Genomic DNA, 72,089 nt, shown 5'->3' on the forward strand with positions numbered 1-72,089 from the left:
CTCAAAGTTATATATTCTAAGAAAACAGATGTATTCCTCCTGAAATTTGGCCAGGACCCTATGGCTCATGGAACTTTGAAAAAAAAACATCCTCAATGGGAAAAAATCCAAGAAGCCAAGAGAAAATGGAAGGACAAAATGAATTCATCTAATATGCAAGATTTTCAGGATCCAAATGAACCAGAAAGCTCACAATATAAGGTAAAAGATGAAACATCCTCTGAGGAATCATATGACCCATCTCATTATTTTTCCAGCATGACCGAAGAAGAAGCAATAAACATCGACAACGTGATGGAAGGATAAGTAGGACCAATACTACTACTATTTGTCAGCCATTTGTCGGCCACTTGTCTGCAAAAAGACCAAAAGATTCCTTCTTTTGGATTATCACTTTATTTGCTTTTACGAAGAGTCGTTTACTATGTTTGTCTTGTTTACCGAAGAGTCGTTTGTCCTTTGAACTCCAAAGGCCGTTTGTCCAAGAGTCATTTGGAAAGGTCGTTTGTATATATTATAAATAGATGAACCTTACCTGAGAGGGAGGATCATCAGACTTTGTATCCTAGACTTTATATCAATAAATCTTAGAGCGTTTCCATAATCATGAAAGCTTAAGTTTTCTTTTATTTCCTTTGAACGCGGCAATGATATCGTTGGCTAGATGGGTATCCAAAATCGCTTCATAAAAGTCCCTTGATTGTTGAAAATCCGAGAGGATGGCTGTGTTGATCGGAAATATCTTGAAGGATGCCTCTGGTTCAATAGAAACTTCATGCAAGTAATCTAATTTATTACTATTAACTTTATTTAATACAAGCCCATCAGAAGTAGTTACAGAAGAAGAACTAGAAGTAGACATGGTAAATAAACACTTAAGATCTATATACTTTAAGATTCTGATCAATGATCACACGACTCTTTTTTGATTTTTCACTCTTTTCTTTCTAACTCGTCACACTGAAGAGTATGAAGACGATGATAAAGTAAATCAATACGAACTTGTCGACTAACTATAGTATAAGACATAGGATGTAAAAACTCTGCTGCATCTTTTTGTTCTTTTTCATATATATCAATAAACATTAAACAATTTTCTTGACTATAATTGTCATAAGCACACCAATGATTACCTTGGAAAATATGATCTCGAATATGATTATACCAAGCAGCATAATTATTATGTAAATCTAACCATTGCATAGTATTGCGATATTCATTGACAATATTCATAAGGACCGAATATTGGAAAATGAGTAGTATGAAAACTTATTTCCTTTGAACGTATGGCTCTGATACCAACTATCAGAGTTGCCAGCATCCTTCAAGATATTCTCGATCAACACAGCCATCCTCTCGGCTTTTCAACGATCAAGGGACTTTTATGAAGCGATTTTGGATACCCATCTAGCCAACTATCATTGCCGCGTTCAAAGGAAATAAAAGAAAACTTAAGCTTTCATGATTATGGAAACACTCTAAGATTTATTGATATAAAGTCTAGGATACAAAGTCTGATGATCCTCCCTCTCAGGTAAGGTTCATCTATTTATAATATATACAAACGACCTTTCCAAACGATTCTTGGACAAACGGCCTTTGGAGTTCAAAGGACAAACGACTCTTCGGTAAACAAGACAAACATAGTAAACGACTCTTCGTAAAAGCAAATAAAGTGATAATCCAAAAGAAAAAATCTTTTGGTCTTTTTACAGACAAGTGGCCGACAAATGGCCGACAAATAGTAGTAGTATTGGTCCTACTTATCCTTCCATCATGTTGTCGATATTTATTGCTTCTTCTTCGGTCATGCTGGAAAAATAATGAGATGGGTCATATGATTCCTCAGAGGATGTTTCATCTTTTCCCTTATATTGTGAGCTTTCTGGTTCATTTGGATCCTGAGAATCTTGCATATCAGATGAATTCATTTTGTCCTTCCTTTTTCTCTTGGCTTGTTGGATTTTTTCCCATTGAGGATGTTTGTTTTCAAAGTTCCATGAGCCATAGGGTCCTGGCCAAATTTCAGGAGGAATACATCTATTTTCTTGGAATATATATCTTTGAGCCTCCCCATATTCAACATCTTGATCTAAAATGGTATGAGAGCTTTCCTTGTAAATGACTGCATTGGCACAGGCTTGGATCTGATCATTATCAAATGACAAGGTCGATGGAAATGGAAAATTACATGGTTGGAGTTTGAGGAAAACAATTGAGACCAATAGGACAAAGGTTTAAACCATTGAAGAAATATTTTCAAATTTTTTGTCAATGGCTTATTAAAGGAAGGACACTGAAATTCCATTAAAATATGATGGTGGTGGCATAAACACCAGAAATACCATAACAATTCTTTTGGAAAATCAGTTGGATTGGCTATGAAGATTTGACAGTAAGGATACTGAGGATTTGTTCCAAAAGGACTTAACATTGATCCACCATATGAACTAAAAAGCTCGAGTTCATAATTGTTTCGGATTCTTTCAATGTCTTCCTTTTCCCATGGGTATGGTATCTCATGTATCTCGGAAGGTACTGGTTGAACTATTGTAAACATTAAAAAGGATGAGATTTGTTGGGGTATGGGTTCTTTTCTGGAAAAGAAATCAGCAACAATATTTTTCTTTCCCTTAATGTGTTTAACATCAAAGGAATATTGTGAGAACCATGCTGACCATCTAAGGAGTTGTGGGTGAGGAATGGTTTTTTGTTTAAAATGCAGCATTTTAGGAAATGATCCCATATCCATTTCTACGAAAAAGTGATGAGATATAAGAAAGAAAGAGAATTTTTTAATTCCATTTCTTACTGCATGAATCTCCTTGAAAGTGGAATGGTAATGTTGTTCAGAAACTTTGAACCTTCCACTTGCAAAATTTCAACAATGTCTGGTACCTTGTTTATCTTCTTCAAGAAGTACAGCTCCCCAATATTTGTCACTAGCATCAGTCTGTAATATCTTTTTACCTTCTGCTGGGATATGGAGGGTAGGAAGATTTACCAATTCTTGTTTGAGCTTTTGAATTGCTTGGGTCTGAGAAGATCCCCATAGAGGTGGAGTCTGTCTAAGCATTTTAGTCAAATGACTAATATGCTTTGCTATCTTAGGAATAAATTCCCGGACATAGTTAATAACTCCAAGAAATTGTTGCACCTGGGTTTTTGTCAAATTTTCTTCTGGAAAATCTTTAATAGATTGTCCAACATATTGTTCAGGTGTACAAGTACCATTGGAAACTTTCATTCCAAGGAATGAAATTTTTTGCTTTGCCAAAATCATTTTCTTTTCAGAAATCATAATTCCATATTGCTTAACAATGTTATGAAAGGTATTAAGCAATTGGAAATGTTCTTCCCAAGAATTGCTGAAAAGAAGAATATCATCAATATATATCAGGGTTGAATGTAGTATAGGCTGAAAAATCTTTATCATGGCTTTCTGGAAAAGTGAAGGTGTCGTTTTGAGACCAAAAGGCATGACCTTCCATTGAAAATGATGATTTGGAATGCAAAAGCCAGTTTTATGCCTATCATCAAGATGAATTCCCAACTGCCAGAAACCAGATTTTAAATCAAACTTTGAAAACCATTTTGCTTTGGAAATCTGGGCAAAAAGCGCAAATCTATTGGGAACAGGAAATTTGTCATCAAGAATAAAAATGTTGAGAGGCTGGTAATTGATTACCAATCTCATCTTTCCTCTTACCTATTCAGATCTCTTGTTGACGTAGAATGCTTGACATGCCCATTGAGAATCAGAAAGTTCAATTAATCCAAACTTTAGAAGCTCTTTGCATTCTTGCTTTACGGACGTTATGCTACTTGAGTTGACGGAGGGTCAACCAAAGATGGTTTGAACCGGCCGAGACGTGAGAATAGCTCCTGAGAGCTCCTGTATCCTTTCTACTTGTGTTTTGCTTCTTATTTGTGCACTTAAATGAAATTTCATGTTATGTCGCTTTTAAGTGTGATATTTGATTTAATTTGTGCAACTTGCTTGCTTACTTGATTTTCTTGGCCTCACTGAGCGTTAGCTCACCCTAAGTTGTTATTCCTTAACAGGATTTGGAAGTGGAAGTTGGGAGCTCTAGACTAGCAGTTTTGGTTGAAGTTAGTGAACCTTTTGTATGATATTGGAGGCATTTAAAGTGTAAATTTTGTTATACTTGGGTTTTTGGATTGTAATTGTAAATGGTAGCCTTAGAAGGATTTGGCTTGTATTTTTGAAGTAGTCCTTTAATCCTAAATCTATGTTTGACTTGTGGATCTCTATTAAGCTAGAATGAGTTCATGAGTCCTGACGAGAGTTGGGCAGGCACCCCGCTGATACCCTAGGGTTCTCCCTAGGGAGAGGTGGGGGCGTCATATGGTTTATATTTTCCAACAGCAAAATCCAAAAATGCACTTAGGAAAGCTCCTAAAAACAGCATCTTATTTTCCTAAAGTGAATCCAAAGGTCATTCAGATCAAGCTTCTAAATTTCCAGCAATATACATTCGAGTAGAGTGATTTCTAGGTTTCTAAATTTCTGCCAAGCTTCTAAATTTCTAGCAATATACATTCGAGTAGAGTGATTTCTAGGTTTCTAAATAAAAGCCAAGTGTTTGTTGAATTTGTCCAACCATTGAGAGTCTGTGTTTAAGTCCTTTGTCCAGCTGTTAAATGAGTCCAAATAGTCCAAATTAGTTTTGGAGTCCAAGAGTTCGTAAATTTCCTAAGTTGAGTCCATAGTTTCCTAATTCGAGTCCTCTTTGTCTTGTGTCTTTCTTGGCCGAATTAAACACCAAATCAAATCAAGTTTTTGGTGTTGATTTCCAACAAGAATTTAAGTGTAAATTGTGTCTTAAATCTGGTCCAAAATTGGCACAAACTAGCATCAAATCTGTTCGAGTTTCACCAAATTTTGTTAGGATCTTCGAGTTCCACTCTCCACAACCAAACCTGTGAAGACCCGAATTTTTTCTTATTTTTATTTTATTTTATTGGCTTATTTAATTATTTATTCACCCGTTTATCCCAAATAATTTATTTCATTCGTTTCAAGTCTATTTGTATGCAAAAATGTCCCTTTTATAATTTTAAAACGTTTCGTTAGCAAATTTAATTTTTCTACGGCTCGTTTAGCGAGAAATAGCGAATATACATTTTTTCGAGGTAAATTCGATCCGAGGGTACAGTAGTCTTGGAGAACTAAGGATGATCAATAGTAGACTAAGAAAAGTTAATTGAGGGATTAGATGTGAGTGAGTTCAAATTAAGTTTTTACTGCGCCGTGTCAATAGTTTCCCGAAAGTCACGCCGGTACGACTAATTGGAGAATTGAGAAATTAATATTAGACTAGTAAAAGTGAGTAATTACAGAGTTAAAGAAAGTACCTTAGAGGATTAGTGCACGAGTGTATCAAACCCGAGAGAAAATGGTGGTACGAAACCTTCGCACGACCACTAGTGAGAGTTGACTTTTTGCACACAACCTAAAGCTACTTTTCTCATTCTTTCTCCCCAAGTTTCATCACTCAAACCTTTCTCTTTCTCTCTCCATGGCCGGCTGAAACTCAAAGGAAAAGGGAGAAGAAAACTCCATTTGTTTAGCTTGATTTCACCTACAAAACTTCCACCAAATCGCAAACTACTTGGAGTAACACTTCATCTAGGAGCAAGGAGCAATCTTGTGGATTTTCTTGAAAATTTTTTGATGGAAAATCTGATCTTAATCTAGGGTTTCTTCTTGGGTTTTGAAGGTATAAACATCTCTCACCAAAACTCTTGCTTTCTTGTTTTATTTCTTGGTTTTGAATCTTGTAGTTTCCTTATTGTTATTGTTGCTTGGATTTGGTTAGTTGAAGTGGGCTCTATGAACTTCCACCTTGGTCATATGAGGGCTACCATGATGTTTATGTGTGTGTTAGTGTGTTTGTGATGAGTTATAATGGAGGAACTAGAAGAGGAAAAAGAAAGAGAGGAACCGTGAGAGAAGAGAGAGCTAGCCGAATTTCTAGTTATGATGTTCTGTTTTGATTTCAAATTTTTTATGCTTGTTTGGCTGTGAAATTGATGGTTATATGTGGTATATTGTGTGTACAAACTGTCTTCAGAAAATCGTTTCAATTGGATGCTCAAAACTAAGGTTTTTGAAATTGAAAGAAATCTGGGAATGGTGTTCAGGAGGGCCGAACAGTAGTTGTTTGGCTGAACATATCTCTCTGTACAAAAGTCAAAACTGAGTGCATACAAAACTAGACATCTGTAGCTTTCTAATGGTATAAAATTCACTTGCTAGTTCGAATTGAGTGAACCGTAGTGATTCAACAAATTTGACTGTCCTGTACTGATTGTCTGTCCGAGAGGAATGGAGAAGCTGCATCTTGTGGCTCTATTTTCTCTCACTTGTGAACTGATTTTGAAAACATTTCCTTCTAATGAAATATAGCATTTTGAACCTAGTTTCCAACGCCACTAACCATTCTTAATTTGAACTTTTATTGAGTGAGATATGGTCTGATTTTGAAGTGCGACAAAACTGGAAACTGGAAAGTTTTTCCCTTCTTGCTGGTCGAATGGTCAGGTTTGTTGTGGGATGTTTTGCTTTGAAAATTTTGGTGTCAATTCCACCAATTGCTTATTAGATATTTATAGGATCTTGGTTTCAAAAATGGATCGAATTGGGGCTGATTTCATTGTGCAAACATTTAAAAAGGGAAGAAAAGCAAGAGGGCAGATTAGCATTGAAACATTTTACGAACTTTGGTTATTTTGTTAACTACCTTCCCACATAAGTTTTTGTGTAAAATTTGATATAGAAGTAGTCCACATATGGAAGTTTGAGGGTACCAAATTTGGCTTTATTTCAACAACTTTTCGATATCCAAATGATGCTACAAAGATGGCTTTTCAAATCTGGAAATTTACTGTAGTGAAATTAACTGACTTTGAACTGCTATATCTTGAAGCTCAAAACTCCGAATTTAGTTTCGTTTGCGTGTTTGAAACCCTGTTTGAAACTCTTATTGTGTTATGAATTTCAAGGACTGATTCACTTTTTGTGAATTATGCCGAATTTCCAAATATCGCCGAAAACCAAGACTGGTTCTGTCTTGCTTGTTTAAATCAGTAACTTTGAGTTGAAAAATGAATGCTTTCCATTTAGAATCTTGGAAAAGTGTCTTCTAGGAACTTTTAGTACTTTGGATCTAGTTTCCAATGGTATAAAGTTTTCCATTTTTGGACATATGAAACTCAAGATCTGATTTTACTAAGTTTATCGCGCAAAGCTGAAAATTCTTGATTTCTTAGGAAATGAGTTTTTAAGAACTTTTCATTTCCTTTTGATATTGATAGTTCGTTTTGAGTCCAATTTCATGGAGGATATGAGTTATCCTTTGTGACTTTGAGCTCTTACTTTTGAATCTTGAATTTCAATAGAGTGTAGATCTTTCGAGGCATTGTTCTAAGTTTAATCAAATACATTTCCTTCCTTGTATGTTAAGTGATTGTGAGTGATAATCGATCACTATTTCTTCAAGTGCTCAAGAGGATATTGAAGGAAACCTCGGAGCAGAACACTAAAGGACTTATTTACTCACTTACTTTTGATTTGGTGAGTGTTCCTTGTAGGTGTTTGTGACTTGAATAGTTTTGCTACATGTTTACCGCATATTTCTTGTGTGTTTAAGTGTTAAGTGTTATCTATAATTGCTTCTATGTAATTTTCCACCGTTTTAAGGCGAGTGCATACTTTATCACACTTGACCTACGAAAATAATAAATTTCTACCGTTTAACCGTGAATTTCTACCGTTTACTGGTTTATTTGATTATTTGCACATGTTGTAAGCTCTTAGCTAAACTGGGCCCTGCCCTTGGTTACTAACCTACTTGAACCAGCACTGGGCTCAGTCGGGTAGGTTGGAACCCTGGGCCACTGATTCAGTATACTCGAGTATTACCACTGGAGGGATAAGGCGATGGCCAGACAAATCGGGGGAAATATTGGAGTTATAAGGTGAAGCTGACCGAAACAGTTCCATGTGAACACCGTATTCTTTTAATGTGTGTTTATTTCTGTAAAATGATAAATGTCTCATCTTAATGTGCCAATGTGAAATCTTGAACCGTATATGTGTTACGCTTAACTTACTTGATTTATTAGAACTGCTTAGGTGTTTTGGAACCTTACTGGGTTGTTTAGCTCATTCCACGCTTTTGTTTTCCTTAACAGGGTTCAAGACCGAGGGTGCTTATGAATAGTACTAAGTTGTTTTCTTTTGGAGACTTCAAGTTGTATTATAGCAATGATTGTAATACATATTCTTTTGGGTTATATTTAAACTTGAAAGTTAACTAATGGTAAGTATGAAATGTTTTGGAGTACTTTAAATGTATATTGAAAATATTTGAAGTATTTCTAGCTTTTGAATTATGGATTGTAGCGAATCCTGGTGAGAGCTGGGCAGGCGTTCCACGGATACCCTTGGGTTCGCCCTTGGGAGAAGTGGGGCGTCACAAAACCTGGGAATTTCTAGCCTTGTTTTAGCATTTTTGAGCCGTTCAAATCTGTGAAGACTCATGTTTTTATTCTTAAAATAATTAATTTTATAATTATTTACCCTAGAAATAGTTAATTATATTATTGTTACATAATTGCTTTTAAATTTCGCTTTATCACGCGCGAATCGAAAGTTCGCATATTTCACGTCGAAACAACTAAGTGGAGATTTGAGAAATTTATATTAGACTACTAAGAGTGAATAATTATAGTGTTAAAGGAATTACATTTGAAGATTAGTGCACAAGTGAAACAAACAAGAGAAAACAGTGGTAGTACGGGACACTATTCGCGCACTATTCAAAGTTGACCTTGGATACCTTTTTGCACCTTTTTCCCTCCAATCTTCCAAGGGAAGATTCACAACACAAACCCTTCTCTCTCTCCCCTCTCTTGGTCGGCCGAACAGCAAAGGAAAAGAAGAGAAGAAAGCTCTCTTCATCTCACACCATTTTTGCTTCCATTTCCCTTGCAAATCTTTACCCAACTCACATACTACTTGGAGGTTAGTTCTAACTTGGAGAAAGACATCATCTAGTGGAGTTTCTTGGAGGTTTTGTGGTGAGAAATTTTTGGTTTCTTCAAGGGTTCAAGAGGTATCCTCCATCTCCTTCAAATCTTTCCATTTTCTTCAAGAATGAAGCTTAGATTGCATGGGTTTGCAGCCCTAGGCAAGAAATAGATAGAGGTCTTGAGGAAAATCATTTATCTTGCTTTAACCACTAGGCTAGCGGTCTTGAGGTGGATTATAGGTAGCTGCCTTGAGGATTAAAGTGCTTGATTGTTGTGTTTATGTGTTAAATGAGTGGAACTACGGTTAGAAATTGAGAGAAAATTGAGAAATGGGTGAGACTAGAGCTGGCCAAAATTCTGTCCATTGTTGCTCTATTTTAATTCGAATTTTTTATGCTTGTATGGCTGTGAAATTGATGGATATATGTGGTATATTGTGTGTACAAAGTGTCTTCCGAAAATCGTTTCAATTGGTTGCTCAAAACTAAGGTTTTCAAAAATGGAAGAAATCTGGAAATGGTGTTCAGGAGAGCCGTATAGAACATATCTCTCTGTACAGAAGTCAAAATTGAGTGTTGTTAGTGGCATTCAAAACTAGACATTCATAGCTTTCTAACGGTATAAAATTCACTTGCTAGTTCGAACTGAGTGAACCGTAGTGATTCAACAAAGTTGACTGTCCTGTTCTGATTGTCTGTCCAAGAGGAATGGAGAAGCTGCATTTTGTGGCTCTATTTTCTCTCACTTGTGAATTGATTTTGGAAACATTTTCTCCTGATAAAATTTAGCATTTTGAACCTAGTTTCCAACTCCTTAAACCATTCTTAATTTGAACTTGTATTGAGTGAGCTATAGCCTGATTTTGAAAGTGCAACAAAACTGGAAACTGGAAAGTTTTTCCCTTCTTGCTGGCCGAATGGTTAGATTTGTTCTGGGATGTTTTGCTACAAAAATTTTGGTGTCAATTACCCACCAATTACTTATTAAATGTTTCTAGAACCTTGGTTTCAAAAATGGATCGAATTGGGGCTGATTTCATTGTGTAAAACGTTTGAAAAGGAAAGAAAAGCAAGAGGGCAGATTAGCCTTGAAACATTTTACGAACTTTGGTCATTTTGTTAACTACCTTCCCACGTGATTTTTCTCATGAAATTTGATAGAGAGGTAGTCCATATATGGAGGGTTAAGTGTACCAAATTTGGTGAAATTTCAATGCCATTTCGATACCCAAATAACGCCCCAAAGGTGGCTCTTCAAATCTGTAAAATTTCTAATCAGTGTTCAAATTTCAGCCAACTTTAAGCTGCTATATCTCGATGCCCAAAACTCTGAATTTAGTTCCATTTGTCATGTTTGAAACCTTGTTTAAAACTCTTATTGTGTTACAAATTTCAGACATGATTCACTTTCTGTGAATTATGTCGAATTTCAAAGATTGCTGAAAAACAAGACTGGTTCAAACCTGTCTTCTAGGAACTGAAACTTTGAGCCGAAAAATGAATGCCTTCCGTTTAGAATCTTGAAAATGTATCTTCTAGGAATTTTTAGTACTTCGAATCTAGTTTCCAACAGTATAAATTTTTCATTTTTGGACCTACCGAGTGCAAGATCTGATTTTTCTAAATTTAACGCGCCAAACTGAAATTTTCTGACATGTTGGGAAATGAGTTTTTGGAAACTTTTCCCTATCCTTTGATATTGATTGATCGTTTTAAACTCGATTTCATGGAGGAAATCAGTTTCTCTTGTGTTATTAAACCCTCACTTTTGAATCTCAATTTTTGAGAGATTGAGGCTTTTTGAGACATTGTCTTAACTTAAAACGAACGTACATTCTTCCTTATTTGGCAAGGAGTTTGTAAGTATTTATGGGTGATGGATAATTGTTATGTCTTCAGGTGCTCAAGAGGATCTTGAAGAGATTCCCGTAGCCGACCACTAAAGATCTTTTACACTTACTCCCTTATTTTGACTTGGTGAGTGTCAAGTACATGAATTATTGCAATTTTTTTGAATTGCTTCTTATGGATTGAATGGTTCCTAATTGTTGAGTCGAGTGTGTACGTTATCACACTCATTCTCTTTTAACTGATTGTATAACTGAACTGCTTATAACTGAATTGTATTTGGTTGACTGGATGTCGTTTGGAGTGAATCTCCTCGACCTACAACTGAACTGGGGGACACCCAAATCTCAATTGGCCGACCTTGCGACTCGAGCCAGCAAGGGCTTGATCGAGAAGCTCGGTGAACCATGAGATAAATTGTAAACTTGATCTATTAAGAGATCTCACTTGGCCTACTCGAGTAGTAGTGCCTTTTATAGAAGAGCAGGCCCGGGACTGGGGGTTGTAACGGTGAACAGGAACTGTGAAGTAAGTGGAGTTCTACAGACTTAATACTGACCCGGTTGACAGAGTGTCATCGCGGGAAAGTATTTGATCAAGCATTGGCACAGCAAGTGGAACCTAGCTCCTGAGAGCTCCTGTATCCTTATTGAGTGTGTTTATATTAAATTGTGAATTGCTTGAATGTTATAGCTTTATTTCTTGCATAAGTGCTATTGCTACTTGAACTACATGCTTGCATGTTTTTCTTGGCCTCACTGAGCAATAGCTCATCCCATTAGCTTTGTTTTCCTTAACAGGAGCCGAAATTGAAAGAATCTTGGAGAAGCCAACTTGATGGTCTTTTGATTAGGATTTTAAATGTATTCGTTTAGACAACTTTTGGAAGTTGTATATTTTGGGAATGTTGATGTATTTTGGTAACTTGTGATGTAAGATTGAATATTCTAAGGAAGCGACTTTTATTTATATCTTTGACTTTCATTATTCGATCATTTGTCCTTAATTTTGAATTAGAACTGTATCGAGTCCTAGCGAGAGTTGGGTAGGCGTCTCGCCGATACCCTTGGATTCACCCTTGGGAGAAGTGGGGGCGTCACAAAATTAGTCTTTGTTGTGTCCAAATCTCAACTCAAGTGTACCAAATTCCATCTACGTCACTTCCTTGTGTGTTGTTGGCTAAGTCATTGAACTACTTGAGAAATTTCTGATTTTTTTCAAGTACGGAGATCAATGACCAAGAGAGTTGCTTGGTGAGTTTATTAGAGTGTTTTAAATACTTGAGTGGTACATGAGTGCGAGTGCATACACGTGAAGGTGTGTTGTGAGGAAATTTTTCTTTGTTTTTACTAACCATTTTACAGGTCAAAGATGAATACCAAAGATAGTTCACACCACCTTGATCCTACACGTATGTTGGAATCCATATTGGGGGAAGTTGAAATGAAGTTAAACAAATCAATCCAACTCATGCATAAAAGGCTTGATAGAATCAGGAGTGAATCTCTCAAGAGGAGGGGTTCCATGCAATCTAGCTATGATAAAGTTTCAAACCCTCAAGGAGGAGATAGATCATGATCGTGCACTAAGTGTTTATGAGAAATTTAAACACACTTGTGATGACTGTAAAGAGAACCAAAGGAGGACGTGCCAAACAGCTAAAAGGAGCTCATCCTCAACTAAATTAGCTTGTATCTTTGAGGACTTTCATCATAATCGCAATAGATCGACATATGGTGAATCAAAGGGGAAAAGACCGCTGAAAAGGGAAAAGAAGCCTACCATATCAGCATCTTCCAAGTCTAAGTATGCCAATACATCATCCATAGATGATATATGATGCAAGAGGGAAGGCTGACCAAGGCATGGCAAGTGGTGTTCAAGTTGAGCTAAGTGGTCCGATGACTAGAGCACTTGCCAAGAAGCTTAAGGAGACAATGCAAGCTCTAGTTTGTGCCACGTACAATGGAGTTGACCATGCAAACATTATTCACGAGCTTGAGAAAGAAAGAACAATTCGTTATACTCTAATTCAAGCTCTTGATCCGAGTGAAGCGAAGTTGGGAGATTCGTCCGAAGTTTAAAATGTTCAATTTCTGGTTTAATGCGTTATTATTTGAGTCATTTGTTTAGTGTTGCTTAAGCAAGGTTTTTGATGATAAATTACCTTGCTTAATTTAGTTGTTAATTATTTTCATAAATGCGGCCAAGGCTAGGGTTCCAAATGGGCCGACTTTGTCATTTAATTTTAGGTAATAAGTGATTCTAAATCACATTAGGTCTAGAGTCTATGTAAGGCTATAAATAGCCAAACACGTCCAACGTTTTCATTAGTTATTGAATAAATCAGAATTTGAGTGTTACACACCTTTCTCTTGTCCAAGAGAGTCTCTTTGAATACTTGAGAATTACTCGAAAGTATTCTTCGAACTTATCAATCAAGTACACACCTTGGTTGTGGCGTTCTACTACCATAGCATTGATTCACTTACTCGATTGATTGTCGGTTAAGATTCAATTCAAGATTCGCAATTTAGGGCTAGAAGAATCAAGTGCTATTCCACATCTGCAACTTGATTTTCTTCGTTTAGATCCGGGACTACATGGGATACGAGTTCATACCTCCAGGTGGGTTCGTATCAGCTGGTAATCAGAGCTAGCAGACGTTATCAAGTATATTTTGTCGAGTCTTGTAAGTTTCTTTGTGTCTCCAAATCTAGTCGTTCACTTTTTGATAATTGTTTCACTAGATTGTCTTTGTCGTTCTTGTTTCTTAACCCCTGGATTGCTGTTCGTTTCTTGTTCTGTCTTAAATACCCAAATCGTGTCTTGTTTCTTGTGCTTAACCTTGTCGCATCTTGTCTTAAGTAGTTGTCCAAATCTGGTCGTTGTTATTGATCATAGAGCCACTAGGGTTAGCTAATTCCATGCCATCCGCATCCTTACTTGTTGTTCGCATGTGTTGGTGGTTGTTCGAGTTTTCACCGTGTTTGATCTTGTTTGTGTCATCTCGTTCTTGCTGTTGAAATCATCTAGAATAAAAAAAAAAAAATTTCTGGTAAGGTTTTCTTGACAAAAGGGGTTAGGGTTAGATTGTACAGTATACATCAAAGAAGTTTCTGTTGCAACTTGTTTTGCCTTTCTTTGTCTTTCTTCCTCTTGCTTCTTTTTTTCAGCTTCAATCCTTTGTGTTTGCCTTTCTTCTTGTTGTTGAGCTTTTTTATTCCTCCGATATTCTCGAAGTACTTTGGCAATATCCCAAGGTTGTTTTGCAGCCGGTTGTGGCTGGTCTGGGAAAAAAACTGAAGGATTAGGAGTGGTTACATTTCCAAAATAAAATGGAGTAGGCCAATTCCTTAAAGGGATGGCTCCAAACCCTGAGCTTACCTGTGGAGGAGGTTCTGATGGGCCAACATCATATTTGGGGATTTCACCTGTAGTTTTTAAAGTAGCAATTTGTTTTTGAAGAAAAGCAGTTTCTTTTTCTTGGTTTAAAACAAAATTTGCTAAATTGGATGCATTCAGTGGTGAATCAGATTTGATGCTGGCAAGCCTTTTTTCAAGAACACTAATCATTTTTGATACTTCCTCTTTTTGAGAATTAACTGTAGTATCCAAATGATTAACGGAAGTACCAAGAGTACTTACCTGTTGGGATACCTCTGAGACATTTTGATGAATCGAGGTAAGAGCTGAATTCTATACCAAGGAGTTTTCTGTCTGCCAGTTAAGGATTTCATAAGAAATATCTGTAGTAGCAGATTCTCCGGTTGGTAAGACAATAGGAGCAGCATTTTGGATCTTTGGGGTATGTTTAGAACCATTTTTTACAAATGATTCCAAAGGTGGGAAATCAGCACCCTGAAACATGAAACAAGGAATAGTGCGTAGTCAACCTTCACCTTTTGTTCCTCGCTATACTCATAGCAATCGAAGACCATCTCGATGCGGCCTTCCCATTCCAACTAAGCCTCAGGGTCACTTTTGCCTTGGAACGTAGGGACTTGAATTTTAAGTCCCTTGAACTTGTTCTTAGACGTGTCCTTTTTAGGCCTCTCGGCTCTTTCCTCATCTTCACTAGCCGAGAGTACTCCTCATAGTTTGATCCTTTGGTGCCATGGTTACTTCGGTTGCGAGATCGAGAATGGGAGCCCCTTGTGAAGCTCTTCGAGAGCTCGTCAAAACGGTTGTGCGTCTCCTCCATTTGTAGATTACTAATCCGCTTAAACTCATTTTTTATGGAGGTGAACATCAATGAGTAGTCAGTGGTCGGATGAGCTTGCTCCATGACCATCGTTTGGTCCAGCAAAAGGTTAGTGAACAAGAAAATAAGACAAATATAATCTCACTTCACTCCCTTAGTGCTTTCACTCTCCCACGTTTTTCCACTCAAAAATACTCCAATGATCTTACCAAAAATTCCTTACCCATTGGATTGGGTAGTTGAGAAATGCCGCAACGATCCAACAATTGTCACCAAGCTTTTCCACAAGAGTAATCAAGTAAACAGGACACGGATTTCCTTGGATTTTTCCACAACATACTCCAATGTATGTTGTTGGGCTAGTGTCGGCCAAAAGAGAAGCCCAAGGGCTGGACGGATTTCCTTCATGTTTTTCCAACCTTTACTAGGTCTTAGTCACGGCTACAATTAGCCTTAAGTCATTGTTTACATTCAGTTTTATGATGATTAATAAAAACACTTGAGAATTCTCTCAAAGCTTCATTGAAGCATCCTTGAGTATCTTAGATTCATTTCTTTGGAATTCAATTGACTTATCAATCTAGGACCGCGCCAGATTGTGGCGTCTTATACAAAATCGAGGTTCATTGGCCACGTGATCAACGGGTTTAGGTGATTCCGCTGCGTTCGTTTGTCATCAAACTAAGTCCTAACCTTCTAGATCCTAGCCATTCTGTACGGGTTGCATCACAAGGTTGGTGCCGTTCGTATCAATATGTCCAAACCCTTGGTACTTGAAGCACTTGATATCTCTACTCCTAGTCTTAGGAGTTTCATGAGGGGTCTTAGAAGTGGACCTGGATGCATCAACAAGCTTGTTAGGGGTAAAATTGGAATTGCAGTTAGAGAAATTACCAGGTGCGCGGCTAGAAGGGCTTGGTGTAGTCGCATTTCCAGTATCATGTGAGGTTCTCCTTGGTGGGTTGCCCTTCCATGAAGGCGAGTTGGAAGCTTGGAAGGTACGGCCTCCTCGCCTAAATTTCTTCCCCCTCTAGTTCAAGAAGATCATGGATGTCCAAGTAATGTTGGAGCTCCAAGAATTCTTGAAGGTCGGGGTTGAGACCTCTAAGGAACCTTGCCCTGGTAGCCTCACTATCTTCTTGAATGTTCGCCCTCATCATGGCCATCTCGATCTCCTTGTAGTAGTCCTCCGCACTCATGTTGCCTTGAGTGAGGGTTTGAAGCTGAGAGTGGAGATCGCGGTTGTACTGGCCTGGAACAAACCGCTTGCGCATTAATGCCTTGAGTTCTCGCCAAGTTCGGACTCATGGTTCACCATTTCGCCTCCGATTAGTCCTGACTTGGTCCCACCAAACTAGTGCGAAGTCGGTGAACTCAACAGTGGCAACCTTCACCTTTTGTTCCTCACTATACTCATAGCAATCGAAGACCATCGCGATGCGGCCTTCCCATTCCAACTAAGCCTCGGGGTCACATTTGCCTTGGAACGTAGGGACTTGAATTTTAAGTCCCTTGAACTCGTTCTTAGACGTGTCCCTTTTAGGCCTCTAGGCACTTTCCTCATCTTCACTAGCCGAGAATACTGCTCATAGTTTGCTCTTTTGGTGCCATGGTTACTTCGGTTGCGAGATCGAGAACGGGAGCCCCTTGTGAAGCTCTTCGAGAGCTCGTCAAACCGATTGTGCCGCTCCTCCATTTGTTGCTCACTAATTTGCTTCAGCTCGTTTTTCATGGCGGTGAACATCAATGAGTAGTCAGTGGTCGGATAAGCTTGCTCCATGACTATCGTTTGGTCCTGCAAAAGGTTAGTGAACAAGAAAATAGGACAAATATAATCTCTCTTCACTCCCTTAGTGTTTTCACTCTCCCTCGTCTTTCCACTCAAAATACTCCAATGATCTTACCAAAAATTCCTTACCCGTCGGATTGGGTAGTCGAGAAATGCCGCAAAGATCCAACAATTGTCACCAAGCTTTTCCACAAGAGTAATCAAGGAAAGAAGACACGGATTTCCTTGGATTTTTCCACAACATACTCCAATGTATGTTGTTGGGCTAGTGTCGGCCAAAAGAGATGCCCGAGGACTGGCCGGATTTCCTTCATGTTTTTCCAACCTTTACTAGGTCTTAGTCACGGCTACAATTAGCCTTAAGTCATTGTTTACATTCAGTTTTATGATGATTAAAAAAAACACTTGAGAATTCTCTCAAAGCTTCATTGAAGCATCCTTGAGTAACTTAGATTCATTTTTTTGGAATTCAATTGACTTATCAATCTAGGACCGCGCCAGATTGTGGCGTCTTCTACAAAACCGAGGTCATTGGCCACGTGATCAACGGGTTTAGGTGGTTTCGCTGCGTTCGTTTGTCATCAAACTAAGTCCTAACCTTCTAGATCCTAGCCATTCTGTACGGGTTGCATGACAAGGTTGGTGCCGTTCGTATCAATATGTCCAAACCCTTGGCACTTGAAGCACTTGATATCTCTACTCCTAGTCTTAGGAGTTTCATGAGGGGTCTTAGAAGTGGACCTGGATGCATCAACAAGCTTGTTAGGGGTAAAATTGGAATTGCAGTTAGAGAAATTACCAGGTGTGCGGCTAGAAGGGCTTGGTGTAGTCGCATTTCCAGTATCATGTGAAGTTCTCCTTGGTGAGTTGCCCTTCCATGAAGGCGAGTTGGAAGCTTGGAAGGTACGGCCTCCTCGCCTCAATTTCTTCCCCCTCTCGGCCTTGATGGCTAGTTCAAGAAGGTCATGCATGTCCAAGTAATGTTGTAGCTCCAAGGCTTCTTGAAGGTCGGGGTTGAGACCTCTAAGGAACCTTGCCATGGTAGCCTCACAATCTTCTTGAATGTTCGTCCTCATCATGGCCATCTCGATCTCCTTGTAGTAGTCCTCCATACTCATGTTGATGTGTGCAGGGTGGCGGGACCTTGAAGGCTTGAAGGATGTTAATCAAGTTACCTACACATTGATCCAAGCCCACGAGGAGCCAAGTGATAGTTTTTAGTTTGGGCTCTAGCCCGCTAGTTAGTCTTTGTAGTTTTTCCAATTAAAGGGAGTCGGCCAACTGTTGGGCCTTTTTATTCTTGAGCCGTCAAGTTATTATTTGGATCAGTTACTAGTTGTAGGGCTTGTTGAGTCATGGATTCGGCCCACCTTGTCCAAGGCCTAGCCGAACCTTTATTTCCTTTTTACTAGCATTAGGGTTTCGTTAGTTTGCCTATATAAATGCTTGCTCTGTAAGCATTAAGTGTAGACTCGATTGATTAATAAAATTGTCTTCTTTCGATTTTCTTCTTGTGAGAATTTCGTTCCTTTACTTGCTTTTGGCAAGGGTTCTTGAGCAATCCCGTGTTGTCCTTGATTATTCGTCCGACCTATCCACTTGAGTATTCATCTCGATTGGAGTCGTCGTTCTACCACCATAAACCAACTCGTGTCGTCCGTGTTGATTTTATGTCCCGCAATCCAAGCGTTGGACAACCTCGCTAAATCCTTGGGCAAACGTGCTACGTGTCTCGAAACGTGTTGATCGTGGACCGTATCACATGTTGCCTTGAGTGAGGGTTTGAAGCTAAGAGTGGAGATCGCGGTTGCAGTGGCTTGGAACAAACAGCTTGCGCATTAGTGCCTTGAGTTCTCGCCAAATTCAGACTCGTGGTTCACCATTTCGCCTCCGATTAGTCCTGACTTGGTCCCAACAAACTAGTGCGTAGTCGGTGAATTCAATAGTGGCAACCTTCACTTTTTTTCCTCGCTACACTCATAACAATCTAAGACCATCTCGATGCGGCATTCCCATTCCAACTAAGTCTCAGGGCCACTTTTGCCTTGGAACGTAGGGGCTTGAATTTTAAGTCCCTTCAGCTCGTTTTTAGACGTGACCCTTTTAGGCCTCTCGGCTATTTCCTCATCTTCACTAGTTGAGAGTACTCCTCATAGTTTGCTCCTTTGGTGCCACGGTTACTTCGGTTGCGAGATCGAGAACGGGAGCCCCTTGTGAAGCTCTTCGAGAGCTCGACAAAGCGATTGTGCATCTCCTCCATTTGTTGCTCACTAATCCGCTTAGTAGTTAGTGGTCGGATGACTTGCTCCATGACTATCGTTTGGTCCTGCAAAGGTTAGTGGACAAGAAAATAGGACAAATATAATCTCACTTCACTCCCTTAATGTTTTCACTCTCCCTCGTTTTTCCACTCAAAATACTCCAATGATCTTACCAAAAATTCCTTACTCGTCGGATTGGGTAATCGAGAAATGCCGCAAAGATCCAACAATTGTCACCAAGCTTTTCCACAAGAGTAATCAAGGAAACAAGACACGGATTTCCTTGGATTTTTCCACAACATACTCCAATGTATGTTGTTGGGCTAATGTTGGCCAAAAGAGATGCCCCAGAGCTGGCCGGATTTCCTTCATGTTTTTCCAAGTTTTACTAGGTCTTAGTCACGGCTACATAATGCCTTAAGTTTACATTCAGTTTTATGATGATTAATAAAAACACTTGAGAATCCTCTCAAAGCTTCATTGAAGCATCCTTCAGTATCTTAGATTCATTTCTTTGGTATTCCATTGACTTATCAATCTAGGACCGCGCCAGATTGTGGCGTCTTCTACAATACCGAGGTTCGTTGGCCACGTGATCAACGAGTTTAGGTGATTCCGCTGCGTTCGTTTGTCATCAAACTAAGTCCTAACCTTTTAGATCCTAGCCTTTCTGTACGGGTTGCATAACAAGGTTGGTGCCGTTCGTATCAATATGTTCAAACCCTTGGCACTTGAAGCACTTGACATCTCTACTCCTTGTCATAGGAGTTTCATGAGGGGTCTTAGAAGTGGACCGGGATGCATCAACAAGCTTGTTAGGGGTAAAATTGGAATTGCGGTTAGAGAAATTACCAGGTGTGCGGCTAGAAGGGCTTGGTGTAGTCGCATTTCCAGTATCATGTGAGGTTCTCCTTGGTGGGTTGCCCTTCCATGAAGGCGATTTGGAAGCTTGGAAGGTACGGCCTCCTCGCCACAATTTCTTCCCCCTCTCGGCCTTGATGGCTAGTTCAAGAAGATCATGCATGTCCAAGTAATGTTGGAGCTCCAAGGCTTCTTGAAGGTCGGGGTTGAGACCTCTAAGGAACCTTGCCATGGTAGCCTCACTATCTTCTTGAATGTTTGCCCTCATCATGGCCATCTCGATCTCCTTGTAGTAGTCCTTCGCACTCATGTTGCCTGGAGTGAGGGTTTGAAGCTGAGAGTGGAGATCGCGATTGTACTGGCATGGAACAAACAGCTTGCGCATTAGTGCCTTGAGTTCTCGCCAAATTCGGACTCGTGGTTCACCATTTCGCCTCCGAGTAGTCCTGACTTGGTCCCACCAAACTAGTGCGAAGTTGGTGTACTCAACAGTGGCAACCTTCACCTTTTGTTCCTCGCTATACTCATAGCAATCGAAGACCATCTCGATGCGGCCTTCCCATTCCAACTAAGCCTCAGGGTCACTTTTGCCTTTGAACGTAGGGACTTGAATTTTAAGTCCCTTGAACTTGTTCTTAGACGTGTCCCATTTAGGCCTCTCGGCTCTTTCCTCATCTTCACTAGCCGAGAGTACTCCTCATAGTTTGCTCCTTTGGCGCCAAGGTTACTTCGATTGCGAGATCGAGAACGGGAGCCCCTTGTGAAGCGGTTGTGCATCTCCTCCATTTGTAGCTTACTAAACCGCTTAAACTCGTTCTTCATGGCGGTGAACATCAATGAGTAGTCAGTGGCCGGATGAGCTTGCTCCAAGACTAAAGTTTGGTCCTGCAAAAGGTTAGCAGTGAACAAGAAAATAAGACAAATATAATCTCACTTCACTCCCATAGTGTTTTCACTCTCCCTCGTTTTTCCACTCAAATTACTCCAATGATCTTACCAAAAATTCCTTACCCGTCGGATTGGGGGGTTGAGAAATGCCGCAAAGATCCAACAATTGTCACCAAGCTTTTCCACAAGAGTAATCAAGTAAACAGGGAACAGATTTCCTAGTATTTTCCCCCAACATACTCCAATGTATGTTGTTGGGCTGGTGTCGGCCACAAGAGAAGCCCAAGGGCTGGACGGATTTCCTTCATGTTTTTCCAACCTTTACTAGGTCTTAGTCACGGCTACAATTAGCCTTAAGTCATTGTTTACATTCAGTTTTATGATGATTAATAAAAACACTTGAGAATCCTCTCAAAGCTTCATTGAAGCATCCTTCAGTATCTTAGATTCATTTCTTTGGTATTCCATTGACTTATCAATCTAGGACCGCGCCAGATTGTGGCGTCTTCTACAATACCGAGGTTCGTTGGCCACGTGATCAACGAGTTTAGGTGATTCCGCTGCATTCGTTTGTCATCAATGCGAGTCCTAACCTTTTAGATCCTAGCCTTTCTGTACGGGTTGCATAACAATGTTGGTGCCGTTCGTATCAATATGTCCAAACCCTTGGCACTTGAAGCACTTGACATCTCTACTCCTTGTCATAGGAGTTTCATGAGGGGTCTTAGAAGTGGACCGGGATGCATCAACAAGCTTGTTAGGGGTAAAATTGGAATTGCGGTTAGAGAAATTACCAGGTGTGCGGCTAGAAAGACTTGGTGTAGGCGCATATCCAGTATCATGTGAGATTCTCCTTGGTGGGTTGCCCTTCCATGAAGGCGAGTTGGAAGCTTGGAAGGTACGGCCTCCTCGCCTAAATTTCTTCCCCCTCTTGTTCAAGAAGATCATGCATGTCCAAGTAATGTTGAAGCTCCAAGAATTCTTGAAAGTCAGGGTTGAGACCTCTAAGGAACCTTGCCCAGGTAGCCTCACTATCTTCTTGAATGTTCGCCCTCATCATGGCCATCTCGATCTCCTTGTAGTAGTCCTCCGCACTCATGTTGCCTTGAGTGAGGGTTTGAAGCTGAGAGTGGAGATCGCGGTTGTACTGGCATGGAACAAACCGCTTGCGCATTAGTACCTTGAGTTCTCGCCAAGTTCGTACTCGTGGTTCACCATTTCGCCTCCGATTAGTCTTGACTTGGTCCCACCAAACTAGTGCGAAGTCGGTGAACTCAACAGTGGCAACCTTCACCTTTTGTTACTCGCTATACTCATAGCAATCGAAGACCATCTCGATGCGGCCTTCCCATTCCAACTAAGTCTCAGGGTCACTTTTGCCTTGGAACGTAGGGACTTGAATTTTAAGTCCCTTGAACTCGTTCTTAGACGTCTCCCTTTTAGGCCTCTCGGCACTTTCCTCATCTTCACTAGCCAAGAGTACTCCTCATAGTTTGCTCCATTGGTGCCATGGTTACTTCGGTTGCGAGATCGAGAACGGGAGCCCCTTGTGAAGCTCTTCGAGAGCTCGTCAAACCGATTGTGCCGCTCCTCCATTTGTTGCTCACTAATTTGCTTCAGCTCGTTTTTCATGGCGGTGAACATCAATGAGTAGTCAGTGGTCGGATAAGCTTGCTCCATGACTATCGTTTGGTCCTGCAAAAGGTTAGTGAACAAGAAAATAGGACAAATATAATCTCTCTTCACTCCCTTAGTGTTTTCACTCTCCCTCGTCTTTCCACTCAAAATACTCCAATGATCTTACCAAAAATTCCTTACCCGTCGGATTGGGTAGTCGAGAAATGCCGCAAAGAACCAACAATTGTCACCAAGCTTTTCCACAAGAGTAATCAAGGAAAGAAGACACGGATTTCCTTGGATTTTTCCACAACATACTCCAATGTATGTTGTTGGGCTAGTGTCGGCCAAAAGAGATGCCCGAGGACTGGCCGGATTTCCTTCATGTTTTTCCAACCTTTACTAGGTCTTAGTCACGGCTACAATTAGCCTTAAGTCATTGTTTACATTCAGTTTTATGATGATTAATAAAAACACTTGAGAATTCTCTCAAAGCTTCATTGAAGCATCCTTGAGTATCTTAGATTCATTTCTTTGGAATTCCATTGACTTATCAATCTAGGACCGCGCCAGATTGTGGCGTCTTCTACAAAACCGAGGTTCATTGGCCACGTGATCAACGGGTTTAGGTGATTCCGCTGCGTTCGTTTGTCATCAAACTGAGTCCTAACCTTCTAGATCCTAGCCATTCTGTACGGGTTGCATCACAAGGTTGGTGCCGTTCGTATCAATATGTCTAAACCCTTGGCACTTGAAGCACTTGATATCTCTACTCCTAGTCTTAGGAGTTTCATGAGGGGTCTTAGAAGTGGACCTGGATGCATCAACAAGCTTGTTGGGGGTAAAATTGGAATTGCGGTTAGAAAAATTACCAGGTGTACGGCAAGAAGGGCTTGGTGTAGTCGCATTTCCAGTATCATGTGAGGTTCTCCTTGGTGGGTTGCCCTTCCATGAAGGCGAGTTGGAAGCTTGGAAGGTACGGCCTCCTCGCCTCAATTTCTTCCCCCTCTCGGCCTTGATGGCTGGTTCAAGAAGGTCATGTATGTCCAAGTAATGTTGTGATACGTTCCTCGATCAACACGTTTCGAGACACGTAGCACGTTTGCCCAAGGATCTAGCGAGGATGTCCAACGCTTGGAATTGCGGGATCTAGAACCAAACGGACGACACGATTTGATTCAAGACGGTAGGACGACGACTCCAATGAAGGTGGATACTCCACGGGATAGGTCGGTAGAACAATCTAGGACGAGACGCAAGACTGCTCAAAACCCTTGCCAAAGCAAGTAAAGGGGTCGAATCTCTCTCTCAAGAAGAATCGAAAATATGCAAAACTTTATTGATAAAACGTCTACCTTTATGCTTACAAAGCAAGCCTTTATATAGGCAAAACTAATGAAACCCTAATATCGCAAGGCTAGATGGTTGGCCACTCTTTGGACAAGGTGGGCCGACCCATGGACTCAATAAAAAGGGCCTAGTGGTTCTGCCATCCTTAGACAAAGGTGGGCCGAATCCATGGCTAACAAAAGGACTAATCTAAACTTAAGACTCCTAACACTAAGGCCTAAGGCCCTATTCGGCCAACTCACTTGGAGGCCCACTTGACTCTTCATGGCTTGGATCATGGTGTAGATAACTTGACTCTTCATGGGCTTGGATCATGGTGTAGATAACTTGATTGTCTCCTTCCAAGCCTTCAATATCTCTATGAAAGCCTTGAGTCAGGGCCGCCATCCATCTCGCTATCCATGCACACATCATGTTGGAGCTCCAAGGCTTCTTGAAGGTCGGGGTTGAGACCTCTAAGGAACCTTGCCATGGTAGCCTCACAATCTTCTTCAATGTTCGTCCTCATCATGGCCATCTTGATCTCCTTGTAGTATTTCTCCATACTCATGTTGATGTGTGCAGGGTGGCGGGACCTTGAAGGCTTGAAGGATGTTAATCAAGTTACCTATACATTGATCCAAGCCCACGAGGAGCCAAGTGATAGTTTTTAGTTTGGGCTCTAGCCCGCTAGTTAGTCTTTGTAGTTTTTCCAATTAAAGGGAGTCGGCCAACTGTTGAGCCTTTTTAGTCTTGAGCCATCAAGTTATTATTTGAATCAGTTACTAGTTGTAGGGCTTGTTGAGTCATGGATTCGGCCCACCTTGTCCAAGGCCTGGCCGAACCTTTATGATGTGTGCATGGATAGCGAGATGGATGGCGGCCCTGACTCAAGGCTTTCATAGAGATATTGAAGGCTTGGAAAGAGACAATCAAGTTATCTACACCATGATCCAAGCCCATGAAGAGTCAAGTTATCTACACCATGATCCAAGCCATGAAGAGTCAAGTGGGCCTCCAAGTGAGTTGGCCGAATAGGGCCTTAGGCCTTAGTGTTAGGAGTCTTAAGTTTAGATTAGTCCTTTTGTTAGCCATGGATTCGGCCCACCTTTGTCTAAGGATGGCCGAACCATTTTATTGAGTCCATGGGTCGGCCCACCTTGTCCAAAGAGTGGCCGACCATCTAGCCTTGCGATATTAGGGTTTCATTAGTTTTGCCTATATAAAGGCTTGCTTTGTAAGCATAAAGGTAGACGTTTTATCAATAAAGTTTTGCATATTTTCGATTCTTCTTGAGAGAGAGATTCGACCCCTTTACTTGCTTTGGCAAGGGTTTTGAGCAGTCTTGCATCTCATCCTAGATTGTTCTACCGACCTATCCCGTGGAGTATCCACCTTCGTTGGAGTAGTCGTCCTACCGTCTTGAATCAAATCGTGTCGTCCGTTTGGTTCTAGATCCCGCAATTCCAAGCGTTGGACATCCTCGCTAGATCCTTGGGCAAACGTGCTACGTGTCTCGAAACGTGTTGATCGAGGAACGTATCAGTTGGCTTCAGAGCTTTGGTAGAGGTATCTTTCGTTATATCCGTTGTTTTGTCTTAGTTTCCCTTATTTCCGCTGCCTTGTTTTACAAAAAAAAAAAAAAAAAAAGTCACTGTTCACCGACACTGTTCACACGTACTGTTCATGTTACTGTTCATCCGAACACAAAATCTGTTGGTGTGTTATCTCCTTTGTGTTGTGTCTAGTTTGTTGATAATTTCTGTCCACAACTTGTTTCTTGCGTTTGAGTCGTTTGTTGCATCAAAAATTCTGGTTGTTGGTGTTTCAACGTTGCTCCCAAATCTGTCTCGTTAGTTGGTTGTCGCATGGGCAGCAAGAACAATAACATGACGGCTGCTAGGGTTTCCTTATCTTGCCAGGGTTTCCTTCTCTTGCTAGGGTTTTCCTTGCGGCTAGGGTTTTCTACTTGCAGCTAGGGTTTCATTTGCGCTAGGGTTTCTTTGTACTCACTTGGACACTCTCTCTCCTACCTTTTTAGGAAACTTTCCCAAACTCTCTCATCCATTTTTTTTGGAAACTTTCCTAAGGTCTCTCATCTATTTTTAGGAAACTTTCCTAAATTCTCTCATCCATTTTTTGGAAACTTTCCTAAATTCTCTCATCCATTTTTTTGGAAATTTTCCTAAAACTCTCTCATCCATTTTTTGGAAACTTTCCTAAATTCTCTCATCCATTTTTAGGAAATTTTCCTAAAACTCTCTCATCTATTTTTTGGAAACTTTCCTAAATTCTCTCATCCATTTTTTAGGGAACTCTCCCCAAATTCTCTCATCCATTTTTAGGACCTTTCCTATATTCTCTCATCCACTTTAGGAAACTCTCCTATATTCTCTCATCCACTTTAGGAAAATCTCCTATATTCTCTTCCTAGATTTTAGGAAACTTTCCTACATTTTCTCCTACATTCTTGTGGTTACACTTGTGGAAAGGTTGGTTACGGTTGTTGGACTTGAGCAGCATTTCTCAACTACCTAATCCAACAGGTAAAGGTATTTGGTAAGTCCATTAGAACGCTTCGAGAGATACACGAGGGATGAGCACATACACGTGAGCTTGTGTGACGTGAGGAATCTCCTTTTCTTTGCTAACCATTTTGGCAGGTCACGCACTCATGCCTAGAGAAGTTGCGTCTTACCCATACAACCAAGAATTCTTGGAGAATGAGCCTCTCAAGAGGAGGGGTCTCAAGATGCCTACTCACAAGTACTCTAGTTCCATGCAATCCAGTTCACAACATGGGTATCATTCACTCCGGGAGGAGATGCAACGCCACCGTGCTTTGTGTGTATATGAAAGGTATAAACAAGATTGTGATGAGTATGAGAAGGAGCAAAGAAGTCTGCGTAGAGCATCTAAATCGAGGTCAACTTCAAGCAAACGAGGTGCATCTAAGAAGTGTCTTGACAATCAAGACGAGGAGTTTGAGAATTCTCGAATTGAGTCAAAGCTTCGTGAATCAAAGGATAAATTCCGAAGTCGGACTAAATCATTGATTGATGACATGATGGAAAGACTTAGCCAAGTGCTGGATTCACACTTGGAGCAACTTAACCATGTGCCAACCGGTGGTAATAAAGGAAAAATTCAGTCTAGTCCCTCGTTGATTGAAGAGCCACGTACGAATGAGTTGCTGCCGAGCCGTGAACAAGAGCTCCCCAATGAAAAACAAAACTCAAGTGCAATGAAGGATCAATGGTCCGAGAAGAAGGGAGTGGGGATAAGCAAGAACAATTTGGCCTTAGTGAAGAGTCAAGAAAAAGAGTTGACCATGTCTGCAAACATTGAATGTGTGAACACTTTGTTTGCTAACCGGATAACATGTGTTTTGTTTAGTATATCCTCGTTTGTGCAGGTTAAACAAAGTCAAGTAAAGTTGGTCATGGCATGTTCCATCCCGAAGTCACTTGGACACTTTGTGAGTTTCCATGTAGTTTGTCTTCTAGGAACTAAATCTCTTTGGTATCAATTCGTGGAACAACGTCCAATCAAATCTGTTCGCACCATTGGAGGATTCATTCGAGCTCATCTTAAAAGGGAAATTCCAGATTCTACTTCTTGTTCTTTACCTATCCCGAAGTCATTCGAACACCAAGTTGAATCGATATGCGGAACTTTAACCTTCTAGAATCACAAGTCACGAACTAAGGATAATCCTTAACCCAAGACTAGCGAATTTAGTGAACCAAAAGTATAGTTAGAAGAACGCCACAACCAAGGAGACTACTTGATTGATAAGTTCAATGAACAGCTTGAGATTGATTCTCAAGTATTCAAAGGAAATTCTCTTGAGGCAAGAGAGAGTGAAAAAAACTCACATATATTTTATAAAATCTGAATCGTCCCCTAATGAATGAAAACCTAGGCTATATATAGCCTTACAGGACTCAAACCCTAGAATGTCCAATGGACGACCTTGCCCTTCATTAAGGGTGAAAATATCTAACAACTAATTGACTAAAATTAAGACTCTGAATTCGGCCAAAGTGAAGTGAAAATTGACCGAAATTATTAATGCTAACAAACAACTAATAATGGTAACCAAAACCCTAATTAGCAAGCTAGTGCTCCGTGAACTAGTCTTCACTTGGTTCTTCCATTTGAAGGAAAATGTATAGAGTAGTTTCTCCATTATGTAATCCTTCAATGGTCCTCAAGTCATCACCAACTCGTTCTTGAATCGTGCAAACAAGAGCTTGAAGTGATTCTTGAATTCTCCTAGCACGCGCTCTTGTAATTGGACCACTGGGTATTTGCATGACCTGAGCACTAGAAGTTTGAGCAGCCTTGAGCCCTTCCTCATTAGTCCCCTTCTCTTAAAGGCGATTTGTCCCCAAATCAAACTCATCGTCTGCATGAAAAGGACTCAAGTCAGATACATTAAAAGTAGCATGTACCCCATACTCACCTGGAAGTTCAAGTTTGTAGGCATTGTCATTTATACGCTCCAGGACTTGGAATGGACCATCTCCCGTGGAAGTAGCTTACTACGCCGTTTGACTGGGAACCTCTCTTTACGCATGTGTATCCATACCCAATCGCCAGGCTCAAAGACCATCTTGCGGCGCCCCTTGTTGGCACTTTGGATGTATTGAAGTGTACGCTTCTCGATGTTGGCCCGCACCTTAGTGTGTAACTCACGTACATATGCAGCCTTGGTCTTACCATCCAAGTTAACTCTCTCATGAACAGGTAAAGGAGTTAAATCCAAAGGTGTGAGAGGGTTAAAACCATACACAATTTCAAACGGCGAATAACGTGTAGCAGAATGGACAGTGCGATTGTATGCAAATTCCACATGTGGTAAGCAATCTTCCCAAGATTTAATGTTCTTTTTAATAACTGCGCGCAATAGGGTAGATAAAGTCCTATTAACCACTTCGGTTTGACCATCAGTTTGTGGGTGGCTAGAAGTAGAAAATAGCAATTTAGTACCTAGTTTACACCACAAAGTTTTCCAAAAATAGCTAAGGAATTTGGCGTCCCTATCAGAAACAATAGTGCGTGGCATGCCATGTAATCTAACTATCTCACGAAAGAATAAATCTGCAACATGCTTAGCATCATCTGTTTTAAGACAAGGAATAAAATGGGCCATTTTGGAGAAGCGGTCAACTACCACATAGATTGAATCATGTCCTTTTCTAGTTCTAGGTAGTCCAAGCACAAAATCCATTGACAGATCAACCCATGGTTCCTGTGGAATTGGCAAAGGTGTATAGAGACCATAAGGGTGTACCTTTGATTTTGCTTGGTGACAAGTCACGCACCTTTCGATGTGTCGTTCCACGTCACTCCTCATGCGTGGCCAGAAGAAATGTTCTTGGAGAATCATTAAGGTCTTGGCAATGCCGAAGTGTCCCATTAGCCCTCCTCCATGAGATTCTCTTACTAGGAGTGTGCGTATGGAGCTCTTGGGAATGCAAAGCCTGTCCTTATAGTATAAGAACCCTTGAGAGATGAAATAATGCTCACGAGAGTGTCGTGGCAAGGATGAAAAAATCTCACCAAAATCTGAGTCAGTTGCATAAAGGTCTTTAAGAAATTCAAAACCAAGCAACTTAGCATCTAATGTAGTGATAAATGTATGCCTTCGCGAGAGTGCATCAGCCACTACATTCGTCTTACCTGTCTTGTATTTGATCACAAAGGTAAAACTGTCAATGAAGGTAATCCATCGTGCATGTCGCTTACTTAACTTGTCTTGAGACTTGATATGCTTGAGTGACTCATGATCTGTGTGCAAGACAAACTCACGAGGGCGAAGGTAATGTTGCCATGTTTGTAGAGCTCGCACTAAGGCCATTAGTTCCTTATCATAGGTTGAGTAATTTAGAGCAGCTCCATTCAACTTCTCGCTAAAGTAGGCAACCGGGCGACCCTCTTGGAGTAAAACAGCTCCAATACCTATACCAGAAGCATCACACTCTACTTCAAAAGCTTTGTCAAAATTAGGTAAACTAAGAACGGGTGCATGTGTGAGCTTGTGTTTAAGTAATTGGAAAGACTTAGCTTGTTCCTCTCCCCAATGAAATTGCACATCTTTCTTGACAATCGACGTAAGTGGGGCAGCAATTGTGCTAAAGTCCTTGACAAAACGCCTATAGAAGCTTGCCAAGCCATGGAAGCTTCGCACCTCACTTACATTGGTAGGGGTTGGCCATTCACTAATAGCCTTCACCTTTTCTTGATCAACATGAATTCCCTGCTCACTAACAACATATCCTAGGAAAACCAATTGATTTGTGCAAAAGGTACACTTCTTAAGGTTAGCGTAGAGGCTTGCCTTGCGAAGTGCATCGAGGATCATTTGTAAATGCACAACATGCTCATATAGAGTCTTACTATAGATCAAAATGTCATCAAAGTAAACGACCACAAATTTACCAATGAAAGAGCGTAAAACATGATTCATGAGTCTCATAAAAGTACTTGGTGCATTGGTTAGCCCAAAAGGCATGACCAACCACTCAAAAAGTCCATGTTTTGTCTTAAATGCAGTTTTCCATTCATCTCCTTCTTTCATACGAATTTGATGGTAACCACTTTTCAAATCAATCTTAGTAAAAATGATAGCACCATGTAATTCATCAAGCATGTCATCCAAACGAGGTATGGGATGGCGGTACTTTACCGTGATGGCATTAATTGCCCTACAATCAGTACACATTCTCCATCCTCCATCTTTCTTTGGAACAAGTAGAACTGGTACAGCACAAGGGCTTAGACTCTCCTGAATCCAACCCTTACTAAGCAACTACTCCACTTGTCGTTGTTTCTCCTTGGTTTCCTCAGGATTGGTCCTATATGGTGCCTTGTTTGGAAGGGAAGATCCAGGAATGAAATCAATTTGATGTTCAATTCCCCTTAATGGAGGCAAACTAGTAGGTATATCCTCAGGAAAGACATCTTGATACTCCTGTAAGAGGTTAGTAATAATACTAGGCAAAGAAGCATCAAGAGCATTAGTGAGTAAGGATTCCTTGCCAAATAAAATAAATAAAATCTGATTAGAATGCAAGGTCTGTCTCACATTTTTCACCTTGGCAAGCATGCTGGGTTTTCTCTCCTGTGTGGGCTCTAAGGCCGAATGAGAGTGATCCAACTTGCTTGAAGAAGGGTCGGCCGTCACTAATTTCTTAGCTTTGGCGTTGTCCTTCTTGGTGGTAGTATGCAAGTCATACTCTTTTTGTAGACTAACTTGATCCTCATGCACTTGTTGAGGTGTAAGAGGTGCAAGTGTAATCTTTTTACAATTATGTATGAAAGAGTATTTGTTCAAGAAACCATCAAAAGTGACTCTTTTGTCAAATTGCCAAGGATGCCCTAAGAGTATATGTGCAGCTTGCATTGGTACTACATCACACATAACATCATCTTCATACCTATCAATGCGAAAAGTAACCAAAACTTGTTTATGAACACGTACCTCTCCACTGTTGTTTAACCACTGAAGCTTGTAGGGACGGGGGTGCTCACTAGTTGGCAAGTTTAGTTTCTCCACCATCAATGCACTAGCAACATTAGTGCAACTTCCGGGGTCAATCACCAAGCTGCATACCTTGTTGGTCACATGGCACCTAGTGTAAAAGATGTTGTCACGTTGAAGCTCATCTTTACTAGCTTGAGTAGCTAGGGCCCTTCTTGCTACCAATCCAACTTTGTCTTGAGTTGGAATGTGACGACCCCACTTCTCCCAAGGGCGAACCCAAGGGTATCGGCGGGCCGCCTGCCTAGCTCGCGCCAGGACTCAAAACTTAAAGTTTGAAAGAGCACTAAAAACAATATATACAACCCCAAAAGAGTTATAATTACATTCTCCAAAAGTATCGAGTCAAACCACCAAAACAAAAAAAAACAAACATCCTAACTGTTCAACTATTACAAGCCAATCTTACTATACTAGTATACGAGCCAAAAGTCCCCGCGTCGGCCCCTGCTAAGGAAAACAAAAGGAATGGGGTAAGCTATATGCTTAGTAAGTAAACAGGGGTGAAAGCATAAATTTCACGTAACAGTTACACATTTAGAGTAAAGCAAAAGCAGAAAAGTAACATCACATAATAAGGATACAGATGGCTCCAAAGCCAAGTCATGTGCCATGCGTGATCTCCTGCCGACACTCCGTCGACTGCAAATAATGGTCCGTAGAACTTCACTTGTACACCCACCGACACCTTATCACCCTCACTGGCCAGTCACCTCACAAACTTGCCCGGGCGAACGAAATCACAAACTTGAGCTTGAGTCACAAGCTCGGGTCACAAACTTGGTCACCTTCTCGGTGAACCGGATTTACAAAATTGGTTCATAACATGAACCTACAAACTTGGTGACCTCAGACTAAGTTGGACTGCTTTCGACCAAGCCCTAACCGGCTCGAATAGTCCAACCAGGTCAAGAGTTCGCCCCAAACTCACAACTTCACAAAAGTATTCAAAATCACAAACTTTGCAAACTTCACAAACTTTATACGAAAGTCGGCCCGAGCCACTAGCTCAAGGGTTTTGGTTCCAAAAGGTTCATATACATATGCCAAGTACAATTATACATCCAAATTAGGGTTTAGGTCGAGTGCGATAAAGTACACCCTCGTCTAAGTGCCCTTTTCACATATCTCAAACACATAGCAAAGAAAACACACCAAACTGGCCTGAATACTTACTCAAAATACCAAAAGTAGTACAAGATTGCTTCGCGCGTGATCGCTAGTAGTGGGCCCCACCGGCTCCGCCTAGCTCACCACTATCTGAAATACAAGATTTTATCACTTATGTCACAAACGGCTACGAACCGATCCAAAACAAGTAAAACGGCAAAATTGGCACACGTAATTTGCGGAAACGGCAAAAAGGGGCGCACGCGCGCGCGCGGAACGGCAAACGGAAACGGCCACAACTGCCATCTCAAACCGTTTTGGTCAAAAGTTAGGCTAGGAGTATCGGATCAAGGTACATGAGGTACCGTTGCGAAGCTAAGAGGAAGGGCTACAACTTCCCTTTAGACATCTCAACCCAGATCTCAATAGGTATAGGTCAAAAATGCACGAAATAGTGCCAGCTGTTTCATTGCGGTTTACCACACAGGCCCTGTTTGCAAGGCCATAACTCACGGCTCAGGAATCGAAATCAAGAAATTCCAGAGGCGTTAGAAAGCTGAAATATAAGGTTAAAACTTTGATGTTTTGGCCAAGACTTGAATCCACTCAGAACAGAACGAAAATCGAGTGCCAAGGTACCCGTCAGAACTGTCCAGATACAAGGCAGTTCTGACGAGCGATATTGTTTTGATCATAACAGGGGCTACGGAACTCGGATTTCGGCGTACTTTATACCGTTTCGAAGCTAAGATCAAGATCTAAATTTCTTATGAAGGGATCAGCACCCAGTTCGTACGGGATCAAAACCGAAAAATCACGGGCAGAAGCTGAAATTCAAAACGTACACAAACCAATGTCTAAAACAGGCCTGAGGGTTTTGTCTATAACTCAGAATACGCTAACTTGTTTGACCTGAAATTTTACAGGCATACTCAGGACTCAAGGGGCTACATTTCCTAAGAAGGCACCAAAACCCAAATCAGAAGTAATCCCAACCAAAATAGCCAATTACTGAAGCAGTTTTCAAGTTCGGGTAAAAACAGGACAGCAAGGGTAATTCCGTCTTTTCATGAGCTACGCTACTCCGATTGGCCTGAAATTTTACAGGAACCTCAAACACATCAATATATACAACTTTAATGAAGACAATACATTCCAGTTCTCATCCTAACTAGGTCAAATTTACCAAAACAACCCAAGATTTTCCAGTTCAAAGTGTACTGCAGCAGTCCTGACTTATGCAGTCATATCTCAGCACCTACAACTCCAATTGAAGTGATTCCAAAGCCATTGGAAAGCTAAAATACAAGGCTATAAATGTTAAGAAGACATCAACAACCAAATCAGTAGTATTCCTGGTCAAAACAACCAATTACAGAAGCTGATTATCATTCTCGGATAGAAACAGGGCAGCAGGGGTATTTCGGTCTTTTCACAGGCTACGTTGCTCCGATTGGGCTGAAATTTTACAGACAACTACCAAACATCATTCTCTACAACTTTTATGTTTTGTGCTAAGGCCAATTCGGCCTCTAACCTGGTCGAACAGAAACGGACAGAAAGGGGAAAAATGAAACCTTAAACTGGAATTTCCATAATACTACTTCCAACTATGAAATATACTCATAAACTACCAAAACTACAACTTTCAACCACTAATTACCAATTAATTGAAGTAAAGAAGAGGTTCTTGGTAAAATACCTTGAAAACTCAAGAAAAATGGTAGCTTAGGCTTTGTCCTCCAAAAATCCTTCCATAAACACCTTGGAAACTACATGGAAAGCAAGTTTTATGGAGTAGTTTGCAAATTAATCGGTTAAAACTCAAAATTTGGACAAGAAATTGAAGTGGAAGATGAAGGGATTTTCTCTCTTTTCTCTCTCTCTAATTCAGCCAAGGAAGACAAGAAAATGAATGAATTTTGGTCAATTTTTTGATTTATTGGTAAAGTTGGTCCAAAGGTCAAAGTCCAACCCAATCACAAAGTGGCACTTGTCACTATAATTATTTCATGCCTAACTTTTTGTCTCTCTCACACTAATCCATTTGATACCAATAAATATCTCATCACACCCGGTAATTTAAACCCGGTATTCAAAACTTAACCTAGTTGGCCGAATTTTTCCGAACTTTTCGCACTAGTGGGTCCCACATCCGACATACGTTCTTAATGTCTCAAAAACTAACCGATACTAGAAAAATCATCTAAAACGTATATTCACTCAATAAAATTATCTGGGGAATTTTCTAATAAAGAAAATGTGGAAAAGACGGGCGATAAACAAAACTCCATTTAAGCTTTCTAATATTGTAACACTAGAGGTTTGCTAATCCAGAGTTTACTAACCATTTTCAAACTTGTTAAACCTCTGTAAACTATAACGAATCCTATTTTTTTCTTGTGCCAAAACACACACTAGAATACCGCATAAACTAGGGTTTTATCGTAAGCAAAGTTAGGGTGTTCAATCTTGGCCGAGATTAGGGTTTCTCCTTAGCCCTAAAACCTTAATTTAACCGTACAAATAATGAATAACCCTAATCTCAACGTACGAACGGACTAGGTCCTCACAATCTCCCCCACTTAAAAGAATTTCGTCCTCGAAATTCCAACTTGCACTAATCAGATCAAATAATCCTCAAAAGCAGTCAAGTACACAACAGGTAATTCCTCAAAAGTTCAACCACACGAGTAGTAGCCGGTCTACAACCACACAAGTACTCAAATAAGTTCAAAAGCCGGGTTCAAACAAATAAGCTCAAAAGATTATACTCAAATATACATATTTTTACAAAGTCACACTAAAAATATACAAGTTATCCGACATCCGGTTGGTACAAAATCCATTATTTACGTGAGCACTACGGCTCCAAAAATGTAGTCAATCACCGGGTAACAAATGAAACCAGGCATACTGGTTACAACAAAATAACATGGCAGATATAACAAAATAAACATATCAGATAGTCAAAAGGAAAACCCATCAACGGCCCTACGCGCCTCCCCTACGGAACCTACCTAATCCACTAGCACCGCCCCGGCAGCCCTAGGGTGCAAACCTAAAGAATAGGTCCAAATAGCTAACTTCAATATTAAGTAAGAACCAAATCGATTCACACTGGGACTGGCCATCTCCAAGTGCAATCAACTCAATCCCCACTTTGCCTTATGGAAAAAAAATACAAAAGTCAATATCAAAATCTTAGCATTCAATATTTACCTTAATAGCCAAGTATCCCACAGTCCGGCATCCTAAACTTCAAGCCTAGGATACACTACAGAGATCGGAAGCCTAAGCTCTGATACCAACTGTGACGACCCCACTTCTCCCAAGGGCGAACCCAAGGGTATCGGCGGGCCGCCTGCCTAGCTCGCGCCAGGACTCAAAACTTAAAGTTTGAAAGAGCACTAAAAACAATATATACAACCCCAAAAGAGTTATAATTACATTCTCCAAAAGTATCGAGTCAAACCACCAAAACAAAAAAAAACAAACATCCTAACTGTTCAACTATTACAAGCCAATCTTACTATACTAGTATACGAGCCAAAAGTCCCCGCGTCGGCCCCTGCTAAGGAAAACAAAAGGAATGGGGTAAGCTATATGCTTAGTAAGTAAACAGGGGTGAAAGCATAAATTTCACGTAACAGTTACACATTTAGAGTAAAGCAAAAGCAGAAAAGTAACATCACATAATAAGGATACAGATGGCTCCAAAGCCAAGTCATGTGCCATGCGTGATCTCCTGCCGACACTCCGTCGACTGCAAATAATGGTCCGTAGAACTTCACTTGTACACCCACCGACACCTTATCACCCTCACTGGCCAGTCACCTCACAAACTTGCCCGGGCGAACGAAATCACAAACTTGAGCTTGAGTCACAAGCTCGGGTCACAAACTTGGTCACCTTCTCGGTGAACCGGATTTACAAAATTGGTTCATAACATGAACCTACAAACTTGGTGACCTCAGACTAAGTTGGACTGCTTTCGACCAAGCCCTAACCGGCTCGAATAGTCCAACCAGGTCAAGAGTTCGCCCCAAACTCACAACTTCACAAAAGTATTCAAAATCACAAACTTTGCAAACTTCACAAACTTTATACGAAAGTCGCCCCGAGCCACTAGCTCAAGGGTTTTGGTTCCAAAAGGTTCATATACATATGCCAAGTACAATTATACATCCAAATTAGGGTTTAGGTCGAGTGCGATAAAGTACACCCTCGTCTAAGTGCCCTTTTCACATATCTCAAACACATAGCAAAGAAAACACACCAAACTGGCCTGAATACTTACTCAAAATACCAAAAGTAGTACAAGATTGCTTCGCGCGTGATCGCTAGTAGTGGGCCCCACCGGCTCCGCCTAGCTCACCACTATCTGAAATACAAGATTTTATCACTTATGTCACAAACGGCTACGAACCGATCCAAAACAAGTAAAACGGCAAAATTGGCACACGTAATTTGCGGAAACGGCAAAAAGGGGCGCACGCGCGCGCGCGGAACGGCAAACGGAAACGGCCACAACTGCCATCTCAAACCGTTTTGGTCAAAAGTTAGGCTAGGAGTATCGGATCAAGGTACATGAGGTACCGTTGCGAAGCTAAGAGGAAGGGCTACAACTTCCCTTTAGACATCTCAACCCAGATCTCAATAGGTATAGGTCAAAAATGCACGAAATTGTGCCAGCTGTTTCATTGCGGTTTACCACACAGGCCCTGTTTGCAAGGCCATAACTCACGGCTCAGGAATCGAAATCAAGAAATTCCAGAGGCGTTAGAAAGCTGAAATATAAGGTTAAAACTTTGATGTTTTGGCCAAGACTTGAATCCACTCAGAACAGAACGAAAATCGAGTGCCAAGGTACCCGTCAGAACTGTCCAGATACAAGGCAGTTCTGACGAGCGATATTGTTTTGATCATAACAGGGGCTACGGAACTCGGATTTCGGCGTACTTTATACCGTTTCGAAGCTAAGATCAAGATCTAAATTTCTTATGAAGGGATCAGCACCCAGTTCGTACGGGATCAAAACCGAAAAATCACGGGCAGAAGCTGAAATTCAAAACGTACACAAACCAATGTCTAAAACAGGCCTGAGGGTTTTGTCTATAACTCAGAATACGCTAACTTGTTTGACCTGAAATTTTACAGGCATACTCAGGACTCAAGGGGCTACATTTCCTAAGAAGGCACCAAAACCCAAATCAGAAGTAATCCCAACCAAAATAGCCAATTACTGAAGCAGTTTTCAAGTTCGGGTAAAAACAGGACAGCAAGGGTAATTCCGTCTTTTCATGAGCTACGCTACTCCGATTGGCCTGAAATTTTACAGGAACCTCAAACACATCAATATATACAACTTTAATGAAGACAATACATTCCAGTTCTCATCCTAACTAGGTCAAATTTACCAAAACAACCCAAGATTTTCCAGTTCAAAGTGTACTGCAGCAGTCCTGACTTATGCAGTCATATCTCAGCACCTACAACTCCAATTGAAGTGATTCCAAAGCCATTGGAAAGCTAAAATACAAGGCTATAAATGTTAAGAAGACATCAACAACCAAATCAGTAGTATTCCTGGTCAAAACAACCAATTACAGAAGCTGATTATCATTCTCGGATAGAAACAGGGCAGCAGGGGTATTTCGGTCTTTTCACAGGCTACGTTGCTCCGATTGGGCTGAAATTTTACAGACAACTACCAAACATCATTCTCTACAACTTTTATGTTTTGTGCTAAGGCCAATTCGGCCTCTAACCTGGTCGAACAGAAACGGACAGAAAGGGGAAAAATGAAACCTTAAACTGGAATTTCCATAATACTACTTCCAACTATGAAATATACTCATAAACTACCAAAACTACAACTTTCAACCACTAATTACCAATTAATTGAAGTAAAGAAGAGGTTCTTGGTAAAATACCTTGAAAACTCAAGAAAAATGGTAGCTTAGGCTTTGTCCTCCAAAAATCCTTCCATAAACACCTTGGAAACTACATGGAAAGCAAGTTTTATGGAGTAGTTTGCAAATTAATCGGTTAAAACTCAAAATTTGGACAAGAAATTGAAGTGGAAGATGAAGGGATTTTCTCTCTTTTCTCTCTCTCTAATTCAGCCAAGGAAGACAAGAAAATGAATGAATTTTGGTCAATTTTTTGATTTATTGGTAAAGTTGGTCCAAAGGTCAAAGTCCAACCCAATCACAAAGTGGCACTTGTCACTATAATTATTTCATGCCTAACTTTTTGTCTCTCTCACACTAATCCATTTGATACCAATAAATATCTCATCACACCCGGTAATTTAAACCCGGTATTCAAAACTTAACCTAGTTGGCCGAATTTTTCCGAACTTTTCGCACTAGTGGGTCCCACATCCGACATACGTTCTTAATGTCTCAAAAACTAACCGATACTAGAAAAATCATCTAAAACGTATATTCACTCAATAAAATTATCTGGGGAATTTTCTAATAAAGAAAATGTGGAAAAGACGGGCGATAAACAAAACTCCATTTAAGCTTTCTAATATTGTAACACTAGAGGTTTGCTAATCCAGAGTTTACTAACCATTTTCAAACTTGTTAAACCTCTGTAAACTATAACGAATCCTATTTTTTTCTTGTGCCAAAACACACACTAGAATACCGCATAAACTAGGGTTTTATCGTAAGCAAAGTTAGGGTGTTCAATCTTGGCCGAGATTAGGGTTTCTCCTTAGCCCTAAAACCTTAATTTAACCGTACAAATAATGAATAACCCTAATCTCAACGTACGAACGGACTAGGTCCTCACAATCTCCCCCACTTAAAAGAATTTCGTCCTCGAAATTCCAACTTGCACTAATCAGATCAAATAATCCTCAAAAGCAGTCAAGTACACAACAGGTAATTCCTCAAAAGTTCAACCACACGAGTAGTAGCCGGTCTACAACCACACAAGTACTCAAATAAGTTCAAAAGCCGGGTTCAAACAAATAAGCTCAAAAGATTATACTCAAATATACATATTTTTACAAAGTCACACTAAAAATATACAAGTTATCCGACATCCGGTTGGTGCAAAATCCATTATTTACGTGAGCACTACGGCTCCAAAAATGTAGTCAATCACCGGGTAACAAATGAAACCAGGCATACTGGTTACAACAAAATAACATGGCAGATATAACAAAATAAACATATCAGATAGTCAAAAGGAAAACCCATCAACGGCCCTACGCGCCTCCCCTACGGAACCTACCTAATCCACTAGCACCGCCCCGGCAGCCCTAGGGTGCAAACCTAAAGAATAGGTCCAAATAGCTAACTTCAATATTAAGTAAGAACCAAATCGATTCACACTGGGACTGGCCATCTCCAAGTGCAATCAACTCAATCCCCACTTTGCCTTATGGAAAAAAAATACAAAAGTCAATATCAAAATCTTAGCATTCAATATTTACCTTAATAGCCAAGTATCCCACAGTCCGGCATCCTAAACTTCAAGCCTAGGATACACTACAGAGATCGGAAGCCTAAGCTCTGATACCAACTGTGACGACCCCACTTCTCCCAAGGGCGAACCCAAGGGTATCGGCGGGCCGCCTGCCTAGCTCGCGCCAGGACTCAAAACTTAAAGTTTGAAAGAGCACTAAAAACAATATATACAACCCCAAAAGAGTTATAATTACATTCTCCAAAAGTATCGAGTCAAACCACCAAAACAAAAAAAAACAAACATCCTAACTGTTCAACTATTACAAGCCAATCTTACTATACTAGTATACGAGCCAAAAGTCCCCGCGTCGGCCCCTGCTAAGGAAAACAAAAGGAATGGGGTAAGCTATATGCTTAGTAAGTAAACAGGGGTGAAAGCATAAATTTCACGTAACAGTTACACATTTAGAGTAAAGCAAAAGCAGAAAAGTAACATCACATAATAAGGATACAGATGGCTCCAAAGCCAAGTCATGTGCCATGCGTGATCTCCTGCCGACACTCCGTCGACTGCAAATAATGGTCCGTAGAACTTCACTTGTACACCCACCGACACCTTATCACCCTCACTGGCCAGTCACCTCACAAACTTGCCCGGGCGAACGAAATCACAAACTTGAGCTTGAGTCACAAGCTCGGGTCACAAACTTGGTCACCTTCTCGGTGAACCGGATTTACAAAATTGGTTCATAACATGAACCTACAAACTTGGTGACCTCAGACTAAGTTGGACTGCTTTCGACCAAGCCCTAACCGGCTCGAATAGTCCAACCAGGTCAAGAGTTCGCCCCAAACTCACAACTTCACAAAAGTATTCAAAATCACAAACTTTGCAAACTTCACAAACTTTATACGAAAGTCGCCCCGAGCCACTAGCTCAAGGGTTTTGGTTCCAAAAGGTTCATATACATATGCCAAGTACAATTATACATCCAAATTAGGGTTTAGGTCGAGTGCGATAAAGTACACCCTCGTCTAAGTGCCCTTTTCACATATCTCAAACACATAGCAAAGAAAACACACCAAACTGGCCTGAATACTTACTCAAAATACCAAAAGTAGTACAAGATTGCTTCGCGCGTGATCGCTAGTAGTGGGCCCCACCGGCTCCGCCTAGCTCACCACTATCTGAAATACAAGATTTTATCACTTATGTCACAAACGGCTACGAACCGATCCAAAACAAGTAAAACGGCAAAATTGGCACACGTAATTTGCGGAAACGGCAAAAAGGGGCGCACGCGCGCGCGCGGAACGGCAAACGGAAACGGCCACAACTGCCATCTCAAACCGTTTTGGTCAAAAGTTAGGCTAGGAGTATCGGATCAAGGTACATGAGGTACCGTTGCGAAGCTAAGAGGAAGGGCTACAACTTCCCTTTAGACATCTCAACCCAGATCTCAATAGGTATAGGTCAAAAATGCACGAAATAGTGCCAGCTGTTTCATTGCGGTTTACCACACAGGCCCTGTTTGCAAGGCCATAACTCACGGCTCAGGAATCGAAATCAAGAAATTCCAGAGGCGTTAGAAAGCTGAAATATAAGGTTAAAACTTTGATGTTTTGGCCAAGACTTGAATCCACTCAGAACAGAACGAAAATCGAGTGCCAAGGTACCCGTCAGAACTGTCCAGATACAAGGCAGTTCTGACGAGCGATATTGTTTTGATCATAACAGGGGCTACGGAACTCGGATTTCGGCGTACTTTATACCGTTTCGAAGCTAAGATCAAGATCTAAATTTCTTATGAAGGGATCAGCACCCAGTTCGTACGGGATCAAAACCGAAAAATCACGGGCAGAAGCTGAAATTCAAAACGTACACAAACCAATGTCTAAAACAGGCCTGAGGGTTTTGTCTATAACTCAGAATACGCTAACTTGTTTGACCTGAAATTTTACAGGCATACTCAGGACTCAAGGGGCTACATTTCCTAAGAAGGCACCAAAACCCAAATCAGAAGTAATCCCAACCAAAATAGCCAATTACTGAAGCAGTTTTCAAGTTCGGGTAAAAACAGGACAGCAAGGGTAATTCCGTCTTTTCATGAGCTACGCTACTCCGATTGGCCTGAAATTTTACAGGAACCTCAAACACATCAATATATACAACTTTAATGAAGACAATACATTCCAGTTCTCATCCTAACTAGGTCAAATTTACCAAAACAACCCAAGATTTTCCAGTTCAAAGTGTACTGCAGCAGTCCTGACTTATGCAGTCATATCTCAGCACCTACAACTCCAATTGAAGTGATTCCAAAGCCATTGGAAAGCTAAAATACAAGGCTATAAATGTTAAGAAGACATCAACAACCAAATCAGTAGTATTCCTGGTCAAAACAACCAATTACAGAAGCTGATTATCATTCTCGGATAGAAACAGGGCAGCAGGGGTATTTCGGTCTTTTCACAGGCTACGTTGCTCCGATTGGGCTGAAATTTTACAGACAACTACCAAACAGCATTCTCTACAACTTTTATGTTTTGTGCTAAGGCCAATTCGGCCTCTAACCTGGTCGAACAGAAACGGACAGAAAGGGGAAAAATGAAACCTTAAACTGGAATTTCCATAATACTACTTCCAACTATGAAATATACTCATAAACTACCAAAACTACAACTTTCAACCACTAATTACCAATTAATTGAAGTAAAGAAGAGGTTCTTGGTAAAATACCTTGAAAACTCAAGAAAAATGGTAGCTTAGGCTTTGTCCTCCAAAAATCCTTCCATAAACACCTTGGAAACTACATGGAAAGCAAGTTTTATGGAGTAGTTTGCAAATTAATCGGTTAAAACTCAAAATTTGGACAAGAAATTGAAGTGGAAGATGAAGGGATTTTCTCTCTTTTCTCTCTCTCTAATTCAGCCAAGGAAGACAAGAAAATGAATGAATTTTGGTCAATTTTTTGATTTATTGGTAAAGTTGGTCCAAAGGTCAAAGTCCAACCCAATCACAAAGTGGCACTTGTCACTATAATTATTTCATGCCTAACTTTTTGTCTCTCTCACACTAATCCATTTGATACCAATAAATATCTCATCACACCCGGTAATTTAAACCCGGTATTCAAAACTTAACCTAGTTGGCCGAATTTTTCCGAACTTTTCGCACTAGTGGGTCCCACATCCGACATACGTTCTTAATGTCTCAAAAACTAACCGATACTAGAAAAATCATCTAAAACGTATATTCACTCAATAAAATTATCTGGGGAATGTTCTAATAAAGAAAATGTGGAAAAGACGGGCGATAAACAAAACTCCATTTAAGCTTTCTAATATTGTAACACTAGAGGTTTGCTAATCCAGAGTTTACTAACCATTTTCAAACTTGTTAAACCTCTGTAAACTATAACGAATCCTATTTTTTTCTTGTGCCAAAACACACACTAGAATACCGCATAAACTAGGGTTTTATCGTAAGCAAAGTTAGGGTGTTCAATCTTGGCCGAGATTAGGGTTTCTCCTTAGCCCTAAAACCTTAATTTAACCGTACAAATAATGAATAACCCTAATCTCAACGTACGAACGGACTAGGTCCTCACATGGAACTTCCTCTATCTCATCTTCCTCTTCAACCAAGGGAGGCATGTCTTTGTAATCCTCCTCTTCATCATCAGTGACAATGTCTCCATTTGGTAGGACAAGCATGGTCCTTGGGTTTGGACATTGGCTTGCAATATGCCCAACTCCTTGACACCTCCAACATTTGGTGTCACGATTCCTAGGTTTTGGAGTTTCAATTGTTGGCTTGGAAACAACCTTGGAGTCGGTTTTGGTAAAAGGTGGCCGTAAGCTTGACCCGTGATCTTGCTTCGGCTTTGGAGGGTTCCAAGCGTTCGGACCTCTCTCCTCCCTTTTGGGCTGGAATGGTCGAGTAAATGGTTGCGGATTAGGGTTATAATTTCTGGTGGTACCCCTCCGCTTGAGCCTTTGCTCAATCTTGATAGCCTTTTCCACTATATCTTCTATCTCCACATAGTATTGAAGCTCGAGTTGATCGGCTATTTCAACCCTCAGACCACTGAGAAATCTTGCCATTGTAGCCTCTCGATCTTCTTGAATATCAGCTCTCAACATGGAGATTTCCATGTCCTTGTAGTAGTCCTCAACTGAGCGTTGACCTTGTGTCAAGGTTTGAAGTTTTTGGTACAAGTCTCTATGGTAGTGACTTGGTACAAATCGCTTCTTCATCAGTCTCTTGAGCTCAGTCCAAGTGGTTATAGATGGTTCTCCACACCTTCTCCTGCTTGTAGCCACTTGTTCCCACCAAACTATGGCATAGTCGGTGAATTCTACTACGGCAAGTCTCAATTTTTGTGCATCGGTGTAGTGATTACAATCGAATACTAGCTCTACTCGGCTCTCCCATTCAAGGTATGTATCCGGATCAGATTTGCCTTGAAAAGGAGGAATCTTCATCTTAATCCCCTTGATTGCATCACCGATTGCTCTTATGTTTTGCTTCGGTCTTCCTTGCCCGTATGCCTCATGTTCTGAATCGGCATTGGAATCACTAGATTCCTCCAGGGTGGATTTTCCCCTAGATTTCCTAGAAGAAACCCTAGATGAACTTAGTTGATCAATCTGCTCATGGATTGTTTCCAGCCTTTGGTCAAATCTCCTCTGCATTTCCTTCCACGTATCATCCATTTTACGTGATAACTGAGCAATGGTAAGTTCATTTTCCTGAGACATGGTGAAACCTGCAAAACTTGACAAATTGTTAGTAGAAAATGCCTCACTTGCTCCCTTAAGTGTTTCACTCCTCTCGTGTTTTCACTCAAGTGCTTATATCACTCTAATGCTCTCACCAATTTACTTCTCAAGCCACTTGATTGTTTCCTTTGAGGAAATCAGAAATTTTCTCAAAGAAGTTCAATCGAACCTTAATCAAATAGTATCCAATTGTACCAAAGGAACAAGAAGCAAGAGTAGAAACAAAAAGCTCAAGTAATGAATTCGATAAGGAATGGAACGAGGAAAAATTGATGTAAAAAAAAATGTCCAAGTACAATGATGGAGTTTCCCAAGTGTTTACTTAATTTTCTAATTGATTTTGGGAACCAAGTTAGGTGTTGGATTTATTTGGAAAATTCCTTAAAGTCGGCTAACCAAATCTGAATTGTTACCAAAAATTTTCCAGATTTCGTACCCCTTAACCTTCCTCAAAATCGGCTATACCAAATCAGGATTATTTCCAAAAATTTTCCAGATTTCCTTCTCCTTATTCCCTTCCTAAAGTCGGCTGGTCAACCAAGTGTAAAACAGATTTTGGTAGCTTCCTATTCTACCCGAAACTATCCTCCGAAAATTCCAGAAATTTGCTGCTAAAACCCCTCCATAAACTCGGCTATACTCCCCTCTCCTTGCTCCCAAATTTTGTCCCTTACTCCCCCAAAGACAAGCAATTCGGCCCCTTCCCTTCGCACCACACAAGGACAGATTTGACTCATGGTCCTAAGCAATGGCGTCACAAGATAATGCAAGTGATGTTACACAAGAATTCCCCAAGCGGCTTGCCCAAGAAACCTCCAAGAAATTTTCTCCTAAAACAAGAAAGCCCTGTATGGATGCAAGAGCGTACAAGAAACTTTTTGTACGAAGGGAGGTACAAGTCTTCAAGAATCAAGATGATCAAGAATCTCAAAGGGTGATACAAATAATCAAGAGGCCAAGTGTTGGAGACCTTCAAGAGGAGGTTGGTCAGAATTTTTAAGCCCCTTTTTTCTTTTTTTTTTTTCGGATCAATATTCAAGAAACAAAGTGTAGCAAATCAGATCTTGGCAATAAAGAACACGATTTCCTTTTCTTTCTTGTCACCCGCGCACTTCCTCTTTCTTTGTCCTTTTTACCACCCATCTCATTAGATTTTTCCATCTCTTTTTCTAGTTCAACAGCTGACCCTTTTATCTCATTACTTTCAACTTCCTCGGGTTTTACCTCTGCAGGCACAATTCCCTCATCTAGCTTTTTCTCCATTCTATAACGCTCAAGCTCACTTTTCATGCATACTAGATCAATACAAAGTTGGTCATAAGTAAGTAATACAAGTGCAAGACGACGACTATTAAATAAGAATGAATACTTATTAGTATGTCCATCAATTTTAACTTCTCGCCTCGACATCCATGCTTTACCCAACAACACATGTGTCACTTGAATTGGGACTACATCACACAACACCTCATCCACATATTTGCCGATTTGAATAGGTACAAGTGTGTGCTTAGTAACCCAAACATCCCCATGAGTGCTCGTCAACTTGTACGGTTGAAGATGATCAATGGTTGGAAGATTTAATTTCTCAACCATGATAGCACTTGCAAGATTGACTTCACAACTACCATCAATGGCCAAGCTACAAATTTTATCTTTGACACCGCAACGAGTATAAAACCAACCAAGCAATTGAGATTTGACGAGGTCCAATTGCTCATCTACACCACGTAATGCCACTTCTTTGACTCCCTTAGGATCAGGAAGACAATGTTGTGGGCTAGCTTTTATGCATCTTATACTCGCCATGACGTATGAGGGAACCTGCAAAAAGTTAGCAACGAAACCGAAGATATTGCCTTTCACGCTCCCTTACGTGTATCCACTCGCACTCGTGTATATGGATGTCACTCTAATGGACTTACCAAATACCTTTACCTGTTGGGTTAGGTAGTTGAGAAATGCTGTTCAAGTCCAACAACCGTTACCAACCTTTCTACAAGTGTAATCACAAGAATGTAGGAGAAAATGTAGGAAAGTGTTCCTAGAATCTAGGAAGAGAATATAGGAGAGTTTCCTAAAGTGGATGAGAGAATATAGGAAAGGTCCTAAAAATGGATGAGAGAATTTTAGGAGAGTTTCCTAAAAAATGGATGAGAGAATTTAGGAAAGTTTCCAAAAAATGGATGAGAGAGTTTAGGAAAGTTTCCAAAAAAATGGATGAGAGAGTTTGGGAAAGTTTCCTAAAAAGGTAAGAGAGAGAGTGTCCAAGGGAGTACAAAGAGTTATCCAAGTGCTTTACTTAGTTTCCTAATTGATTTTGGAAACAAGTTAGTTTTTGGAAACCTTTTGAAAATCCTCTTCCTCTTGAACAACTTTTGGTAACCTTCTTGAAACAACTTTTGGTAATCTTCTTGAAACAACTTTTGGTAATCTTCTTGAAACAACCTTTGGTAATCTTCTTGAAACAACTTTTGGTAACTTCCAAATTCTATATAAAGGCTTGCTCGGTAAGCATTAAGTGTAGACTCAATTGATTAATAAAATTGTCTTCTTGTGAGAATTTCGTTCCTTTACTTGCTTTTGGCAAGGGTTCTTGAGCAATCCCGTGTTGTCCTTGATTGTTCGTCTGACCTATCCACTTGAGTATTCATCTCGATTGGAGTCGTCGTTCTACCACCTTAAACCAACTCGTGTCGTCCGTGTTGATTTTATGTCCCGCAATCCAAGCGTTGGACAACCTCGCTAGATCCTTGGGCAAACGTGCTACGTGTCTCGAAACGTGTTGATCGAGGACCGTATCACATTTTGCCTTGAGTGAGGGTTTGAAGCTAAGAGTGGAGATCGCGGTTGCAGTGGCATGGAACAAACAGCTTGCGCATTAGTGCCTTGAGTTCTCGCCAAATTCGGACTCGTGGTTCACCATTTCGCCTCCGATTAGTCCTGACTTGGTCCCAACAAACTATTGCGTAGTCGGTGAATTCAATAGTGGCAACCTTCACCTTTTTTTCCTCGCTACACTCATAGCAATCGAAGACCATCTCGATGCGGCATTCCCATTCCAACTAAGTCTCAGGGCCACTTTTGCCGTGGAACGTAGGGGCTTGAATTTTAAGTCCCTTCAGCTCGTTCTTAGACGTGTCCCTTTTAGGCCTCTCAGCTCTTTCCTCATCTTCACTAGTTGAGAGTACTCCTCATAGTTTGCTCCTTTGGTGCCACGGTAACTTCGGTTGCGAGATCGAGAACGGGAGCCCCTTGTGAAGCTCTTCGAGAGCTCGACAAAGCGATTGTGCATTTCCTAGATTTGTTGCTCACTAATCCGCTTAGTAGTCAATGGTCGGATGAGCTTGCTCCATAACTATCGTTTGGTCCTGCAAAGGTTAGTGAACAAGAAAATAGGACAAATATAATCTCACTTCACTCCCTCAGTGTTTTCACTCTCCCTCGTTTTTCCACTCAAAATACTCCAATGATCTTACCAAAAATTCCTTACTCGTCGGATTGGGTAATCGAGAAATGCCGCAAAGATCCAACAATTGTCACCAAGCTTTTCCACAAGAGTAATCAAGGAAACAAGACACGGATTTCCTTGGATTTTTCCACAACATACTCCAATGTATGTTGTTGGGCTTGTGTCGGCCAAAAGAGATGCCCAAGAGCTGGCCGGATTTCCTTCATGTTTTTCCAACCTTTACTAGGTCTTAGTCACGGCTACAAATAGTCTTAAGTCATTGTTTACATTCAGTTTTATGATGATTAATAAAAACACTTGAGAATCCTCTCAAAGCTTCATTGAAGCATCCTTCAGTATCTTAGATTCATTTCTTTGGAATTCCATTGACTTATCAATCAAGGACCGCGCCAGATTGTGGCGTCTTCTACAAAACTGAGGTTCATTGGCCACGTGATCAACGGGTTTAGGTGATTCTGCTGCGTTCGTTTGTCATCAAACCGAGTCCTAACCTTCTAGATCCTAGCCATTCTGTACGGGTTGCATCACAAGGTTGGTGCCGTTCGTATCAATATGTCCAAACCCTTGGCACTTGAAGCACTTGATATTTCTACTCCTAGTCTTAGGAGTTTCATGAGGGGTCTTAGAAGTGGACCTGGATGCATCAACAAGCTTGTTAGAGGTAAAATTGGAATTCCGGTTAGAGAAATTACCAGGTGTACGGCTAGAAGGGCTTGGTGTAGTCGCATTTCCAGTATCATGTGAGGATCTCCTTGGTGGGTTGCCCTTCCATGAAGGCGAGTTGGAAGCTTGGAAGGTACGGCCTCCTCGCCTCAATTTCTTCCCCCTCTCGGCCTTGATGGCTAGTTCAAGAAGGTCATGCATGTCCAAGTAATGTTGGAGCTCCAAGGCTTCTTGAAGGTCGGGGTTGAGACCTCTAAGGAACCTTGACATGGTAGCCTCACAATCTTCTTGAATGTTCGTCCTCATCATGGCCATCTCGATCTCCTTGTAGTAGTCCTCCATACTCATGTTGATGTGTGCAGGGTGGCGGGACCTTGAAGGCTTGAAGGATGTTAATCAAGTTACCTACACATTGATCCAAGCCCAGGAGGAGCCAAGTGATAGTTTTTAGTTTGGGCTCTAGCCCGCTAGTTAGTCTTTGTAGTTTTTCCAATTAAAGGGAGTCGGCCAACTGTTGGGCCTTTTTAGTCTTGAGCCGTCAAGTTATTATTTGGATCAGTTACTAGTTATGGGGCTTGTTGAGTCATGGATTCGGCCCACCTTGTCCAAGGCCTGGCCGAACCTTTATTTCCTTTTTACTAGCATTAGGGTTTCGTTAGTTTACCTATATAAAGGCTTGCTCTGTAAGCATTAAGTGTAGACTCGATTGATTAATAAAATTGTCTTCGTTCGATTTTCTTCTTGTGAGAATTTCATTCCTTTACTTGCTTTTGGCAAGGGTTCTTGAGCAATCCCGTGTTGTCCTTGATTGTTCGTCCGACCTATCCCCTTGAGTATTCATCTCGATTGGAGTCGTCGTTCTACCACCTTAAACCAACTCGTGTCGTCCGTGTTGATTTTATGTCCCGCAATCCAAGCGTTGGACAACCTCGCTAAATCCTTGGGCAAATGTGCTACGTATCGCGAAACGTTTTGATTGAGAGCCGTATCACATGTTGCCTTGAGTGAGGGTTTGAAGCTAAGAGTGGACATCGCGGTTGCAGTGGCATGGAACAAACAACTTGCGCATTAGTGCCTTGAGTTCTCGCCAAATTCGGACTCGTGGTTCACCATTTCACCTCCGATTAGTCCTGACTTGGTCCCAACAAACTAGTGCGTAGTCGGTGAATTCAATAGTAGCAACCTTCACCTTTTTTTCCTCGCTACACTCATAGCAATCGAAGACCATCTCGATGCGGCATTCCCATTCCAACTAAGTCTCAGGGCCACTTTTGCCTTGGAACGTAGGGGCTTGAATTTTAAGTCCCTTCAGCTCGTTCTTAGACGTGTCCCTTTTAGGCCTCTCGGCTCTTTCCTCATCTTCACTAGTTGAGAGTACTCCTCATAGTTTGCTCCTTTGGTGCCACGGTTACTTCGGTTGCGAGATCGAGAACGGGAGCCCCTTGTGAAGCTCTTCGAGAGCTCGACAAAGCGATTGTGCATCTCCTAGATTTGTTGCTCACTAATCCGCTTAGTAGTCAGTGGTCGGATGAGCTTGCTCCATGACTATCGTTTGGTCCTGCAAAGGTAAGTGAACAAAAAAATAGGACAAATATAATCTCACTTCACTCTCTCAGTGTTTTCACTCTCCCTCGTTTTTCCAATCAAAATACTCCAATGATCTTGCCAAAAATTCCTTACTCGTCGGATTGGGTAATCGAGAAATGCCGCAAAGATCCAACAATTGTCACCAAGCTTTTCCACAAGAGTAATCAAGGAAACAAGACACGGATTTCCTTGGATTTTTCCACAACATACTCCAATGTATGTTGTTGGGCTTGTGTCGGCCGAAAGAGATGCCCAAGAGCTGGCCGGATTTCCTTCATGTTTTTCCAACCTTTACTAGGTCTTAGTCACAGCTACAATTAGCCTTAAGTCATTGTTTACATTCAGTTTTACGATGATTAATAAAAACACTTGAGAATCCTCTCAAAGCTTCATTGAAGCATCCTTCAGTATCTTAGATTCATTTCTTTGGTATTCCATTGACTTATCAATCTAGGACCGCGCCAGATTGTGGCGTCTTCTACAATACCGAGGTTCGTTGGCCACGTGATCAACGGGTTTAGGTGATTCCGCTGCGTTCGTTTGTCATCAATGCGAGTCCTAACCTTCTAGATCCTAGCCTTTTTATGCGGGTTGCATCACAAGTTTGGTGCCGTTCGTATCAATATGTCCAAACCCTTGGCACTTGAAGCACTTGATATCTCTATTCCTAGTCTTAGGAGTTTCATGAGGGGTCTTAGAAGTGGACCTGGATGCATCAACAAGCTTGTTAGGGGTAAAATTCGAATTGCGGTTAGAGAAATTACCAGGTGTACGGCTAGAAGGGCTTGGTGTAGTCGCATTTCCAGTATCATGTGAGGATCTCCTTGGTGGGTTGCCCTTCCAAGAAGGCGAGTTGGAAGCTTGGAAGGTACGGCCTCCTCGCCTAAATTTCTTCCCCCTCTAGTTCAAGAAGATCATGCATGTCCAAGTAATGTTGGAGCTCCAAGAATTCTTGAAGGTCGAGGTTGAGACCTCTAAGGAACCTTGCCCTGGTAGCCTCACAATCTTCTTGAATGTTCGTCCTCATCATGGCCATCTCGATCTCCTTGTAGTAGTCCTCCGCACTCATGTTGCCTTGAGTGAGGGTTTGAAGCTGAGAGTGGAGATCGCGGTTGTACTGGCCAGGAACAAACCGCTTGCGCATTAGTGCCTTGAGTTCTCGCCAAGTTCGGACTCGTGGTTCACCATTTCGCCTCCGATTAGTCTTGACTTGGTCCCACCAAACTAGTGCGAAGTCGGTGAACTCAACAGTGGCAACCTTCACCTTTTGTTACTCGCTATACTCATAGCAATCGAAGACCATCTCGATGCGGCCTTCCCATTCCAACTAAGTCTCAGGGTCACTTTTGCCTTGGAACGTAGGGACTTGAATTTTAAGTCCCTTGAACTCGTTCTTAGACGTCTCCCTTTTAGGCCTCTCGGCACTTTCCTCATCTTCACTAGCCGAGAGTACTCCTCATAGTTTGCTCTTTTGGTGCCATGGTTACTTCGGTTGCGAGATCGAGAACGGGAGCCCCTTGTGAAGCTCTTCGAGAGCTCGTCAAAGCGATTGTGCCGCTCCTCCATTTGTTGCTCACTAATCTGCTTCAGCTCTTTTTTCATGGCGGTGAACATCAATGAGTAGTCAGTTGTCGGATAAGCTTGCTCCATGACTATCGTTTGGTCCTGCAAAAGGTTAGTGAACAAGAAAATAGGACAAATATAATCTCTCTTCACTCCCTTAGTGTTTTCACTCTCCCTTGTCTTTCCACTCAAAATACTCCAATGATCTTACCAAAAATTCCTTACCCGTCGGATTGGGTAGTCGAGAAATGCCGCAAAGATCCAACAATTGTCACCAAACTTTTCCACAAGAGTAATCAAGGAAAGAAGATACAGATTTCCTTGGATTTTTCCACAACATACTCCAATGTATGTTGTTGGGCTAGTGTCGGCCGAAAGAGATGCCCGAGGACTGGCCGGATTTCCTTCATGTTTTTCTAACCTTTACTAGGTCTTAGTCACGGCTACAATTAGCCTTAAGTCATTGTTTACATTCAGTTTTATGATGATTAATAAAAACACTTGAGAATTCTCTCAAAGCTTCATTGAAGCATCCTTCAGTATCTTAGATTCATTTCTTTGGAATTCCATTGACTTATCAATCTAGGACCGCGCCAGATTGTGGCGTCTTCTACAAAACCGAGGTTCCTTGGCCACGTGATCAACGGGTTTAGGAGATTCCGCTGCGTTCGTTTGTCATCAAACTGAGTCCTAACCTTCTAGATCCTAGCCATTCTGTACGGGTTGCATCACAAGGTTGGTGCCATTCGTATCAATATGTTTAAACCCTTGGCACTTGAAGCACTTGAAATCTCTACTCCTAGTCTTAGGAGTTTCATGAGGGGTCTTAGAAGTGGACCTGGATGCATCAACAAGCTTGTTAGGGGTAAAATTGGAATTGCGGTTAGAGAAATTACCAGGTGTACGGCTAGAAGGGCTTGGTGTAGTCGCATTTCCAGTATCATGTGAGGATCTCCTTGGTGGGTTACCCTTCCAAGAAGGCGAGTTGGAAGCTTGGAAGGTACGGCCTCCTCGCCTCAATTTCTTCCCCCTCTCGGCCTTGATGGCTAGTTCAAGAAGGTCATGCATGTCCAAGTAATGTTGGAGCTCCAAGGCTTCTTGAAGGTCAGGGTTGAGACCTCTAAGGAACCTTGCCATGGTAGCCTCACAATCTTCTTGAATGTTCGTCCTCATCATGGCCATCTCGATCTCCTTGTAGTAGTCCTCCATACTCATGTTGATGTGTGCAGGGTGGCGGGACCTTGAAGACTTGAAGGATGTTAATCAAGTTACCTACACATTGATCCAAGCCCACGAGGAGCCAAGTGATAGTTTTTAGTTTGGGCTCTAGCCCACTAGTTAGTCTTTGTAGTTTTTCCATTTAAAGGAAGTCGGCCAACTGTTGGGCCTTTTTAGTCTTGAGCCGTCAAGTTATTATTTGGATCAGTTACTGGTTCTAGGGCTTGTTGAGTCATGGATTCGGCCCACCTTGTCCAAGGCCTGGCCGAACCTTTATTTCCTTTTTACTAGCATTAGGGTTTCGTCAGTTTGCCTATATAAAGGCTTGCTCTGTAAGCATTAAGTGTAGACTCGATTGATTAATAAAATTGTCTTCTTTCGATTTTCTTCTTGTGAGAATTTCGTTCCATTACTTGCTTTGGCAAGGGTTCTTGAGCAATCCCGTGTTGTCCTTGATTGTTCGTCTGACCTATCCACTTGAGTATTCATCTCGATTGGAGTCGTTGTTCTACCACCTTAAACCAACTCGTGTCGTCCGTGTTGATTTTATGTCCCGCAATCCAAGCGTTGGACAACCTCGCTAAATCCTTGGGCAAACGTGCTACGTGTCTCGAAACGTGTTGATCGAGGACCGTATCACATGTTGCCTTGAGTGAGGGTTTGAAGCTAAGAGTGGAGATCGCGGTTGCAGTGGCTTGGAACAAACAGCTTACGCATTAGTGCCTTGAGTTCTCGCCAAATTCGGACTCGTGGTTCACCATTTCGCCTCCGATTAGTCCTGACTTGGTCCCAACAAACTAGTGCGTAGTCGGTGAATTCAATAGTGGCAACCTTCACCTTTTTTTCCTCGCTACACCCATAGCAATCGAAGACCATCTCGATGCGGCATTCCCATTCCAACTAAGTCTCAGGGCCACTTTTACCTTGGAACGTAGGAGATTGAATTTTAACTCCCTTCAGCTCGTTCTTAGACGTGTCCCTTTTAGGCCTCTCGGCTCTTTCCTCATCTTCACTAGTTGAGAGTACTCCTCATAGTTTGCTCCTTTGGTGCCACGGTTACTTCGGTTGCGAGATCGAGAACGGGAGCCCCTTGGGAAGCTCTTCGAGAGCTCGACAAAGCGATTGTGCATCTCCTCCATTTGTTGCTCACTAATCCGCTTAGTAGTCAGTGGTCGGATGAGCTTGCTCCATGACTATCGTTTGGTCCTGCAAAGGTTAGTGAACAAGAAAATAGGACAAATATAATCTCACTTCACTCCCTTAATGTTTTCACTCTCCCTCATTTTTCCACTCAAAATACTCCAATGATCTTACCAAAAATTCCTTACTCGTCGGATTGGGTAATCGAGAAATGCCGCAAAGATCCAACAATTGTCACCAAGCTTTTCCACAAGAGTAATCAAGGAAACAAGACACGGATTTCCTTGGATTTTTCCACAACATACTCCAATGTATGTTGTTGGGCTAGTGTTGGCCAAAAGAGATGCCCAAGAGCTGGCTGGATATCCTTCATGTTTTTCCAACCTTTACTAGGTCTTAGTCACGGCTACAATTAGCCTTAAGTCATTATTTACATTCAGTTTTATGATGATTAATAAAAACACTTGAGAATCCTCTCAAAGCTTCATTGAAGCATCCTTCAGTATCTTAGATTCATTTCTTTGGTATTCCATTGACTTATCAATCTAGGACCGCACCAGATTGTGGCGTCTTCTACGATACCGAGGTTCGTTGGCCACGTGATCAATGGGTTTAGGTGATTTCGCTGCGTTCGTTTGTCATAAATGCGAGTCCTAACCTTTTAGATCCTAGCCTTTCTGTACGGGTTGCATAACAAGGTTGGTGCCGTTCGTATCAATATGTCCAAACCCTTGGCACTTGAAGCACTTGACATCTCTACTCCTTGTCATAGGAGTTTCATGAGGGGTCTTAGAAGTGGACCGGGATGCATCAACAAGCTTGTTAGGGGTAAAATTGGAATTGCGGTTAGAGAAATTACCAGGTGTGCGGCTAGAAGGGCTTGGTGTAGTCGCATTTCCAGTATCATGTGAGGTTCTCCTTGGTGGGTTGCCCTTCCATGAAGGTGATTTAGAAGCTTGGAAGGTACGGCCTCCTCGCCACAATTTCTTCCCCCTCTCGGCCTTGATGGCTAGTTCAAGAAGATCATGCATGTCCAAGTAATGTTGGAGCTCCAAGGCTTCTTGAAGGTCGGGGTTGAGACCTCTAAGGAACCTTGCCATGGTAGCCTCACTATCTTCTTGAATGTTTGCCCTCATCATGGCCATCTCGATCTCCTTGTAGTAGTCCTTCGCACTCATGTTGCCTGGAGTGAGGGTTTGAAGTTGAGAGTGGAGATCGCGGTTGTACTGGCCTGGAACAAACCACTTGCGCATAAGTGCCTTCAGTTCTCGCCAAGGTCGGACTCGTGGTTTTACCATTTCGCCTCCGATTAGTCCTGACTTGGTCCCACCAAACTAGTGCGAAGTCGGTGTACTCAACAGTGGCAACCTTCACCTTTTGTTCCTAGCTATACTCATAGCAATCGAAGACCATCTCGCTGCGGCCTTCCCATTCCAACTAAGCCTCAGGGTCACTTTTGCCTTTGAACGTAGGGACTTGAATTTTAAGTCCCTTGAACTTGTTCTTAGACGTGTCCCTTTTAGGCCTCTCGGCTCTTTCCTCATCTTCACTAGCCGAGAGTACTCCTCATAGTTTGCTCCTTTGGTGCCAAGGTTACTTCGGTTGCGAGATCGAGAACGGGAGTCCCTTGTGAAGCTCTTGGAGAGCTCGTCAAAGCGGTTGTGCATCTCCTCCATTTGTAGCTTACTAATCCGCTTAAACTCGTTTTTCATGGCAGTGAACATCAATGAGTAGTCAGTGGCCGGATGAGCTTGCTCCAAGACTATCGTTTGGTCCTGCAACAGGTTAGTGAATAAGAAAATAAGACAAATATAATCTCACTTCACTCCCATAGTGTTTTCACTCTCCCTCATTTTTTCACCCAAAATACTCCAATGATCTTACCAAAAATTCCTTACTCGTCGGATTGGGTAATCGAGAAATGCCGCAAAGATCCCACAATTGTCACCAAGCTTTTCCACAAGAGTAATCAAGGAAACAAGACACGGATTTCCTTGGATTTTTCCACAACATACTCCAATGTATGTTGTTGGGCTAGTGTTGGCCAAAAGAGATGCCCAAGAGCTGGCTGGATTTCCTTCATGTTTTTCCAACCTTTACTAGGTCTTAGTCACGGCTACAATTAGCCTTAAGTCATTATTTACATTCAGTTTTATGATGATTAATAAAAACACTTGAGAATCCTCTCAAAGCTTCATTGAAGCATCCTTCAGTATCTTAGAATCATTTCTTTGGTATTCCATTGACTTATCAATCTAGGACCGCACCAGATTGTGGCGTCTTCTACGATACCGAGGTTCGTTGGCCACGTGATCAATGGGTTTAGGTGATTTCGCTGCGTTCGTTTGTCATAAATGCGAGTCCTAACCTTTTAGATCCTAGCCTTTCTGTACGGGTTGCATAACAAGGTTGGTGCCGTTCGTATCAATATGTCCAAACCCTTGGCACTTGAAGCACTTGACATCTCTACTCCTTGTCATAGGAGTTTCATGAGGGGTCTTAGAAGTGGACCGGGATGCATCAACAAGCTTGTTAGGGGTAAAATTGGAATTGCGGTTAGAGAAATTACCAGGTGTGTGGCTAGAAGGGCTTGGTGTAGTCGCATTTCCAGTATCATGTGAGGTTCTCCTTGGTGGGTTGCCCTTCCATGAAGGTGATTTAGAAGCATGGAAGGTACGGCCTCCTCGCCACAATTTCTTCCCCCTCTCGGCCTTGATGGCTAGTTCAAGAAGATCATGCATGTCCAAGTAATGTTGGAGCTCCAAGGCTTCTTGAAGGTCGGGGTTGAGACCTCTAAGGAACCTTGCCATGGTAGCCTCACTATCTTCTTGAATGTTTGCCCTCATCATGGCCATCTCGATCTCCTTGTAGTAGTCCTTCGCACTCATGTTGCCTGGAGTGAGGGTTTGAAGTTGAGAGTGGAGATCGCGGTTGTACTGGCCTGGAACAAACCACTTGCGCATAAGTGCCTTCAGTTCTCGCCAAGGTCGGACTCGTGGTTTTACCATTTCGCCTCCGATTAGTCCTGACTTGGTCCCACCAAACTAGTGCGAAGTCGGTGTACTCAACAGTGGCAACCTTCACCTTTTGTTCCTAGCTATACTCATAGCAATCGAAGACCATCTCGCTGCGGCCTTCCCATTCCAACTAAGCCTCAGGGTCACTTTTGCCTTTGAACGTAGGGACTTGAATTTTAAGTCCCTTGAACTTGTTCTTAGACGTGTCCCTTTTAGGCCTCTCGGCTCTTTCCTCATCTTCACTAGCCGAGAGTACTCCTCATAGTTTGCTCCTTTGGTGCCAAGGTTACTTCGGTTGCGAGATCGAGAACGGGAGTCCCTTGTGAAGCTCTTGGAGAGCTCGTCAAAGCGGTTGTGCATCTCCTCCATTTGTAGCTTACTAATCCGCTTAAACTCGTTTTTCATGGCAGTGAACATCAATGAGTAGTCAGTGGCCGGATGAGCTTGCTCCAAGACTATCGTTTGGTCCTGCAAAAGGTTAGTGAACAAGAAAATAAGACAAATATAATCTCACTTCACTCCCATAGTGTTTTCACTCTCCCTCATTTTTTCACCCAAAATACTCCAATGATCTTACCAAAAATTCCTTTCCCGTCGGATTGGGGGGTTGAGAAACGCCGCAAAGATCCAACAATTGTCACCAAGTTTTTCCACAAGAGTAATCAAGTAAACAGGGAACGGATTTCCTTGGATTTTCCACAACATACTCCAATGTATGTTGTTGGGCTAGTGTCGGCCACAAGAGAAGCCCAAGCGCTGGACGGATTTCCTTCATGTTTTTTCAACCTTTACTAGGTCTTAGTCACGGCTACAATTAGCCTTAAGTCATTGTTTACATTCAGTTTTATGATGATTAATAAAAACACTAGAGAATCCTCTCAAAGCTTCATTGAAGCATCCTTCAGAATCTTATATTCATTTCTTTGGTATTCCATTGACTTATCAATCTAGGACCGCGCCAGATTGTGGCGTCTTCTACAATACCGAGGTTCGTTGGCCACGTGATCAACGGGTTTAGGTGATTTCGCTGCATTCGTTTGTCATCAATGCGAGTCCTAACCTTCTAGATCCTAGCCTTTCTGTACGGGTTGCATCACAAGTTTGGTGCCGTTCGTATCAATATGTCCAAACCCTTGGCACTTGAAGCACTTGATATCTCTACTCCTAATCTTAGGAGTTTCATGAGGGGTCTTAGAAGTGGACCTGGATGCATCAACAAGCTTGTTAGGGGTAAAATTGGAATTACGGTTAGAGAAATTACCAGGTGTGCGGCTAGAAAGCCTTGGTGTAGGTGCATATCCAGTATCATGTGAGATTCTCCTTGGTTGGTTGCCCTTCCATGAAGGCGAGTTGGAAGCTTGGAAGGTACGGCCTCCTCGCCTAAATTTCTTCCCCCTCTAGTTCAAGAAGATCATGCATGTCCAAGTAATGTTGGAGCTCCAAGAATTCTTGAAGGTCGGGGTTGAGACCTCTAAGGAACCTTGCCCTGGTAGCCTCACTATCTTCTTGAATGTTCGCCCTCATCATGGCCATCTCGATCTCCTTGTAGTAATCCTCCGCACTCATGTTGCCTTGAGTGAGGCTTTGAAGCTGAGAGTGGAGATCGCGGTTGTACAGGCCTGGAACAAACCGCTTGCGCATTAGTGCCTTGAGTTCTCGCGAAGTTCGGACTCGTGGTTCCCCATTTCGCCTCCGATTAGTCTTGACTTGGTCCCACCAAACTAGTACGAAGTCGGTGAACTCAACAGTGGCAACCTTCACCTTTTGTTACTCGCTATACTCATAGCAATCGAAGACCATCTCGATGCGGCCTTCCCATTCCAACTAAGCCTCAGGGTCACTTTTGCCTTGGAACGTAGGGACTTGAATTTTAAGTCCCTTGAACTCGTTCTTAGACGTCTCCCTTTTAGGCCTCTCGGCACTTTCCTCATCTTCACTAGCCGAGAGTACTCCTCATAGTTTGCTCTTTTGGTGCCATGGTTACTTCGGTTGCGAGATCGAGAACGGGAGCCCTTTGTGAAGCTCTTCGAGAGCTCGTCAAAGCGATTGTGCCGCTCCTCCATTTGTTGCTCACTAATCTGCTTCAGCTCTTTTTTCATGGCAGTGAACATCAATGAGTAGTCAGTGGTCGGATAAGCTTGCTCCATGACTATCGTTTGGTCCTGCAAAAGGTTAGTGAACAAGAAAATAGGACAAATATAATCTCTCTTCACTCCCTTAGTGTTTTCACTCTCCCTTGTCTTTCCACTCAAAATACTCCAATGATCTTACCAAAAATTCCTTACCCGTCGGATTGGGTAGTCGAGAAATGCCGTAAAGATCCAACAATTGTCACCAAGCTTTTCCACAAGAGTAATCAAGGAAAGAAGATACAGATTTCCTGGGATTTTTCCACAACATACTCCAATGTATGTTGTTGGGCTAGTGTCGGCCGAAAGAGATGCCCGAGGACTGGCCGGATTTCCTTCATGTTTTTCCAACCTTTACTAGGTCTTAGTCACGGCTACAATTAGCCTTAAGTCATTGTTTACATTCAGTTTTATGATGATTAATAAAAACACTTGAGAATTCTCTCAAAGCTTCATTGAAGCATCCTTGAGTATCTTAGATTCATTTCTTTGGAATTCCATTGACTTATCAATCTAGGACCGCGCCAGATTGTGGCGTCTTCTACAAAACCGAGGTTCATTGGCCACGTGATCAACGGGTTTAGGAGATTCTGCTGCGTTCGTTTGTCATCAAACTGAGTCCTAACCTTCTAGATCCTAGCCATTCTGTACGGGTTGCATCACAAGGTTGGTGCCGTTCGTATCAATATGTCTAAACCCTTGGCACTTGAAGCACTTGATATCTCTACTCCTAGTCTTAGGATTTTCATGAGGGGTCTTAGAAGTGGACCTGGAAGCATCAACAAGCTTGTTAGGGGTAAAATTGGAATTGCGGTTAGAGAAATTACCAGGTGTACGGCTAGAAGGGCTTGGTGTAGTCGCATTTCCAGTATCATGTGAGGTTCTCCTTGGTGGGTTGGCCTTCCATGAAGGCGAGTTGGATGTTTGGAAGGTACGGCTTCCTCGCCTCAATTTCTTCCCCCTCTCGGCCTTGATGGCTAGTTCAAGAAGGTCATGCATGTCCAAGTAATGTTGGAGCTCCCAAAGGCTTCTTGAAGGTCGGGGTTGAGACCTCTAAGGAACCTTGCCATGGTAGCCTCACAATCTTCTTGAATGTTCGTCGTCATCATGGCCATCTCGATCTCCTTGTAGTAGTCCACCATACTCATGTTGATGTGTGCAGGGTGGCGGGACCTTGAAGGCTTGAAGGATGTTAATCAAGTTACCTACACATTGATCCAAGCCCAGGAGGAGCCAAGTGATAGTTTTTAGTTTGGGCTCTAGCCCGCTAGTTAGTCTTTGTAGTTTTTCCAATTAAAGGGAGTCGGCCAACTGTTGGGCGATTTTAGTCTTGAGCCGTCAAGTTATTATTTGGATCTGTTACTAGTTGTGGGGCTTGTTGAGTCATGGATTCGGCCCACCTTATCCAAGGCCTGGCCGAACCTTTATTTCCTTTTTACTAGCATTAGGGTTTCGTTAGTTTACCTATATAAAGGCTTGCTCTGTAAGCATTAAGTGTAGACTCGATTGATTAATAAAATTGTCTTTTTTCGATTTTCTTCTTGTGAGAATTTCGTTCCTTTACTTGCTTTTGGCAAGGGTTCTTGAGCAATCCCGTGTTGTCCTTGATTGTTCGTCCGACCTATCCACTTGAGTATTCATCTCGATTGGAGTCGTCGTTCTACCACCTTAAACCAACTCGTGTCGTCCGTGTTGATTTTATGTCCCGCAATCCAAGCGTTGGACAACCTTGCTAGATCCTTGGGCAAACGTGCTACGTGTCTCGAAACGTGTTGATCGAGGACCGTATCACATGTTGCCTTGAGTGAGGGTTTGAAGCTAAGAGTGGAGATCGCGGTTGCAGTGGCTTGGAACAAACAGCTTGCGCATTAGTGCCTTGAGTTCTCGCCAAATTCGGACTCGTGGTTCACCATTTCGCCTCCGATTAGTCCTGACTTGGTCCCAACAAACTAGTGCGTAGTCGGTGAATTCAATAGTGGCAACCTTCACCATTTTTTCCTCGCTACACTCATAGCAATCGAAGACCATCTCGATGCGGCATTCCCATTCCAACTAAGTCTCAGGGCCACTTTTGCCTTGGAACGCAGGGGCTTGAATTTTAAGTCCCTTCAGCTCGTTTTTAGACGTGTCCCTTTTAGGCCTCTCGGCTCTTTCCTCATCTTCACTAGTTGAGAGTACTCCTCATAGTTTGCTCCTTTGGTGCCACGGTTACTTCGGTTGCGAGATCGAGAACGGGAGCCCCTTGTGAAGCTGATACGTTCCTCGATCAACACGTTTCGAGACACGTAGCTCGTTTGCCAAAGGATCTAGCGAGGATGTCCAACGCTTGGAGTTGCGGGGTCTAAAACCAAACGGACGACACGATTTGATTCAAGACGGTAGACGACACTCCGATGAAGGTGAATACTCCAGGGGAATAGGTCGGTCGAACAATCTAGGACAGGACGCAAGACTGCTCAAAACCCTTGCCAAAACAAGTAAAGGAATTGTAACTCTCGAATGTAAGAGAAAACAATGCTGAAATTTATCATAAAACGACTACCCTAAAACCCTAAAGGGACTAGGAAAGGGAAAAGTCGGCCCATGGTCTTGGGACAAGATGGGCCGGCCCATGCTCTTACTTAAACACTAATCAATTGCTAAATAACTACTAAGGCCTAAGGCCCTATTCGGCCAACTCATTTGGAGGCCCACTTGACTCTTCATGGGCTTGGGTCATGGTGTAGATAACTCGATTAAAATCCTTCAAGCCTTCAATATCTCTATGGACTCCATGTTGGTTTTGGACAATTCAAACATGGGCTTGGAGGGATTCTTTGAAGAGCTTGGCTCGTGCACGTGTGACTGGGCCCAATGGAACTCGGACAGGGTTATTACTTGGGCTAAGGTCCGTGCACACATCAGTCCCCTCCACTTGAGCAGGATTTGTCCTCAAATCTAGATGGAAATGAATGACACGAACAAGGGTTGGTATCATGGCTCCAGTGGCTCCTCTAGTTCGTATCATGGCTCCAGTGGCTCCTCTTGTTCGTATCATTGGTTTCAGTCACTTTAGCCTATAAATAGGCTTGCTTTGTAAGGTTTTAGGGTAGTCATTTTATGATAAATTTCAGCATTGTTTTCTCTTACATTCGAGAGTTACAGCTCTTCGAGAGCTCGACAAAGCGATTGTGCATCTCTACCATTTGTTGCTCACTAATCCGCTTAGTAGTCAGTGGTCGGATGAGCTTGCTCCATGACTATCGTTTGGTCCGGCAAAGGTTAGTGAACAAGAAAATATGACAAATATAATCTCACTTCACTCCCTTAATATTTTCACTCTCCCTCGTTTTTCCACTCAAAATACTCCAATGATCTTACCAAAAATTCCTTACTCGTCGGATTGGGTAATCGAGAAATACCGCAAAGATCCAACAATTGTCACCAAGCTTTTCCACAAGAGTAATCAAGGAAACAAGACACGGATTTCCCTGGATTTTTCCACAACATACACCAATGTTGTTACGGTTAGAGAAATTACCAGGTGTGCGGCTAGAAGGGCTTGGTGTAGTCGCATTTCCAGTATCATGTGATGTTCTCCTTGGTGGGTTGCCCTTCTATGAAGGAGAGTTGGATGCTTGGAAGGTACGGCCTCCTCGCCTCAATTTCTTCCCCCTCTCGGCCTTGATGGCTAGTTCAAGAAGATCATGCATGTCCAAGTAATGTTGGAGCTCCAAGGCTTCTTGAGACCTCTAAGGAACCTTGCCATGGTAGCCTCACTATCTTCTTGAATGTTCGCCCTCATCATGGCCATCTTGATCTCCTTGGAGTAGTCCTCCACACTCATGTTGCCTTGAGTGAGGGTTTGAAGCTGAGAGTGGAGATCGTGGTTGTAGTGGCTTGGAACAAATCGCTTATGCATTAGTGCCTTGAGTTTACCATTTCGCCACCGATTAGTCCTGACTTGGTCCCACAAAACTAGTGCGCAGTCGAATAACTCAATAATGGCAACCTTCACCTTTTGTTCCTCGCTAAACTAATAGCAATCGAAGACCATCTCGATGCGGCCTTCCCATTCCAACTAAGCCTCAGGGTCACTTTTCCCTTGGAACGTAGAGACTTGAATTTTAAGTCCCTTGAGTTCGTTCTTAGACGTGTCCCTTTAGGCCTCTCGGCTCTTTCCACATCTTCACTAGCCAAGAGTACTCCTCATAGTTTGCTCCTTTGGTGCCATGCTTACTTCGGTTGCGAGTTCGAGAACGGGAGCCCCTTGTGAAGCTCTTCGAGAGCTCGTCAAAGCGGTTGTGACTCTCCTCCGTTTGTTTCTCACTAATCCGGTTAAGCTGGTTTTTCATGGTGATGAACATCAATGAGTAGTCCGTGGTCGGATGAACTTGCTCCATGACTATCGTTTGGTCCTGCAAAAGGTTAGTGAACAAGAAAATAGGACAAATATAATCTCACTTCACTCCCTTAGTGTTTTCACTCTCCCTCATTTTTCCACTCAAAATACTCCAATGATCTTACCAAAAATTACTTACCCGTCGGATTGGGTAGTCGAGAAATGCCGCAAAGATCCAACAATTAATTGTCACCAAGCTTTTCCACAAGAGTAGTCAAGGAAACAAAATACGGATTTCCTTGGATTTTTCCACAACATATTCCATTGTATGTTGTTGGGCTAGTGTCGGCCAAAAGAGAAGCCCAAGGGCTGGCCGGATTTTGCTTCAAGTTTTTCCAAGCTTTACTAGTCTTAGTCACGACTACAAATAGCCTTAAGTCATTGTTTACATTCAGTTTTATGATGATTAATAAAAACACTTGAGAATTCTCTCAAAGCATCATTGAAGCATCCTTGAGTATTTTAGATTCATTTCTTTGGCATACCATTGACTTATCAATCTAGAACCGCGCCAGATTGTGGCGTCTTCTACAATACTTGGTTCGTTGGCCACGTGATCAACGGGTTTAGGTGATTCCGCTGCGTTCGTTTGTCATCAACATGAGTCCCAACCTTCTAGATCCTAGCCTTTATGTACGGGTTGCATCACAAGGTTGGTGTCGTTCGTATCAATATGTCCAAACCATTGGCACCTGAGGCCCTTGATATCTCTACTCCTAGTTTTAGGAGTTTTATGAGGGGTCTTAGAAGTGGACCTGGATGCATCAACAAGCTTGTTAGGGGTAAAATTGGAATTGTGGGTAGAGAAATTACCAGGTGTGCTGCAAGAAGGGCTTTGTGTAGTCGCATTTCCAGTATCATATGAGGTTTTCCCTGGTGGGTTGCCCTTCCATGAAGGCGAGTTGGAAGCTTGGAAGGTACGGCCTCCTCGCCTCAATTTCTTCCCCATCTCGGCCTTGATCGCTAGTTCAAGAAGATCATGCATGTCCAAGTAATGTTGGAGCTCCAACGCTTCTTGAAGGTCGGGGTTGAGACCTCTAAGGAACCTTGCCATGGTAGCCTAACTATCTTCTTGAATGTTCGCCCTCATCATGGCCATCTTGATCTCCTTGGAGTAGTCCTCCACACTCATGTTGCCTTGAGTGAGGGTTTGAAACTGAGAGTGGATATCGCGGTTGTAGTGGCTTGGAACAAACCACTTATGCATTGGTGCCTTGAGTTCACCATTTCGCCTCCGATTAGTCCTGACTTGGTCCCACCAAACTAGCGCGCAGTTAGTGAACTCAACAGTGGCACGCTTCACCTTTTGTTCCTCGCTAAACTCATAGCAATCGAAGACCATCTCGATTCGGCCTTCCCATTCCAACTAAGCCTCAGGGTCACTTTTCCCTCGGAACGTAGAGACTTGAATTTTAAGTCCCTTGAGCTCGTTCTTAGACGTGTCCCTTTTAGGCCTCTCGGCACTTTCCACATCTACACTAGCCGAGAGTACTCCTCATAGTTTGCTCCTTTGGTGCCATGGTTACATCGGTTGCGAGATCGAGAACGGGAGCTCCTTGTGAAGCTCTTGGAGAGCTCGTCAAAGCGATTGTGCCGCTCCTCCATTTGTTGCTCACTAATCTGCTTCAGCTCGTTTTTCATGGTGGTGTACATCAATGAGTAGTCAGTGGTCGGATGATCTTGCTCCATGACTATCGTTTGGTCCTGCAAAAGGTTAGTGAACAAGAAAATAGGACAAATATAATCTCACTTCACTCCCTTAGTGTTTTCACTCTCCCTCATTTTTCCACTCAAAATACTCCAATGATCTTACCAAAAATTCCTTACCCGTCGGATCGGGTAGTCCAGAAATGCCGCATAGATACAACAATTGTCACCAAGCTTTTCCACATAAGTTGTTGGGCTAGTGTCGGCCAAAAGAGAAGACCAAGGGCTGGCCGGATTTCCTTCAAGTTTTTCCAAGCTTTACTAGGTCTTAGTCACGGCTACAAATAGCCTTAAGTCATTGTTTACATTCTGTTTTATGATGATTAATAAAAACACTTGAGAATTCTTTCAAAGCTTCATTGAAGCATCCTTGAGTATTTTAGATTCATTTCTTTGGCATACCATTGACTTATCAATCTAGGACCGCGCCAGATTGCGGTGTCTTCTACAATACCAGGTTCGTTGGCCACGTGATCAATGGGTTTAGGTGATTCTGCTGCGTTCGTTTGTCATCAACGTGAGACCTAACCTTCTAGATTCTAGCCTTTCTGTACGGGTTGCATCACAAGATTGGTGCCGTTCGTGTCAATATGTCCAAACCATTGGCACTTGAAGCCCTTGATATCTCTACTCCTAGTTTTAGGAGTTTCATGAGGGGTCTTAGAAGTGGACCTGGATGCATCAACAAGCTTGTTAGGGGTAAAAATGGAATTGCGGTTAGAGAAATTTCCAGGTGTGCGGCTAGAAGGGCTTGGTGTAGTCGCATTTCCTGTATCATGTGAGATTCTCCTTGGTGGGTTGCCCTTCCATGAAGGCGAGTTGGAAGCTTGGAAGATACGGTCTCCTCGCCTCAATTTCTTCCCCTTCTCCAAACCATTGGCACTTGAAGCCCTTGATATCTCTACTCTTAGTTTTAGGAGTTTCATGAGGGGTCTTAGAAGTGGACCTGGATGCATCAACACGCTTGTTAGGGGTAAAATTGGAATTGCGGTTTAGAGAACTTTCCTGGTGTGCGGCTAGCAGGGCTTGGTTTAGTCGCATTTCCAGTATCATGTGAGGTTCTCCTTGGTGGGTTGCCCTTCCATGAAGGCGAGTTGGAAGCTTGGAAGGTACGGCCTCCTCGCCTCAATTTCTTCCCCCTCTCGGCCATGATGGCTAGTTCAAGAGGATCATGCATGTCCAAGTAATGTTGGAGCTCCAAAGCTTCTTGAAGGTCGGGGTCGAGACCTCTAAGGAACCTTGCCATGGTAGCCTCACTATCTTCTTGAATGTTCGCCCTCATCATGGCCATCTTGATCTCCTTGGAGTAGTCCTCCACACTCATGTTGCCTTGAGTGAGGGTTTGAAACTGAGAGTGGAGATCGCGGTTGTAGTGGCTTGGAACAAACAGCTTATGCATTAGTGCCTTGAGTTCACCATTTCGCCTCCGAGTAGTCCTGACTTGGTCCCACCAAAGTAGTGCGTAGTCGGTGAACTCAACAATGGCAACCTTCACTGATGTGTGCACGGATAGCGAGATGGATGGCGGCCCTGACTCAAGGCTTTCATAGAGATATTGAAGGCTTGGAAGGAGACAATCAAGTTATCTACACCATGATCCAAGCCCATGAAGAGTCAAGTTATCTACACCATGATCCAAGCCATGAAGAGTCAAGTGGGCCTCCAAGTGAGTTGGCCGAATAGGGCCTTAGGCCTTAGTGTTAGGAGTCTTAAGTTTAGATTAGTCCTTTTGTTAGCCATGGATTCGGCCCACCTTTGTCTAAGGATGGCCGAACCAGTAGGCCCTTTTTATTGAGTCCATGGGTCGGCCCACCTTGTCCAAAGAGTGGCCGACCATCTAGCCTTGCGATATTAGGGTTTCATTAGTTTTGCCTATATAAAGGCTTGCTTTGTAAGCATAAAGGAAGGCGTTTTATCAATAAAGTTTTGCATATTTTCGATTCTTCTTGAGAGAGAGATTCGACCCCTTTACTTGCTTTGGCAAGGGTTTTTGAGCAGTCTTGCGTCCTGTCCTAGATTGTTCTACCGACCTATTCCCTTGGAGTATTCACCTTCATCGGAGTGTCGTCTACCGTCTTGAATCAAATCGTGTCGTCCGTTTGGTTCTAGATCCCGCAATTCCAAGCGTTGGACATCCTCGATAGATCCTTGGGCAAACGTGCTACGTGTCTCGAAACGTGTTGATCGAGGAACGTATCAGTTGGCTTCAGAGCTTTGGTAGAGGTATCTTCCGTTATATCCATAGTTTGTCTTAGAGTTCTTTTATTTCCGCTGCCTTGTTTTACAAAAAAAAAAAATATATATTTTTCTGTTCGATTTGTTACTTGTTGAGCCGTTCCTTCGTTTGTTATCTAGAATTCTGGTCGTTGTTTTTGTTTTGTTTTGCGTATCCATATCTGTTCGTTTTGTGTCTGCAAGTCTGTCCGTTGCTGCCTTGTTCGTCAAAAAAAAAAAAAAAAAAAAACAAACAAACCAAAATCTGTTTGCATCGCTTGTCAAAAAAAAATCTGTCCGTTAGTTCTTGTCCTTGTGTCGCGTAAATTTCTGGACAGTAGTGAGTTATTGTTGCTAATCCCAATCTGCCCAGATTTCATACTCTAGTGACATCCATTCTGCCCAGCAATTAGCCTTGCCGAATCTGCATACAAGAAAAAAAAAAAACAAAACAGGCACGGCTAGGGTTTTGCGGCTAGGGTTTTGTTGTTTGTCCAAATCTGTCCAAGTGTTTGATTGTTCATCCAAGTTGTTTTAATTAGTTTTCTAAACTGACTTGTGGATCAAACTTGTTGGAGTTGTGAATCTTGAAGGAAATCTACAAGAGTTTTTAGGTTTCTTGAGTTTCTTGAACTTAATCTTGAAGTTCTTGGAAGTTCTTGATAAAATCTTGGAGTTTGGGGCTGTTGGTTGTAGTAAATTAGGACTTGATCAGAATCTGGTTTTGAACCCTTTCGGCCAGGTGTAGTTCTATTGCCAAGTTAAAAAAAAAAAAAACAGAACCGAAAAAGAAACAAGAAGGGCAATCGGGTAGCAAGAAAACCAAGAAGGAAACCCGCACTTCTTATTGCCAAATCTGTCTTATTGCATCTTGTACCCAAACCAGAAAATTACAGCAAGTAGAAGAAAAAAGAATTCAAAAGTTTTGGCCAACCTCTTCTTGAAATTCTTGAACACCTTGAACTTTGATTACTTGCACTACCTTTTGGGATTCTTGAGGTTCTTGATCATCAAGGGTTTTGAAGACTTGCACTTCTCTTCGAATAAAGAGTTTCTTGTCAGTTCTTGCATCCATACGGGGTTTTCTTGGTTTAGGAATAAATTCCTTGAGAGTTTCTTGAGCAACCCGTGGGAAAGAACCTTGAGAGACTTGGTTCACGCTGTCTTGAGACGCCATTGACTTGACACAGCAGCCGAAACTGTCTTGCTCTTGTCACGAAAGAAGGAGCCGAACTGTTTGTGTTTTGAGAGTAGAGAGAGAGCCGAACTTCTTGGGTGAAGTGTGCGGCTGTGAGGGGAGGTTTAATAGAGAGCAATAGCCGACTTTGAGAGGAGTTCAAGAAGAAAGAAATCTGGAAAATTTCAGTGGTCCAATTCTGGTTGTGTTGCGAGCATAGTGGGCGGCTGCTTAAGAGGGTTTAAAGGGGTTCTTTTAGCCGACTTTGGGAAGGGAATAAGAGGGAGGAATTCTGGAAATTTTCGGTTGAAGGAGGGAAGAAACCAAGTTGTTTTGAGAAGAATTAGGAAGTTGCTTAAGCAAGGTCTTCAAAGGAAGTTTCCAACTCTAACTTGTTTGCCAACTTAGTTTAGGAGACTAAGTAACCTACTTGGATAGCTCTTGGACATCTCCTATTTTTTTCTCCTTCATTTTCGGATATTCTCCTCCACTTTAGGAAACTACTCCTACATCTTAGGCATCACCTTCCTATATTCTCTCCTACATGTTAGGATCACTCTCCTACATTCTCTCCTACATTCTCTCCTACATTTTCTCCTACATTTTAGGAAACCACTCGCCTACATTTCCTCCTACATTTTAGGAAGCTAGGGTTTCCTTTCTTATTGTGCTCACTTCGGCACCATTCTTGACCGTCCTTGGCCTTCCAAGATCCAGCCAATCCACTTCAATTCGCACACCCAATTGTGTCTTGCTTTTCGTGATTACGCTTGTGGTTAAGTTGGTGACAATTATTGGGTTTGAGCAACATTTCTCAACTACCTAAATCAACAGGTAAAGGTATTTGGTAAGTCCCTTAGAGTGTTTTATTTGAGTGATACACACGAGGATGAGTGATACACGAGAGTAGAGTGTACATACGTGAGCTTGTGTGTGGGAGGAAAATTCCTTTTCGTTACTAACTTGTTGCAGGATCCCTCATACATCATGGCGAGTACAAGACGCATAAAAGCTAACTCACAACATTGTCTTCCTGATCCTAAGGGAGTCAAAGAAGTGGCGTTACGTGGCTTAGATGAGCAATTGGACATCGTCACATCGCAATCACTTGGTTGGTTTTATACTCGTTGCGGTGTCAAAGATAAAATTTGTAGCTTGGCCATTGATGAGAGTTGTGAAGTCAACCTTGCAAGTGCTATCATGGTGGAGAAATTAAATCTTCCGACCATTGATCATCTTCAACCGTACAAGTTGATGAGTACTCATGGTGATGTTTGGGTTACTAAGCACACGCTTGTACCTATTCAAATCGGCAAATATGTGGATGAGGTGTTGTGTGATGTAGTCCCAATTCAGGTGACCCACGTGTTGTTGGGCAAAGCATGGATATTGAGGCGAGAAGTTAAATATGACGGACATACTAATGAGTATTCCCTCTTATTTAATGGTCGTCGTTTTGCACTTATATCGCTTACTCATGACCAGCTTTGTATTGATCTGGCATTAATGAAAAGTGAGCTTGAGCGTTATGGAATAGAGAAAAAGCTAAATGAGGGAATTGTGCCCGAAGAGGTAAAATCCGAGGGAGTTGAACGCAATGAGAAAAAAAGGTCAGCTGATGAACTAGAAAAAAAAAGGGCCTATCATTTTCCTAACGAACTCACCTTTGCTTTGTTTAGCATCTCTTCTTTTGTGCAGATTACACAAAGTCAAGTAGAGTTGGTCATGGCATGTTCCATCCTGAAGTCACTTGGACACTTTGTGAGTTTCCATGGAGTTTGTCTTTTAGGAACTAAATCTCTTTGGTATCAATTCATGGAACAATGTCCAATCAAATCTGTCCGCGCCATCGGAGGATTCATTCGAGCTCATCTTAAAAGGGACATTCCAGATTCTACTTCTTGTCCTTTACCTATGGGTCATTCATCACCTTTGCCTTATTTTGAGCATGTTACTAGCACTAACTCTTGTTGCTCTTACGTAGATCTTGATGAGGAAGGACTAGCACTGGACTCTCAAGTTGAATCAATTAGTGGAAGGAATATTGAAGTGTCAAAGGGAGTTCTCACATTTCAATCTTGCTCTAAACCTTCTTACTATTTAGTTAATAATGTTCCCTTATTTCTTTATCCAATTTCTGAATTGTTTCAAGTTGAAGGTTATTTTGTGTTTGTAGGTTGTAAAGTTGGCCAAAACTCCCCAACTATGACTAAGGAGTTGCAACCTGATTTCGTACTTGTTCCAGATGCATGTGGCGCGAACGCATGTGATTCGTATGGAGTGCGTCTCACTTCATTGCTACCGCTTATGTTGGGTGATGCCCGCAAGGGTGTCAATCAAGATCCGAGTGCTGTTCTTACCTCACTAGTTCGTGTTTCTATGGATGTGCAACACGGGTGGCTCAGTGTCCCACCTCCAGAGTGGCAAGTTGCGCCGATTCAGTGCCTAGGGCTGAATTACACCACCTTGCACAACCAGGTTCGAGGTTTTTCTAGTTTCAATGAACATCGTTATGAAGTGCATGTGAATGTCCGGGTGCGAAGGCTAATTAGCGAGCTTTGGGTTGCAACCTGGAACATTCACAAGCCTTATACACGTTCCTTCCTACCTTGGAGAATGTCCTTGTTTGAGAACCCCTTGAAGCTAACCAAGAGACATGTGCACCGAATTATCTTAATCATAACATATGCAAGTATCATTCAATCTAAGAGGGCCAATATGTGGAGATTTGAGGTGTCATGCTACTATCTCTTGTTAGTATCATTCATCTCCATCCAGATTTGAGGACAAATCCTTCTCAAGAGGAGGGGACTGATGTGTGCACGGATAGCGAGATGGATGGCGGCCCTGACTCAAGGCTTTCATAGAGATATTGAAGGCTTGGAAGGAGACAATCAAGTTATCTACACCATGATCCAAGCCCATGAAGAGTCAAGTTATCTACACCATGATCCAAGCCATGAAGAGTCAAGTGGGCCTCCAAGTGAGTTGGCCGAATAGGGCCTTAGGCCTTAGTGTTAGGAGTCTTAAGTTTAGATTAGTCCTTTTGTTAGCCATGGATTCGGCCCACCTTTGTCTAAGGATGGCCGAA

General features: G+C 42.0%; 3 long non-coding RNA genes across 3 annotated transcripts; all 3 read right to left on the reverse strand.

Moving 5' to 3' along the window:
• Positions 1–31,699: 31,699 nt before the first annotated feature.
• On the reverse strand, positions 31,700–34,404 carry LOC140038705 (uncharacterized). Its single transcript, XR_011842271.1, has 3 exons — positions 34,218–34,404; positions 32,582–32,665; positions 31,700–31,855 (listed from the first exon to the last, which is right to left on the reverse strand). It is a non-coding gene; the product is annotated as an uncharacterized lncRNA (long non-coding RNA).
• A 1,530-nt stretch (positions 34,405–35,934) lies between these two features.
• On the reverse strand, positions 35,935–38,642 carry LOC140038706 (uncharacterized). The gene is made up of 3 exons (XR_011842272.1): positions 38,452–38,642; positions 36,816–36,899; positions 35,935–36,089 (listed from the first exon to the last, which is right to left on the reverse strand). It is a non-coding gene; the product is annotated as an uncharacterized lncRNA (long non-coding RNA).
• Positions 38,643–40,167: 1,525 nt separating this feature from the next.
• On the reverse strand, positions 40,168–42,872 carry LOC140038707 (uncharacterized). The gene is made up of 3 exons (XR_011842273.1): positions 42,686–42,872; positions 41,050–41,133; positions 40,168–40,323 (listed from the first exon to the last, which is right to left on the reverse strand). It is a non-coding gene; the product is annotated as an uncharacterized lncRNA (long non-coding RNA).
• Between the last annotated feature and the right edge of the window lie 29,217 nt (positions 42,873–72,089).

Source organism: Coffea arabica, chromosome 3e (genome assembly GCF_036785885.1).
Source record: "Coffea arabica cultivar ET-39 chromosome 3e, Coffea Arabica ET-39 HiFi, whole genome shotgun sequence".
Classification (NCBI taxonomy): Eukaryota; Viridiplantae; Streptophyta; class Magnoliopsida; order Gentianales; family Rubiaceae; genus Coffea; species Coffea arabica.